Raw genomic sequence first — 72,089 nt, forward strand, 5'->3', positions numbered from 1 at the left:
CAGGATAGGGATCAAGAAAGGGACAGAAAGTGTTATCATTGTAAAAAATCAGGACATTTTGCCAGTAATTGCAGAGCAGCCCTAAGAGAGAGAACCAGAGGAACCAAGGTTCTCAAACAGTTTTTTGTCTAAACCAAAACGGGTCTTCCCCACAAGGATTTAGAATCTAAGATTCTCAAGTATTGCAAGTCCCAGTGAAGAAAAAATGCAAGTCCCAGTAAAAACATGCCACCTCATGTAAAAAGTTTGTTTGAATCCCTGTGTGCATCATAATAAAAGTTAATAATACTGAATATCATATTTACCTTCATTAAAAACCACGCCAACTTTACAGATGATTCTGAGACAGGCATAAACACAAATAATCAGCAAGGATTATATAAAGCCCCCTTTAATTGCACTCTTGGTAGATGAGTATATGGAGAAATGGGTGCTCCAGAGATGGTGGAACCTCAATAATAAGTGTCCATAATAATAAAGCAGGACTAACGGGCAGAATGAGTGACATATTGGGTATAAAGATAGACTGTGATGTGTGAGTCACTAAACACTCGTCTCCTGAAGGTAACAAATAGGAGTGCTAAAAAGCCCCCTAAAGTGACCTCATTGGAGACCTCACGGTGTGATAAATAGTACTCATCTATAAAAATCACAGTAATTAATGCAATAAATCTTACCCACTCCGTCTGTCCTTGAAGGTCCTGCTAGGTATATCCAAATGACGTGCAGTCTGCAGTAGGTAGTCCAGTGAGAGAAGAAAAAGGCAAAAACAGTGCACTGCCAGGGAGTCAGGTGGTAGCAGAATATAAAAGTCTATTTATTTAGTAACACTCAGCAAACATAACCCCAGAAGGGTGAAACAAAAACTCCTAAGCGTTTCGGACCTAGGGTCCTTTATCAAGGAGTATAGGGGGGTAGGGGCAAGGGATACCTTTATATACGCCATCTCCATGAGAAATAACCAATTACAACTTTCAAAATTGGCGTCAAAAACAGCCATGCGCTGGTCTGACGTCATGCGTGTCAGCCCTGCGTGTCACGTCCATAACAAACTGGATCGCGCATGCTCGGGCAGGAACTCCTCGCAGACGCCAGATCGCGCTACACAGACCATCTTGATGAGGATGGTGACGATTAGGTAGTGGGAGGAGGGAGTCTCCACCCCCAGGGGAGGGCCCAGATGCGCCGATGCGGCTAAGTGACAGCACAACAGCCTATCAAAGACCAGGATGCCGTGCTCATCTCACTAGCCAAAACGGCAAAGCAACCCAGGAACCCACTCCACCACGGGTCGCTCCCCCCCCCCCCCCCCCACATAACACCTACATACAAATCTCAACAATATTAAAGAAAAATGGCTGCTATATCTATGAAGCAATCTTAAAGGGGACATTTGTCCATACAGCAGAATATCCTCAATAAAGCATCATGTATGTTCCTAAACACCTTAGCCAAGGTCCCATGATCCCATCCCTCCAGAACAAAAACACACTATAACTCTAAATCACATAAACATACATACATTGGTCCATTTACTTCTCCTGGCCCCTTAAGAAATACTTTATATATTATCAATAAAAGAATCTTGTTCTAGGGAGATAAGATCACGAAGGTATTGTCTATCTTTGTCATTGAGTGTGGCCATTAATTCTGGGGTTAGGGACTGTTCTTCTCTACATTTGTAGAGCCCTCCACAAATTCTACAAATGTAGAGAAGAACAGTCCCTAACCCCAGAATTAATGGCCACACTCAATGAAAAAGATAGACAATACCTTCGTGATCTTATCTCCCTAGACCAAGATTCTCTTATTGAACCACGACAGGGTCCCTTCACCAATCTGAAACCCCAGAGTCAATTTATGCCATCTCTTAGTTCCAATTCAAACAACAAAGTCTTCCTCGACTTGGTAACCAAAGATTTGGAAAAATTATCAAACAGAGGAGGACGTGATAACATGCTAGAGGGCGAAAGAAATGCGCTTAAAGAACTATCCGAACTGGAAAATGTGATAATAAAACCTTCTGATAAAGGGGGCAATATAGTTCTCTTAAAAGAAGCAGACTACATAAGAGAGAACTTAAAATTGCTAAACGATAAGGCATTTTATGAAATTCTATCATGTGACCCAACAATGAAATATCAAAAAGAGCTACAAACCATTCTAAACAATGGACTCTCATACAAAGTGATCACTGAAAAAGAGTACCAATATATGCTGTTAAAAAAAAAACTAAAATTGCAACTTTCTACAGCATCCAAAAATTGCATAAAAATCCCAAGTCCCCCCCGGGGAGACCAATAGTGTAAATGATAAACTCCCTTTCAGAACATGCAAGCATTTACCTTGATAAAGTTCTAAGGGATTTTGTTGTTAATCTCCCGTCATACACTAGGGATACAACAGAAATCCTAAAGAAACTAGATGGGGTACACGTCCAGCCAAATACACTTCTGGCATCATTAGACGTGGAATCGCTTTACACTAGCATCCAACACTCAACAGGATTAGCATCCATCTATTATTTTTTGCAAACAAGGGGACCTGTAGCGTCAGATCATAATGACTTTATAATGGATTTATTGAAATATGTTCTCACTCATAACTACTTTCTGTTCCAAAATAAGTATTACCATCAACTACAAGGGACAGCGATGGGGACAACATGCGCCACCACATACGCCAACATATATCTTGGGTGGTGGGAAGAGGTTTATGTTTTTTGCCAAGAGATGTCACTCCACACCCAACACATCTAATTATGGTCTCGCTATATCGACGATGTGTTGGTGTTGTGGAGTGGCACTCAGTTACAATTTAAGAACTTTGTTAAAATGTTGAACTACAACAATTTCAATCTAAAATTAACCAGTGAGATAGATTCTCACAAAATAGTGTTTTTGGATTTGGAAATCACAAAAGATGAAGATGGACTTATACAAACCACAGTCCACACCAAAAAAACGGCAACTAACAACCTCCTTATGGCAACTAGCCACCACCCAAAACCCCTTATTGTAAGGAATCCACTCCTGGCTTTGACTATAGCCTTGCAGACCTCTGCAGTTGCAAGATTCCTCTGGTAATCAAGGGCACATGTGCTGCCTTTCATTGCAGCTTCTGTCCTATGCCCTATCATTGGAGGAATGCTCCCACACCCTTCCCCTATGATTGGATCTCCGCCCTTTATAGGTTGGGCTTTGGCTCTGAATCAGAGCCGAGCATAATTCCTACCCTGGACGTTACTGTCTTTGCCACAAGCCACCCTGGCTTTTCTCCTGTTGTACTAACCTCCCTAGTTCTCGTCCCTAGTTCCTGTTTCCTGAGGCCTGCTGCTAGTTCCATGCAGAGGCCCGTTCCTGACTCCTGTGCTGAAGCGTTGTTTCCTGAGGCCTGCTGCTAGTTCCATGCAGAGGCCCATTCCTGACTCCTGTGCTGAAGCGTTGTTTCCTGAGGCCTGCTGCTAGTTCCATGCAGACGCCCGTTCCTGACTTCTGTGCTGAAGCGTTGGTTTTCCCGACGTTGCCCCGCGGTGTACTTCGGCCAGCCTGCTGTTTCCCCCTGCTGAGACCGGCGTCATGGGCCGAGGCCGCTCCTCGTGCAGAGTCCACTCTCGCGCTCATGCTCCTAAGCTGAAGCGGGGAACTCCTGACTACCTGTTGCTGAACTCCTGCTTGAATAACGACGATCCTGCCTTCTCCAATCCTGACCCTGCTATGTACGACTATGAACTGCGCACTCCGGGTCAGTCTGCGCGGACTAAGGTCGGTGATTATATAACCCCACCTCAGCCCCGCGGTCCGGTCCCGGTTTATGGCAAGCACAATCGTAACACTTATACAGGGAATCCCCACAGGCCAATTCCTCAGAGCAAGGCGGAATTGTTCCACCTTTGCTGCATTCGAGGAACAAACACAAATAATGAGTCGCAAATTTAAATAACGGGGATATAGTCGAAGTACTATAAACAAAGCGTACAAAAGGGCCAAAACTACATCTCGCAGCAGTCTGCTGTATGACAATAGAGACCCAGAAGTTGGTCCAAATCCTATACGCATTATAGGAACATACAGCAAACAATGGCGGGAAATAAGAACCATATTTAACACACATTGGCACATTTTACTAAATGACGCAGAGTTGAGAAAAACCATCTCACCAACCCCCTCCATTACGTATAGGCGACCTCAAAATTTGTGTGAAACTTTAGTACATAGTTACTTTCAGGAATCACACAAAGGTACTTGGCTAAAGTCTAAAACTGTAGGCATCTACCGATGTGGCACCTGCAAGGCGTGTCCCTTGATTGACACCTCTAAAGAATTTTCAAACTGGAACAATTCTAAAAAATTCAGTTTTCAAAAATTCATAAACTGTAAAACAGTGGGAATTGTTTATTTAGCAACATGTACCTGTGGGGCCAAATATGTAGGCAAAACATCTAGAGAATTTAGAAGGAGAATATTAGAACATGTAAGTACTATCAGGAACCACACTGACACTCCAATAGCCAGACATGTTAATAACATGCATTGAGGTAATTTAACCTGTTTATCTTTTCAGGGAATTAATCATATCACTCTGGGGATTAGGAAAGGAGACTTGGATAAGGTTCTCCTTAAATCAGTAGCCAAATAGATATATATCTTGGGTACTATGGCCCCACAAGGTCTGAATGAGGGCTATACAGTACATACACTGCATTCTTATAAAGAAAGAACAGTAAGAAATATGCAGCCTTCTCTATACATGACCCAATATATTCATCTGAGTTAGGATAGAAACATGGGATACTAATATTCCCCTACTGTTCAAGTTTTCACCCTCATATCCTCCCTGTCAAGATCTGGCAGAAACTCTCTCCAGTAGGAAGTAATGTAATGAATGTGGTTTTCTGACAACAAATCTCTAATTTCAATAGATGCATCAACATAAATACATCACCGGATCACTAGGATATATCTATACCCATCGGGAATAAAGAATGAGGCAAAGATCTTTCAAGATCTGGTAGGAACTCTCTGTAAATAGGGAGTTATGTCATAAATATGGCCTTCTGACAACAATTTAATAACTCCAATAGATGTATTAATATAAGCACATCATTTGAGTACTTGGATACATTTACTTACCCAAAATTTGAGGTAAATGTCCAACCAGTTATAATTCATCTTCTATTTTTTAACAATATAAGAAAGTTTATCCATTTTAATTACTTGCCCACTAGGTGTCAGTGTAGCGAAACGGAGGATATTGCCTTACTTACCAATTGCTCCGATACACCTTCCCTGCGGCGTCCTTTTCAATTAAGGTTACTATGGAAGCCTGAGGACATAAAACAGGGAAACCCAGTGAGTTACGCCCACCCCCGATGAAGTTCCGGTAGCGAACGAAACGCGCGTCGAGTGGTGATGTCATCACAGTCATCTCTCTACCAGCGAGACTGCAACACAGGTTGCGAGTCCTATTTGCCTGAAAACATTCTATGTATCTAATAGCAAGTGTAACAAAGATGTGGACCATGAAGAAATCCATTAGCAGTTAGGTCTCTGCATGTATATGTCTTGGAACTAAAGATAAAAGCGGGGGACATTGTGAACGGCAAAGATATATTGCTTCACATAGCAACTTATGATTTCCAATCACCCACAAAACAACTAGCTCCTATATACACTTACGTTCAATATATGCAGCACAAAGTTTATGCACAATTAGCAAAAGTGTGAACCAAGTCAGAAATGTGACTAATGGAAATAGGATACCACAGACGCTAAGGATTTGCAGTATATACAACACTCTGTGTGAGCATTAAAACGCAGAGCAGCGGAGGCTAAGGAAAATACAAAGCACTTGCTAAAGTGACCTAAATATTCTGTTCAAGGATTGCATGGACACATGCAATCACTACGAATGCATGTAGCAAACCATTACAGGCTGTCTGAATGAATATACCCTGTACTATTAAGTACTTTTGACTGATACAGATACTAGGATTCTATAATAAGGAGGAATATATATCTTTTCGCTTTCTTTATATATTAGGAAGCGAAATAAAGAGAAGAAATTAACCATACGCATTGTAATCACAAAAACGCAAGGTTGCAATTACTTTATTAATATTATACACCACAAATTACCACTATAGATATACAACGATATATATGTCTGCACCTTTATAATGCACTTTATTTATGTACTTAAACTTGGTGATTCACTTGGTATTACACTATTCTTTTAATTTTAGTACACTTTATTTACAAATGTGTATGAGAACTGAGATATACCCTACAAATTACAAAAGACAAAATTGTCAAAGTAGTCTCATTTACAGATAAGACTAATCTGATACGCTTATTAGAATATAGGTTTTAAGACATAAAATTGTGCAAATAAAACAATAAAATACTATTTAGTGGAGGTGAATTTTTCACCTCTTTTAGAAAAAATAAAGTTCTGTTTAAGATGTTGAGTGCAAGCATTATAGGGATACCTTTTTTCTGTTTTCTATCATTTATACAAGGGTGCACTCATTTACGTTTACACTAGTATGTTATAGTACTAGAGGTTTGTTTAGCTGCGCACTGTACTTTTCCACTTCTGCACATAGAAATGTAGGCACAATAAGCCTCCACTCACAAGCAATTACCATGTAACATGTTAGTACTTTATATATAGATATATGAACCCATATCAACTAAGTGGTGCTATGCCATTGGAAACTTTCTGGTGCTGAAAGACAGCCTATTCACTTGGATATTAACAAGTTGAATGGGCTTCAAGGTGTTTTCTGGCACTGGACAAGTCTTCTGGCATAGCACTGCTGGCTAAACATGGGCCATAATAGTGAATTGTCCAAAGTCAACAGTTCAAAGTGGGTTTGGAACAGGGTACCAAAGACACAATTTTATATGGAGGTGACTCACCTTGGATTCAGGAGTCGACTTGAAGATTTTGAAAAGAAGTCTATTTTAATAGTATTTTATATGATTTTATTTAAAAGTGCAATCCAAAGGGGCTGTTTTTTTAATTAATTATTTTTTTTCACATAGGATTGAAGCATGGGGTCTCTGGAGCTGAACACCATTCATTTCTGCTCTGGAGACCCCCTGCTTTAAGAGATACTTACCTCCGAAGAGGGTGCTGGTATCTCCTGCAAGTTTAAAGCTCCTGCGTCGCACGGCCAATAGGAAACCGCACCGGATGACGTCACAGCTTCCTAATGGCTCGCAGAACACGGGAGCTTTGAAAAAAAAGCCATTATGTGAACCTCAACTAGCAAGCTGGAGCCACTACAGGCACACCCTACAGAGGCAAGTAACTCAGAAGCAGGGGTCCATGGAGCTTAAATGAATCGCTACAGTACAATCCTATGCAAAAAAAATTTTAAAGGCCAGCTCCAATTGCCGCTTTCAAAGATCATGTACTCTTTTTTGAGCACTGGTGTCTCTCCATGTGTTGTTTAAATGGAGGTTTCAATGGATATATACAGCACTTAGGACCATACCTACAGTATGTCCTCACCCTCTACCCATATTCCAGGGCCCAGAAGTTTTGGCTGAGACAAATCTATACTCAATTAAAAGTGCAAATAGTGGCAGTATTGCATGCATTTGAACAACGGTAGGTGTGTGCATTTTTGGGACTGAGCCACGGATATTTGCAGCTGAAAGGAACTTCTAAATTCGCTGTGAATGTAAATGTTAGCAAAATTATCATTCATATCTAATCACAAATCCACGCTCTGCAACACCTTTAAAAGGCAAGCAATAGCAGACATGTTTTGTTTCCCATAAATCATTCTGTAGTATTAGATAATACTTATTACCTTTTTTTAAATGACAAATTCAATTCTTAATGCCATTTTTAATGAGTTTTAATATACTGAGCATCTTTTGATTTCTATAGCATGTTTAAGCACACCTCCCAAAGCAGTGCAAAATATTTGTAACACTTTCCTGTTTCGGATAATTTATTGCCAATATTCCCAGCAGTTTGAGTTGTGAACTGTAACAATAGATAATGTTATCTTACTAATAAGAATACATTGTAGATGTTGAGTTACACTGACTGAAGGATTGATTTGAAACTAAAAGGCAGCCATTTAGTGAACCCTGGGAAACAGGATTTTGCTGATCGATCACGGGAGAACCAATCGATTGGCAGCTTAGGTAATTAGTCTTAATATATAAAATCGAAAGGACAGGCAGTGGCCAGGCAGCCTGCAGCTGCCTCGCGGCACCGAGTGCCTAAGATGGCGGCGCCCGGTAGGATCCCCAACCTCCCTCGCGGCGCCGAGTGCCTCAACTGCCGCACACGCACACGCACACACACCACCACACACACCACCTCCCGCCCAAACCGCCTCCAGCCTCCCCTCCACACAGCACCACACACACCACCTCCCGCCTCCCCTCCCTCGTGCCTCTGGCCGGGACCAAGCAGCAGAACGGACGGCCGGGAGGGGGCGGAACAGACAGCCGGGATGGGGAGGAACGGATGGCCGGGAGGGTGCGGAACAGACGTCCGGGAGGGGGCAGCCCACCACCACTCACCCATACCACACCACCCCCTAACCCGTACGGTGCGGCGCCGCACGGAACTGCGGGAGCGGGGCCTGCGCCCGAGAAAGGCGCCATACGGATCTGCGGGGGGCCGGGGCCTGCGCCCAAGAAAAGCGCCGCACGGGACTGCAGGGGGGCAGGGCCTGCGCCCAAGAAGGGTGCCGCACGGGACTGCGGGGGGCGTGGCCTGCGCCCGAGAAGGGCGCTGCTGAGCGCCGCACGGGACTGAGACACGTGTGTGTGACTGTGACTGTGTGGGACTGTGACTGTGTGTGACTGTGACTGTGTGTGACTGTGACTGTGTGTGACTGTGACTGTGTGTGACTGTGACTGTGTGTGACTGTGACTGTGTGAGTGTGACTGTGTGAGTGTGACACTGTGTCCCCCCTCCTGTCCACTGTCCCCACCCCTCCTGTCTACTGTCTGTCCGTCCCCCTCCTGTCCACTGTCTGTCCGTCCCCCTCCTCTCCACTGTCTGTCCGTCCCCCTCCTGTCCACTGTCTGTCCGTCTCCCTCCTGTCCACTGTCTGTCCGTCCCCCTCTTGTCCACTGTCTGTCCGTCCCCCTCCTGTCCATTGTCTGTCCGTCCCCCTCCTGTCCACTGTCTGTCAGTCCCCCTCCTGTCCACTGTCTGTCCATCCCCCTCCTGTCCACTGTCTGTCCGTCCCCCTACTGTCCACTGTCTGTCCGTCCCCCTCCTGTCCACTGTCTGTCCCCCCTCCTGTCCACTGTCTGCCCCCTTCCTGTTCACTGCCCCCCCCCCTCCTGTCCACTGTCGTCGTCCCCCTTCTGTCCACTGTTGTCATCCCCCCTCCTGTCCAATATCACCCCACCCCCTCCTGTCCACTGTCGTCGTCCCCCTTCTGTCCACTGTTGTCATCCCCCCTCCTGTCCACTGTCGCCCCACCCCCTCCTGTCCACTGTCGTCCCCCCCTCCTTTCCACTGTCGTCCCCCCCCTCCTGTTCACTGTCCCCCTCCTCCTGTCCACTGCCCCCCCTCCTGTCCACTGCCCCCCCTCCTGTCCACTGTCGTCATCCCCTGCCACCTGTCCACTGTACCCCTCCTTCTGTCCACTGTCGTCGTCCCCCTCCTGTCCACTGTCTGTCTGTCCCCCTCCTGTCCACTGTCTGTCCGTCCCCCTCCTGTCCACTGTCGCCCACCCCTCCTGTCCACTGTCGTCGTCCACCTTCTGTCCACTCTTGTCCCCCCCCTCCTGTCCACTCTCGTCCCCCCCTCCTGTCCACTGTCATCTCCCCCCTCCTGTTCACTGTCCCCCCCCCTCCTGTTCACTGCCCCCCCTTCCTGTCCACTGCCCCCCCCTCCTGTCCACTGTCGTCATCCCCGCCACCTGTCCACTGTCGCCTCCCCCTTCTGTCCACTGTCGTCCCCCCCTCCTGTCCACTGTCCCTCCCCCTCCTGTCCACTGTCCCCCCCCTCCTGTCCACTGTCCCCCCCCCTTCCTGTCCACTGTCCGTCCCTCCTGTCCACTTTCCCCCCCCTCCTGTCTACTGTCCCCCCCTCCTGTCCACTGTCCCCCCCTCCTGTCCACTGTCCACCCCTCCTGTCCACTGTACCCCCCTCCTGTCCACTGTCCCCCCCTCCTGTCCACTGTCCCCCCCTTCTGTCCACTGCCCCCCCTTCCTGTTCACTGTCCATCCCCCCTCCTGTCCACTGTCTTCCCCCCCTACTGTCCACTGCCCCCCCTCCTGTCCACTGTCCCCCCCTCCTGTCCACTGTCCATCCCCCCCTCCTGTCCACTGTCTGTCCCCCACTCCTGTCCACTGTCTGTCCCCCCCTACTGTCCACTGTCCCCCCCTCCTGTACACTGCCCCCCCTCCTGTACACTGCCCCCCTCCTGTCCACTGTCCCCCCTCCTGTCCACTGTCCCCCCCTCCTGTCCACTGTCCCCCCCTCCTGTCCACTGTCCCCCCTCCTGTCCACTGTCCCCCCCTCCTGTCCATGGTCTCCCCCTCCTGTCCACTGTCCCCCCCTCCTGTCCACTGTCTGCCCCCCCCCTCCTGTCCACTGCCCCCCCCTCCTGTCCACTGTCCCCCCCTCTTGTCCACTGTCCCCCCATCATGTCCACTGCCCCCCCTCCTGTCCACTGTCCCCCCTCCTGTCCACTGTCCCCCCCTTCCTGTACACTGTCCCCCCCTCCTGTCCACTGTCCCCCCCTTCCTGTCCACTGTCCCCCCCTCCTGTCCACTGTCCACTGTCCCCCCTCCTGTCCACTGTCCACTGTCCCCCCTCCTTTCCACTGTCCCCCCCTCTTTTCCACTGTCCCCCCTTCCTGTCCACTGTCCGTCCCCCCTCCTGTCCACTGTCTGTCCCCCCCTCCTGTCCACTGTCCCCCCCTCCTGTCCACTGTCCCCCCCTCCTGTCCACTGTCCCCCCTCCTGTCCACTGCCCCCCCTCCTGTCCACTGTCCGTCCCCCTCCTGTCCACTGTTCGTCCCTCCCCTCTGGGGGAGGAGGGGGAGAACGGAGAAAGAGGGGGAGAGAAGGGAGCGGGAAATTTAACTCACGGTCAACGCCGGGTCTCTCAGCTAGTTTTCAATAAAGATATTCAAAGGCTGCATATATTAAAACAACAAATATATATATATATATATATATATATATATATATATATATATATATATATATATATATATATATATGTAGAGGTATCAGTACCGTGTTAGCCGAGCTTCAATAATCAAAAAATAAATAGATGATACCGTTCTGTGGCTAACGAAATGCTTTTATTTGTGCGAGCTTTCGAGATACACTGATCTCTTCTTCCGGCGATTCATTGTAACATCGCCGGAAGAAGAGATCAGTGTATCTCGAAAGCTCGCACAAATAAAAGCATTTCGTTAGCCACAGAACGGTATCATCTATTTATTTTTTGATTATATATATATATATATATATATATATATATATATATATATATATATAATTTTATTTTTTTAAGCTGCTTGGATTCCATCTTTAACTGCATCAAAACAAGAAGCCACAGTAAAGCAGTAAAAAGCAGATCTTAGCTAGGAAAGCAAGTGCAGATATTATTTGCTTACATTTGTTTTTTTTATTTTTTAGAAAGTGCTGCTCCTCTACCTTATGCTACAGTAAATGCATATGTAGCAAAAAATAGTTATAATCAGTGTTCGACAAACCTATACATTTGCTCGTCCCGGGCGAGTGGATTTAACCCCCGGGCGAGTAAATATTGGCCCATGCAGCACACGTTTGGTACTAGGTGGCGAGTAGATTTTTTTGTGTGGCGAGTAGATTTTTTGGTGATTTGTCAACCACTGGTTATAATCAACAAAGCTGTGCTTTAAAGCACAACAGTTATCTGATTTTTCATAAATAGAGGGGTGACTTTGTATAGGATTGATATCCTAAACACTTTTTTTTAACATTCAGTGTATGAATATTTACAATGTTAAAATGTCTTCATCTGACGTAATGCAAGAGAGAAGCCATGTGAGGATACACAAGAACCTGTGGAGCATCAATAAATCTTAGCACCAGGCAGACAAAAATCAATGGCAGACAAACAGAATACAGAATAACTAGAGTATCTCAGTCTCCAATCACTTTCCATGTGATCATTGATTGTCTTAATCTGCAGCATTGTTGCGTCTTTCCCCACTAAGAAAGCCAATCAATGCATTATAATAAATATATGCTTGCAAGAAAAGAGCAATTAGAATTCTATAAAATAGTTTTACTCTGTATTCAGGCGTAAGTTGCCCATTCTTCTGACCACTGTTATTCTGTAGCACTGTACAAAAACTAAAATCAAGCTTCCAGACTGGCTGGCTATATTAAATTAATAGAACAAATAAAATTTGAGAATAGTGTTAATTGCATTTCATATATTAGGTACAAGGTTTGCTGTATGATGACTGATATGTACTGTAAACATACCGATTTAGCCGACATTATTACATAACGGTCAAACACCCATTATTTTTAATCAGCTGCATATAAGAAAGGGGTGGGTGTAATGCGCTATTTATTTATCTATTAATTTAACTGTTAGTTAAACTACGTCTACCTGTCCTTAAGGTATATTTTGCTTCTTTGTTTGTATGTTTTTTGATATGATGATATATGTTTAAATATTTTGCCTATCTTTGTGTATGATTTTTTAAACTTATTTTAAAAATTAACTTTTTGTTTTATTTTAAACTGATATAAATCCTGTTATAAGGGAAGATCTTTATGAAGGGATTGATGAAAATATAGAGACTATTTCAATAGAAATGAGCAGTGGAGGTAAATGTATAAAGCATATGTTTGTAGGGATATGCTATGAACCATCAAATATCTGTGAAAACAAGAACAGAAATGCCCAGCGCAGCATCCAAAGTGACACAACATCAAATATCTGTGAGATTGAGGAAGCCAAAATACTTTTGCAAATGGAGAAGACATCAAAACTAGGTCATGTTTTCATAATGGGTGATTTTAATTATCTAAACATGAATGGGCACTGAGCTATGAGCATTACAACTAAAGTTACAACTTTTCCAAAGAGTGGGAGAAGCGTGGCTAAAAGTTTGGGCCTCAAAAGAAGTCAAGGAGATTCTGGGGACTGTTAGGAGTTCTCCATCTGCAGATCAAAGTGTGCTAATGTGAGTGTACAGAATTAGAAGCTCTTTCAGATAGCTGGGACCCTGGTTATCTTTGAATATCAGCAAGCCAACTTGAAATAAAATTGCCATTTTACAGGCAGGCAGTACAGAGAACAGAGAACAGCTGTCATGTGCAAGGATGGTCTGGCTAGTTAACAACCTGGCCGCAGTATCCTCCACTATCTGCAGGTAGCGCAGCTCTTTTTCCGGAAGACCCAGTTAAAGTCCATTGCAGTTGTCCTGACGTGAGGACACAAATATATGGACAAGTGTAGTAAGATCCTCAGGTGGGGATCAAGTGCTTAATCCTGGCTATGTTCTTTAGGTGGAAAAATGAAAATTTGATCATGGCTGAAACCTGATGTTTAAGGGTCAAGTCACAGTCAAGAACAACACCAAGATTCTGCGCACGGACAGTGTTTAGCAACTGGGTACCCCAAGCTTAAGGCCAATGGTGAACATCTGCCACGAGTACTTCTGTCTTGTCAGTATTGAACCTCAACCAACTGGCACTAATCCACTCTAGGACCTCGGATAAACATCTATTGATGACTGAGAATGGGTCCTTAGTACCCGGTTCAAAAGACAAGTAGACTTCAGTGTCATCTGCATAGCAGTGATAACCCAGGCCATGCTGTCGGATTATGCCACCTAGTTGCAGCATTTACACTGGCTATTTACAGGGGCATTGGTTCAGGGCAGTTTACTCTTGGAGATACTCTCTGTGACCTGCCAGTGAGAAAATATCTGAACCAGCTGAGAACGATGCCACCCAGACCACAGAAATCCTGCAGGCGCTCCATTAAGATCCCATTATCTACGTTATCAAATGCTGTAGAGAGGTCAAGGACTATGATCGAACACTCACCTCTGTCTCTCACCGCCATTAGATATTTTAAAACATGAACCAGAGCAATTTCAGCACTATTCCGTCTTCTGAATCCTGACTTGAATGGGTTGCAAATTTCATGGGTTGATAGACGGGTTTCCAGTTGAGTTTCAACCAGTTTTGTAAAATTCTGGGCCAATAAAATCAATGCAGTCTAAGAGAAGGCATGTTGGGACTTGGTCCAAATCACAGATAGTGGGATGCAACCCTTGGATTGTTTGCACAATGTTTTCTACATACAGATGATCAGAGCAAGTCCATGAAGCGAGAGAACCTGCATTTTTGTGCCTAGAAACCTGACATTCATTAGATAGCACAGCTGGGACACCAGCCCAGGTGCAAGTTACTTTATTCGAGATGGAGAGCAAAATTATCACAAAGGGGCTGTGAAAAGGCTTCACCAAACTGCAGACATGCTTATTTGCAAAACCTCTCTGCAGTTCAGAAGAGCTGAGCTTGTCAATTGTCCGCTGCCATTATCTCACGTGACAGGAACTCTGACTTCTTACAAGTAATTGTGGACTGGTTTTTCTTGATGTGGTCAATCAATTTCAGCTTGTCCTCAACCATGCAAGGCATCCACCAGCAGAGAACCGATGAGAAAGTAAATAAGGTGCGCAGCTATATCCTACAATAATGTATAAGTAAACCAGTGTTTCAGTGAGTAAAGTGCAATATTGCACAACCTTATCAAACGCGTAAAAAATATATATATTCTAACATACAATTACGATATGTGGTTGAAGTGCGTATGCAGCCATATCAGATGGAGTAGCTCAGTACCCCCGCGGCACTAGAGGAACAAAAACAACAGCGCAACCGCAATAGTGAAGTATATCAAAATAATTTATCTAAATCAAAAAGGTAAGTATTCAGCGTACATCAGGAAAATAGAACATGTGCAGTGTATGGATTAACACATTTGTTACCACATGGTGAGACTAGCTGGAACGGGACCCTCTGGTAGTTTATCGCACGCGGTATCAAGACGTCATCACAGCTCCTCAAGGATGATAGTCGGCTACACAATCGGTCCGTCTGAGGGTGTGCGTCACTTTCTGGGAAACCTTTCCGGTGATGGTGATGACCTGAGTCCCGAGTAGGTTACTTCCAAGGATACAAGCCAGTCCAGTTTAGGTCTTGCGCGCGCATCAATTGCACAATGCTAGTCCATGAGACCCGGATCGAGCAGTATCACGTGACTAATGTAAGACACTCAGAGTGCGTAATACCAGCTGCACAGTCTTAGCTGATAGTTAATTACAGCTGCTCCTCCACAGTGTATCGCAGATTCAATTGCTGTTACATTTTGCAGGCATGAAGTCTACCATAGATTAAAATAACAGTTGGTAAATACATTAATCCTACGCGTTTCATAGCTGAAACGCTACTTTATCAGGGAATCTTCCCTGATGAAGTAGCGTTTCAGCTACAAAATGCGTAGAATTAATGTATTTACCAACGGTTATTTTAAAGTAAATTTGTGTGTCATCAGCATAGAGGTCATATTTAAACCCAAGAGATGTTATTAGGTCACCTAGAGAGAGTGTACAGAGAAAAGAGAAAAGGTCCCAGGACAGAGCCCTGGGGGTACCCCCACAGAGAGATCAATAGAGGAGGAGGTGGTTTTAGCAGAAGAGATACTGAAAGTACGATGGGAGAGGTACTTTAAGAGGAGATCCAGGATAGAGCTTTGTTCCAAATACCAAAAGTATGGAGAATGTGAAGCAGAAGAGGGTGGTCCATGGTGTCAAATGCTGCGGAGAGGTCGAGTAATATGAGCAGAGTGTAATGACCTCTGTATTTGGCAGCATGGAGGTTATCAGTTATTTCAGTGAGGGCTGTTTCCGTGGAGTGAGCAGTTCAGGAGCCAGATTGCAGAGGGTCTAGGAGAGAATAGGTGTTGAGAAAATGAAGCAAGCGAGAAAATACAAGACGTTCAAGGAGTTTAGAGGCAAAAGGCAGGAGGGAGACAGGTCGATAGTTAGAATGACAGGTAGGGTCAAGCTTGCTGTTTTTGAGTAATGGTATAACTGTTGCATGCTTGAAGGAGGAGGGAAAGGTACCAGAGTAGAGGGAGGAGTTTAAAATGTGTGTGAGCGTAGGGATTATAGTAGGACCAAGAGGTTTTAGGAGATGGGAGGGAATGGGGTCAAGAGAGCAAGTGGTAGAGGGAGAAGAGGAGATCATGACTGTATATCTACTGTATAGTGGCCATTACATACACAGGCCAGATAGGTGTGCTATTTTTTGGATGTGGCCCAATAGCAAATACAAAAACATGGTTCATGAGACCTCAGTCCAAATATTCTAATTCAGACAGACGAGAACACGACTATTCTAAAGTTTGCCTTAAACTAGCTGGGTGTATCCTGGCTAGTTTAAGGCAAGTTTAATGCATTTCTGCATTGACTAATGACCCATAGGATTAACACAGCAGGGGTCCCTGGCAGTCCCATTCAGTTTGATTCAGCTGTTAATCTGATGGGCCATTAATCAATGCAGAAATGCTGGGTCTAGTTTAAGGCAAGTTTAAGGCATGTATCCAGCATGTACCTGGGTGTACCTGGGTCTTTTTGGCGATTGCCACTGGTTTGTGTTAGAATAGTCGCAGTCTCTGCTGTATCTAATTCATGGGAATAGCTGGTACAAAGAGGATAAAACATCAAAACAGAAAAAACTATACAGAAGGAAGCAATCCTGTTTTAACTGCACTCAGAACCTCATAAAACAAAAATCATAAAACCTAACTTTTAATATTTTTTTCACATATAGAATGTTATAAGTAAAAAAATGATATAATATTGTATTGCCACATTACCAACTACAACAAAACAGTTAAAGCATGACAATGTTAAATATACTGTACCACATGGTATGCCACGAGAACTACAAAGGAAATGACAAATAGATATGTATACATAAATAAATCAAATGCATATCATTGTAAGAGACATGTGCAGACGTCCAACAAGGGAGACATATTTGGGGGAAATAAACGATGGATTCTATTCAGCCCATAGCTCTAAGCAACACAGTTTAAGGAAGTACACAAATAAACAAACATCTTATCCTTTTGTAATGGCTAACTCACTTTCTCAGTCCCTATCAGTAGGGCTGGGAAGATAGGCCTCTTGCCAACCTATGACCCAAAGTCCAAAGAGGTACCTGTAAGCTGGGAGCTCTTTATGTCAGTCTCTGCGTTGTGTGTGTTGGGGGGAGACACCCACTGGTGGTTTCCAGGGTCCGCTGTGCCCTGGAATAGAGGGTCTGGTTTCAGGGGGTCTTGCCAGCAGCACCGTCCTTCTGTGCTCAAGAGAATTGTTCCTGTGATTCTTTTCTGGCAACACAGTCCCTCTGTGCTCAAGAGATAATTCCTGCAGTTGCAGCAGTAGGGTTTTCCACATGTCTTATGATCCAGGTGGAGACTGGTTAATTGTCTCTAGCTGCAATTAACCAGCTCCCAGCTCCCGGTACGGGTTCCTATACCACCTTCCTTTCTTCTGAAGCTACCAGAGGATACTCTGCTGGAAATACAGTATATACAATAGGGAAAAAAAAAATGAAGAGAATAATATGTTATTGTAGATGTATCAAGACAAAGCAATATATACAAGAAATTGCAATAGATCAACACGGTATAGCAGCGGGTAAAAATAAAATTATATTAATATATCTAGTCGAATAAGTTGTAAAGAGAAATATGGATCTTAAAACACAAAATGTAAATGTATGTCTGTCAGAGATTCATCTAATAAAGTGGTGTTGGTCTCTTGCATAAGGTACTATCTATTGTTCTGTTGTTCTGTGATACCATATTATTTCAAATTAATAATATAATTCAATTAGATCTGCAGTGCCTCTAATCTAATTTCTTTAATTGATTGACCTAGTTTTGATTTATTTGTACTCTCTTTACCTCCTTTTAGTAAGAGGCCTCTCCCCTACTTAGTCCCAGCTCTCTATGACATCCCTGGCTCAGAATGCTCTGGCATCCTGTTGTGAAACTGTGGAAGAGAGTTTGGAAATTTAGGGAAGGGGGAATTAGAAGAGGAAATTAATATACATTAGCTGACTGATACAGTAGATACGTACAGGGTTCCTGTTAAAAGATTGACCCTACTGATGGTTGAATTTGGCTTTGAGTTGAGCAGGCAGGAGATTAATGGAAACGGCTGCCACATGGCGTTCTGCAGAGCCGCCAGAGCGTGGAATGCTTCCTCTACAAACACAGAGTGGCGTCTCCTGTATGGTTAGCTACTGAGTACATTTATAAGAGGATTGCATTTTTTTAACTGGTAGCCCGATATCGCCAGGAATCAGAGTTTAATGCTAACGCATGCGAAGAAGTAATTTGGCATTATTAACTCTTTTCCATGTTTGCCATTAACTTAAACTCACATTAGTAATATGTTAATGAATTATCTGGTAAAAATACAGATTTTTTTTTTTTATAACGCATTTGACCCTTTTTGGAGTTTAGAGAATCAATGCCTAAGATGCTTACATGCCTAATGATAATTAATTAAACACCATCAATTTAAAATGTGAAATGAAAGTTTTTTGACTTTTTATCCTGAGAAGGTACAAAAGCCTTAAGGAACACCTAAGACAGGAGATTTGTATGTTTGCAATACAGGCTTTTCAATCTCATAAAACGTACAGTAGGAGTTTTCTGATTGTATTCATGTTGGCACTTCTTTTATATCTTCTATTATTAATAACAGTTACTAAAATTAAAACATTTGCTGCAAGCTACCTCATTTATATTTAATTGTATAAAGGTTTGCAGCATGGATGTAACTGATGGTTAATAATAAATAAGAGTTTTCTTTTACTGGACATGTACAGTTCTGTATAGTTACTTTTTTACAGTGTCATCTTCACTAAAAATAGCTAGATGTTTCCTTTATATTGGCAATCCTGGCAGTCTATTTTCTCTCTTAACCTTTACAGTGTCCCTATGATGTACAGTAACTGGTAAGGCAGGGGCCCTGGCACACATTGGGCCTTTATGACATTCCTGGAACGTCATAGACGTAGGCATTTTTCCACTTCCATTTCTAGCTTCTGGGTGCCAGTCGCGTCATGTGAACGCTTGTGGAAGGGCCGCGGGCAGCTTTCCCTGGGTCCAAAACAAAGAGTTCTTGAATAGGTATGGGGTAATACTGTGACTTTGTCCTAACTGTTGACCAGGTGGAGGCAGGTGGAGGGTGGTACTCACTTTGGCAATTCTGCAAGCCCCTCCCTTTCTCACTCCCATCCCCTTTCTCTCACTTTACCCCCATATTTCTCCCCCTTTTCTATCATTCCCTCTCTTCTCCTATTTCTGCTCCTATCTCTCTAACTTGGCCCTTTCTCACTCTCACTCCACCCCTCTCTCTTTTGTTCCTCACTCCCTCCTCTCAAAAGGTCCCTGGTTAACTTGTTAACATGCAGCTCCCGATCAGGCCTGTTTGTAGTCTGCGAAGACTGCGCTGCTCACCGGCTCTCCCTACCTGTTTCTCTTCTGGTTCTTTCGTGCTCTGTCGCCTCTACCTGAAGCACGGTCTCCACCCTGTTTCCAGCCCTGCCACCTCAGGGGATGCCCTGAGGAGGCAGCTCTGTGAGGAAAGCAGGAGGCCACACTGTGGGGGAGGAGGTACCAGGGCAGGCACTGGGACCAGGTGGCTAACCCGCCGGTTTTGTTTTACTGATATAACCTCTCTCAAGGGAAGGTTGGGGTGATAATACTACTTTCTCTAGGGGGAAATTATATATTAAAAACCCCAGAGGGAGGGGAACGTATTTATATAACTAAGTAGAGGCCCGCCAGGTTTCTGATAATGGAAGTTGAAGCTGAGTTTCTGTGGCACCCCACGTCCGGGTTTGGGCAGCAGGGGCACGTCCTCCTCATCACTAGGCCCGGAACAATTTTCCTGGCACTCACTCTTTCAGTAGCCCTGACTCCTGGAGTTATCACATGATCAACAAGTGCCAGAGGTCTGGTCATACTCTATTGCTGCTGAATCTCTGTGCCAGAGATTCAGCAGCAATAGAGTATGAAAAATCCTTTTTTTGTATTTTTTTTTTTTTACTTTAGTGTGCCACTAAAGTAAAAAAAAAAAAAATACAAAAAAAGGATTTCAACCATTTTTCTGAAACACAATACTATTCACAGATGATTACTGCTACAGTTTATTCCCAAAGGTCTACACTAGAGCTGGGCGAACCTGTCAAAATCCATTTACCGTGAATTATTTAGACCAAATCTGTCCCCCCATCAAAAACTATCTGCGGATTGGGTGAAAAAAAGCCAAGCAGATTCATTCAAATACATCATGTAATGTTGCTGATTGCAGATAGGATACGGACCCGCAGGGCATAGGTAGGGAGTAGTACACCGACCTTGGCCTGGGATCAGAAGCCTGGGATTCAGGGGTAGTTGGATCTGGTTCCGGGGTCGAGGCAGGCACCAAGTAGGGATTGTCAGGTCCAATTCCGTGGTCGAGGCAAGTGGTAGGCAAGGGGTAGTCAGGTCCAATTCCGGGGTAGAGGCAGGTGGCAGGCAATACAGAGGCAAAGGCAGTGGGGTTGATAGGACTGTTACATGCAATATGTGATATGATATAATTTTAGTTTAAATATGCATAAGTTAATGAAAGCTTGTAAGTACTAATTTCACAAACATGACTTTAGTTGCTTTAAAAAAATAAAAAAATAATCACTGTTACTATATGTACGAAAGGACATACATTCATACTAGAATATTAAATTTTACATTTAAAAGGGATTTCAAATACACTATGCAGGAATGTGTATGCATTTTCACTACAACAACAACTACAAAACTTAGTTTTTAAATAATTTTATTTATTTTTTTAAACATTGGGATCTGGTCATTGGCCTGTTGGCTGGTGTCTCTTGAGACCGTATTCTCCCTGTGACCCGTACTTTTGTATTTGTAGTACCTGACAATGTAGAGGTCTGAGCAATGTTATTATTGCATCAATATTTGAAGTTGTTGGCTGTGTCAAGGATGCTGTTTGGATTTCAATTGGTGTCTGTGTCAAGGGTGCTGTTTGGCTTTCACTTGGTGGCTATGCCAAGGGTGTAGTTAAAGTAATGCAGTCTCGTCGTGTGGGAACATTGCAGTAGACATTTTCGTGTTTGTCTGTGGTACCAATCTTTTCGTGGATGTAGACAGTACCTGGCAATCTTTGGTGTCAAATGTTCTCTTCTGTGTTTTCTTTTTTTTTGGCAGGTGTGTCTGCAATTACTGGTTCTGCACATGGTGCAATAACGGATGCCGACAAGGGTTCACTGGCAGTTGGAGAACATGATTGTAAGACTCTTTCTGGAGACGCTTGATTATTGTTGGATGGTGAATGTTGGCATGGCTCAGGTGAAAACACTCGACCATATAAAGATCCAACCTTTGAGGCAGGAAAGTGGATTTACGGGGCTCTTGCCAAGCTACTAATCACATTTTGCTTGATTAAACTTTCTGCTATAGATTTGAGCGAAATATCAAGAATTTCAAATTGTGCTGTATTCTGTTGTAATATTTGTTTAATATGTGTTATTTCCGATACCATTCTTTCATGGACACCCATTAGTTGTTGATGCCATACATTTTGGTCTTGCAATAAGCAAGCTTCCGATTCTTTAATTGCGGACAAACTGTCATCTTGCGTAGGTATCATGATGTGTGCTAGCAGATGGTTGATGTGATAATACTTGACTCTACATCCATAACTAAAATGTGAATCGGTGAATCCTGAATTATGGACACGTGACCAGAAGATGGAATATCTGTTTTGAAAAAAAGAGGACAAAATAAATGTATTGTCACATGTAACATATCCTTAACTTTGTTTGCTGTAACTATGCGATTTCATTCAATTGTCTAACACATTCAATGTTGACATTATTCATGTTAAATCTTTCTTTAAAAAAAATGATGTGGCCTCATTTAGCAACATTGAAACGGTATCTATTGAGTGTGAATGTTTACAGCATGTAATATTGGTGTTATATCATGTCTTGCTGTTGATTGTACAACTCACTAAGTACATTTAAGTAACTGCAACATCAGATGTGACAAGTTGTATTAACTAACTATGCTGATGACACTCACATCTGCAAGTGTCCTATGTTCATGAATGTGTAGTTGTGACATATAAATTTAGTCATAAATATTGTCCAAACGTCACGGCCTCACCTTCCATTCCTGGTGATGACACTGAAGATGCAGGTGTTGCCACCTGTTGGCCGACTGGAGAGGCAGGGGCCACTATATAAAGTTCAGAGAAAACAGTTGTTGATAATGTCAAATATGTAAACATTATAGTTTCTTCTGTGTGAGTACTTAAGACTATATAATTCATTATACTATTTATATATGTCATTGCAATTAGGATTAGCATCTGTATATGCTACATCTCAAATTTGTAGTAAATGTTGACATATAAGGGAATATTCTATGTGAATACTACAACATACTATGTGAATGCAGATATGTATGAAGGGGTGTGTAATACAGTTGATTTTAAGAGTCTACATAAACATTATGTATATTCACATAATATATACATTCATGTCATTATAATACAATAAACAATGTTACAATATATTTTTATTTGGTAACAATTAGATGGAACATTTCTATACATAACGTGTACTCCTGTAAAAGTACTGACCTGGGGAAAACGGGTGATCGTACACGCCGATATCCCTATCACCAGGCAAGCCTTTAAGCATTTTGGGCAAAAAAAATTCACTGAGCTGTTCCTCCAACGGAGTTAACGTTAGAGTGGGTGCTGGAGGCCCTCCACCAGTGCCTGAAGCATGCAAATGCACACTTTGCAATTTTGACTTCAAGTTTCTTTTGATGTCATCAAACCTTTTGCGGCAATTATTATGTGTTCTGACCTGATTTCCACAGGTGGAAAAAGACACTCTAATGTTTTCCCACAAATGCTTTTTTACTTGTGAACTGGTCCTGCCTTTAAATATAAGAAAATAACGTTGTTCATGTAAATAGCTTATATTTCATAAGGAATGACAAACAAATGTGAGAACTCTTGTTACATTTCTTTAATATGGCGTTTGAGCTAAAATATGTGTGGCACATGAATAATCCAAAAAAGTGGATACATACAAAGCTATTAATGCATGAGAATATGTAATGTAAATACAATTGAAATATTGCTCGATTCATATCCTCGTTGTAAACACTCAACGATAAGGTGTGTATAAATCAACAATCACATATATATGTAAATGTCCCTTCTATGTGAATTACAAAATGTTACATCATACATGGGAACAAACTTTTTTTACAGTCAATGGCAATGATTTTCTTACCTACTAAGTGCCCATAAAGCCAGTCATAATCCTCAAAAATACCAGTCACAAGTACTCGATTTTCTTCATCGTTGAAATTAAGATTGCTCAGCTTTTCAACATGCTTCTTACGTGCAGCTGCAACCACTGAGCTCGGCTGCTGCCGGCTGGACTCCCCTTCTTCCAATGGAAGAGACTGCAGGACACTACCACCATTGCCACCAACAAAACCACTACCACCAATCACCCCACCATCACCAATCACCCCACTACCATCAATCACCCCACCACCAACAGCACTCACCCCACCACCAACAGCACTCACCCCACCACCAACAGCACTCACCCCACCACCAACAGCATCACCCACACCACCAACAGCACCCACACCACCAACAGCACCCACACCACCAACAGCACCCACACCACAACAGCATTCATACCACCAACAGCACTCACCACCAGCACTCCCCTGACTCCCAGATGCACTCACATGCATACTCATATGACCACCACTCACCTCTGCACCACCAGTCACCCCATCATCTGACTCCCATGCCTCCCGCCCATACCTCTAGCACTCACAAATTACACAGAAAGAAATTAGATGATACACTCACTAAACACTTTCAAACTGACAATAACAAAAATGTGTAAAGAAAACAAAAGAACATATGACAAATCAATCAAAAAACACACCAACTGTAGCAATCACAAATCCTCCAAATGCCTGTCTCTGTCTGTCTCTCACACTCTCTCCCAACAACACAGAGAAATATTAGAAATAAATGCAGACTTTAAATAGGCCGCTCAATCAAGAAATTGTTTGTCTCGCGAGATTATCGCCCAACGATAATATTGGCAAACACGCCACGCCATTTCCTAGTTCTCAGAGAGACGATCATCTCGCCGCCGGCTACTCGCCATTTCTGAAAATGCCATTATCCCTGATATTCGGGCCTTTCTGCATACCGCGATAGCAATGCTGCCACAAATGGCGATTTTAAAATCCTGGCAATTTTTTCTATCGGCATTTACTGCATGAGGCCCTAAGTGTCACCTTAAATAACACACTGTGATATAACAGTCAAATGGACTAAAAAAAGATGAAAACATGTGAACAGTGACAAAAAAAGTAGGAAACAGGAGGCGTGGCCAAGACACCGAGCAAGCAGGACGTGTGGTTATACAGCTCCGTCCCAAGAGAGGACAAAATAAAGATAACAGGGTCCAAGAAACCCTTCAAAAAATATTAAAAAAGCTGGGGGAAGATATCATCTTTGTGCTGAATGCCCCGGTGGCGGTGGATTATACACAAACCCCAAGCATACAAGCAAAGACCGGGTCCCCTGGGCCTCCTCTCTCAAATTGCCGTGTGTCGAAGATGGCGGCCAAGCAGGACTGATTTCCCTGGATCCGGCGCCAAACCCCGCAAGGTAGTCTCTCTGATACCAAGGTCTGCAGCCCCCCAAACCATCTGGGATCCGGAGAGCGGAGCGAGGATCTGATCGGCGGCCTGATCTGCATCAACTCGCCACTGGTTCTGGCGGAGAGAGGTGGGTGCCACGCGGGAGTGGTGATGCCTATCGGGCCTTTGATTTCCCCACCTAGGCAGTCTATGGGGGCCTCCAGCTCTGTCCCGTTCTGTGCGACGGCCGCACCTGGTGTCGGGTCCCGGCGGTGAGCGGCAGAAGTCATCTGCGGCATGCGAGCCCGATCGCCGGGGGCTCTGGAAAAACTGCTCAAAATAAAAATACTATGCTGGTGCGGCTGGAGGCTAACTAAAATGGCTGCCATGGCGCTGTAGCTGCACACCGCGCTTACCTCTCCCGGCCGGCATTAAATCCAATCAGCGCGCCTTCCTGCTATCCCCCCTGCCTCCCTGTGCTGCCTTCTACCTGTCTGCATCGTCGCTGCGAGGAGGGGGGCTGAGAACAGCTGCTGCTGCCTGGATTGGAGCTGTCTGGATCCCTGCGTTTCAGCCTGCGTGTCGGCCAAATCGAAGATGGCCGCCGCAGGTTGGATTTAAAGGTATATCTCCCCCCAGGAATATAAATAAATAAATAAATAAATACCAAAACACAAAAAACAACCAGCCTGCAGGAAGGGACCAAGCTGGGAGCCCAGAGGTAACAAACTAAACAAGAGGCTTGGAAGATACCCCACTGCTTAACCGTCTGTACACCACGGGCACCATAGGAGCATTAAAGCTTGACACCAGATGCTGCACAGACAAGTACATGCACGCTCCCTCCTCCCCCCCCCCGACCCTCAGCGAGACTCTAAAGAACCATGGTCTATGCACTTAGACCCATGCACTAGCAAAATACCCAAGTGAGGGGATGCAACTGTGGTACTGAAATAAGCTCAGCAGAAGAACGATATTTACTCTGAGTTTCTATAACCTAACGCAGACAAATAAAGCATAAAAAGAAAGATTGAGGACTGACACACTCGCACACCCTCCAGCTGAGTGCCGGCGACATGGCTTCCCCCCCAAAATCAGGGAAACCAGAAGCCTCCACGTTCTTCATGAAAAGAAGCGCTACGCCCTCACTAACAGGCAAAGGTAAAGCAGCACAAACCCTAGACCCAGAGGAAATGGACTCGGTCTCGGACGCAGAGCAAAACCCAAACATCAGAAACGAGCTAAAAGCCTGTGTTAGAGAAATAAAGCAGACGTTCCACGAGGAGCTGCAAAGCGCAATGCAGAGCCTCCACACCAGGGTCGTGGAGGTGGAAGAACGGACAACAGGTCAGAAACCTAGACAAGATCACCTTTGAAAATGCGGAACTACAGCTCTTCTCAGACCTTGCACCAAAAACAGTCGCCAAAAGACGCAAACTCAGAGAAATCACAAGATACCTGAGAAGTAAGGACGTCAGGTACAGATGGGGCTTCCCCTTCCACCTAAAAGCTTCGCACAAGGGAAAACAAGCCACCTTAAGAACCCCAGAGGAAGGACCGGAGTTCATATCCGCGTTGGGCCTAGAGATTCCAGAGGAATTAAAGAGCGGCACAGCGAGGACATGCCCACAGCCGGGTCGAGAAAGATGTTCCAGAGTGCCAAGGAATCCAAGATAACCTACCATGCCCCAAACACTGAGGCTTGACAACCTGAACTTGACAGAGCCCTGAGAGCATAGGAGAGACAGGCTCATCACACTTGGTGCCCCCACCCCGGACTTTCTATGCCGGTTCAAATAGAAGGCTGTGAGCAATGGGGGGCACGAGGAAGAGAAAAAGAGAGTAGAACAACTGAACACTTGCTGGAAGTAGGAATAACCCATTATTATTCCTCTAAAGACTGTTTAGCTTCACTAACAATATAATCGTGCTCCATTTTACGTTAGGATTGTTCCAAAAGTTTGAAAGTTTGACTGTTGTGTTTTATCTCTTTATATATGTGTTCTAGTTCCAGTTTGTCTCACTAGAAAGGAAGGTCACCCAACAAACTGGACCACCGATGTGGGTCCAAGCAGAGACGATGACGTACACATTCGCAACCTTTCAGACTGCAAGTACCACATTGCACCCCACACACACCCTTCACTTTTTCTTGACTCTGCATGTTCCAAACAACCCAAAAGCAGAGTCATAGGCCCAAAGCAACAGAGGGCCCTACCACACACCAGGTTTAAACACCCCAAGGTTATTTTAGTTCAACCCCACCCCCCCCCCCCATCCCATCCCAATCGATACACACTTGTATACACCCAAAGCGACACAATCACAAAACAAGATAAATGATGATCTAGACCAGCGGAGCGCAAACTGTGGGGCGCGACCCCCAGGGGGGCGCGACACTGCCGACGGGGGGCGCGGGGTTTACAGAGGCCCCGCGCGCCTCCCGAAGGCACTTAAATTAAGTGCCGGGGGAGCTGCAGGGCCTCTGTAAACCTAACTTACCGTGGCTCCGGCGGCTTCCTCCCTGTGTCGCCATGGCAACGCGGCGTCAAAATGACGCTGCGAGGTCATGTGACGTCACGTTGCTATGGCAACGTGACGTCATTACGCCGGAGCGCGGTAAGTTGGGGTTGGGAGGGGGGCGCGGGAGTGAGGGGACAGCCGGCAGGGGGGCGCAGGGAAAAAAGTTTGCGCCCCCCTGATCTAGACAACCCGTAAACCCCCAATGGATACCCAAATAACAAAAAGATGTCTGCAGCGATTATATACGCAAGATATCCTACACAAGTACATGGCTAAACTACTAAAACTAAATACCCAGAATGTAAAGGGACTAAACTCACCCATGAAAAGGAGACTACTGTTTAGGGATCTCAAAGCTAGGCAAAGCAATATACATATGATCCAGGAAACACACCTAAATAGAGAAGATACGGCCCGGTTAAGAGACAGGAATTTTCACCAAATCTTCCATTCACCAGCGATAGATAAAAAAGCAGGAGTAGCCATCCTGATTAGAACTACCATGCCCTTTGAAGTAGAAAAAATAAAAAGAGATAAGATCGGCAGAATGCTAATTGTCTCAGGCAAGTTGGGCACAGCTGAACTAACGCTAGTATGCCTATACGCCCCTAATACCGACCAGGAGAGCTTCATCAACGAGGCCTTCGACACAATAAACCAGAACAAGAAGGGCTACTAAATAATTGGAGGTGATCTTAACACAGTTATAGATTGCACTAAAGACAAGGCGAAACTCACGAGCAAAGAGCACCACTCGAGATTGAGGAGCTCAATCAGCCTTAAACAAAACATAAAAACGAGCGGGTTGGTCGACTCCGGGAGATTAATGAACCCCATAACCAAAGGTTTTACCTTCTATTTGGCCCCACATAGGCAATACACCCGCATTGACTATATCCTTATATCTAGAGAATTGGCTGGCCGGATAACAAAAGTAGATATAGACAATATAACATGGTCAGACCACGCCCCGGTATCATTAACCATAAGAGACATGCACCAGAGGCCGACAGGCACACTCTGGCGTATGAATGACCTCCTACTCAGGATCCCAAAAACCAAAAAAGCCATAGAAACCGCCATGCGAGATTATTTCTCACTAAACGACAACGGCCAATTTAGCGACTGCACCCTATGGGCAGCGCACAAAGCCACTTTAAGGGGCAAGGTAATCAGCATTGCCTCTTATAGGAAAAGGGAAAAAATAAAGATTATAAACAGCCTCAATAATATCATTAGAAATAACGAAGAGATTTATCAACAAAACCCAACTGATACCGTTAGAGCCACGATTGATAAAGATAGATCAGAACTCAAAGGAATACTGATAGAAGATACCGAGAAAGCAATGAGGTGGACAAATCAGACCTTTTACGAAAAAGGCAACAAAGCAGACAGGCAACTGGTGGCCAAACTCCGAAATAAAACAGCGAGCCTTAATATATGTAGCATTAAAACCAACCAAAATAATTTAACTTACAACCCAGCCGAAATTAACAAAGAGTTCGTTCAATACTACAGCGACCTATATAACCTGACAAACCCAGCCCGAGACAAAAGGGAGCTAGAAACAAAACTCGATGAATACATAAAAAGATCAAAATTAACCAAACTAGATAAATTAGAATCTGCCCGTTTAGGAGCCCCAATAACATCCGAGGAGGTATCAGCAGCTATTAAATCCCTCAAGAACTCTAAAGCCCCAGGCCCAGACGGGTTCACTAACTTCTATTACAAGAAATTTGAAAACATACAAAAACCATACCTAGTCCGATTGTTCAATAAGATTCTAGATGGTGAAGCCCCACCTAAAGAATCCTTAGAAGCCTCCATTATCATCATACTAAAAGAAGGGAAAGATCCTGCGTTATGTTCTAGCTATAGACCCATCTCTCTGATCAACACAGACATAAAACTGTTCGCCAAAATTTTAGCAACGAGATTGAACCGAGTACTTAACACCCTGATCCACCCGGACCAGGTGGGGTTCACCTCAGAACGACAAGCTTCCGATAACATTAGGAGAATAATTAACATCATTCACAACAGTAATGCGAACCAACGTCCCACCCTGATCCTGGGGCTAGATGCCGAGAAGGCTTTTGACCGAGTGGACTGGTCGTTTATGTTTCGAGTTTTCAGAGATATGGGCATACACGAAAACTTCATCATGGGCATTAAAGCGTTATACTCCAACCCAATAGCTATAGTACGTACCTCAGGCTACACTTCAGCACCATTTCAAGTCTCTAACGGCACAAGACAGGGATGCAACTCTCACCTATGCTGTTTGCTATGTGCATTAAAGTATTAGCATCAAGGATCAGAGAGAACCAGGGGATAGAGGGAGTGCCTATAGGAAACAATATATACAAAGTGTCCTAATTCGCGGACGATACTCTTCTTTCCCTGACTAACCCAGAAACTTCTCTAAAAAACCTATTTGATACATTAGCCGAATTTGGCAAACTATCAAATTTCAAAGTGAATCACACTAAATTAGAGGCTATAGGCCTACACATACCTAGAGAAACGGAAAGCGTACTAAAGAAAACATTCCCAATAAAATGGATGCCAGACAAAATGAGATATCTAGAAGTGTACATTACTAGACAATATGATGACATCTATAGAGCAAACTACCCAAGCCTTATTAAAAGCTTGAAAAAAAGATCTAGAGGCCTGGTCAAGATATCAGATATCCTGGTCGGGCAAGATTATATCAGTAAAAATGAACTTATTACCCAGAATACTCTACTTATTCCAAGTGCTTCCAGTAACCATCCCAATCTATGTAATAAGAGACCTGGAAAGAGCGATCACTAAATTCATCTGGAATGGGAGAAAACCCAGAATCAAGAAAAAATTGATGGTCCTCCCCCTGACCCGGGGAGGCCTGGGTCAACCAGACACAGCTAAATACTACGAAACAGCCAGACTAAGCCCACTAATTTATTGATCCGCAGCCCCGGGAAAAACACTGTGGGTGGACATAGAGAGGTCGGAAGCTGGGTATGAGGAACTCGCATCTCTCCTATGGGTAAATAAGGCAAATAGGCCGCCAAACTATAGAAATCATCCAGTCTTACTACACTCCTTGCATATCTGGGATAAAAACTGCAAACACAAGCTAATCTTTTCCATTCCATCGCCCCTAACACCAATCAGATCTAACCCTGACTTCATCCCAGCACATAACTCCAACATCTTTAAAAAATGGGATGAGAAAGGACTATCCAAGCTAGGAGACATGCAAAGAGGAGGCAAGATCAAATCATTTATTGGGATAAGAGAGGAATACAATATTTCAGGTACACAAATATTCCAATATATGCAGTTAGCCCACTTTGTCACCTCGATACAGCCCGGAGACACATGGAACAGACCACTCACCAACTTTGAGAGTCTGTTCCAAAGGGGACACTACAACAGGGGGATGATTGCCCAATTTTATCAGACACTATTGAAACAAAATGAAGGCCAAACAAGCAAAAACATATCGGACTGGGAACGCGATATTGGGAACCCCTTAGAAGAAGAGGACTGGGAAGAAATATACGAAAGGATAGCCAGGGCCTCTCGGTGCTCAACAATCAGGGAAACAAAACTGAAGGTCCTACACAGATAGCGCCTCCACTCTTTTTTCCCACTAACCTCCCCTATGTGTTGGCGTAACTGCGGCCAAATAGGCACATTTATGCACATATGGTGGTCTTGCCCTAAGATAATCCATTTTTGGGGGAGAATCAGGCGGCTAATAGAAGGGGTAACAGGCATGGACCTACCCTGGAACATAGAAACAGTGCTCCTACTAAAACCCAATGAGGGCCTAGAGAGAAAAATAGACTATTTGATAACACAGATCCTATCAGCAGCCAAAACACTAATAGCAAAACACTGGAAGCAGAACGACTCCCCCTCTATCACCGAGGTTTCACACAAGATAAACTATATAATGACAATGGAGAAACTCACAAGCCTGATTAATGACCGGCACCACACCTTCCTGACAACATGGGATCCGTGGGAGACATACATTTGGAAAAACCCAATAGGACCGACGAAATAAGGAAATCGTTATTGGGTAAACTGACTTTGTTGTGATTAAAGATGTTTCAAGTGTAATTGTATCCACGCTTCCTGCGAGGAGCGTATGATAGTTGATACCCTACCACCCCCTCCCCCCACACCTTCTTACATTTTGTACCCGCTCCCCTCCCCCCTCTCTTTTGTTTTCCCCTTTGTTTTCAGTTTGGAAAAACAATAAAAAATACAAGTTATAAAAAAAAAAGTAGGAAACAAATATCACCATACAGGAGAAGTGATTTTAAACAATTTTGGAATAGTTTTAAAATAATTTTTAAATAATTTAAAATAATTTAAAGTAGTTCGAAATAATTCAAAACAATTTTCAACATTGAAATAACTTTTTTGACTTACATCCTATTATTTAATATATACTCCATTGCTTTGTCATCTGCTTCTTTTTAGCGTTAACCCAAGGAATTATACTTTTAATATATTGTACTATACTTATTCTAAGTTGTGGATGTGCTAACACCTGTTCTATTTTCTGTACTCCTTATGCCAGCAACTAGGAATAGCGTTACATTTTTCTTCAGGGTATCATCCCCAAACCAACGGCCAGACCGAGCGAACCAATCAGTCCCTGGAGCAATATATCCGGTGTTTCATTTCTGATACTCAGGAAGTCTGGTCTGAGCTCCTTCCCTGGGCCGAGTTCGCGCATAACAATTTGTGCTACGAATCCACCAAAGAGTTGCCCTTCTTTATTAATTATGGATTTCCCCCATTACTTCTACCCATCGCCACTCCCACTTCCGGGGTACCAGCAGCAGACGACAGAGTCAATGGTCTTCGAAAGCTGTGAAGGATTCAGGAAAACCCCAAGATGGCAACTACCAGACAAAAGGCGCAGGCAGATCGACGCTGAAGAAGGATCCATGAGTTTAAAGCAGTTGACAAGGTATGGTTGTCATCTAAAAACATCAAACTCAAGGTTCCTACAACTGGCACCTAGATTTATTGGACCAATCACTATTATGGAGAAAGTCAACCTGGTCGCTTACCAGCTACGTCTCCCACCGTCTATGAGAATATTTTCCGTATTTCACGTCTCCCTCCTGAAGCCGGTTACCCTGAACTCTCATTCTTCCGACTCGTCTTTGCCTCCTCCTCCTTGCCTCGTACAATGCCAACAGGAGTACGAGGTACAATCTATCCTGGATTCCAGGTCCTCCAGACGATCAACCCAGTACCTGGTGCACTGGAAAGGCTTCGGACCCTTAAGAAAGGCCTTGGATTCCTCATCATCATCATCCATGCACCCAGACTACTCTGTCTCTTCCATCAGAGATACCCTGACAAGCCTTCCTAGAGTCGCCCGGAGGTCACTCCTGAAGGGGGGGTACTGTAATCCATCATCCGCGCCCCTTCCGACTCGCTCCCAGCTTACCCAGACCAACGATCGGGCATCTTGCCTCTGCTGCCTCCTCCAGCACATCTCACAGACCAGCGAATGCCAGCGTTCCTTCTAGGAGTGCGCACGGACCACACTCGGCACTAAATGCTGTTCTCGGCTCCAGTCTTCGCTCGTGCAGTGAAGTCATTGCCGTGCAGCGTGCACCTGCTATGTGCGGCACCCGCGCATGCGCGTAGAAGCTTCCTCGCTCTTCTGTCTTCTGTCTAAGGGATACACCTGTGCTGTTTCCATCAGCCAACGACAGCCATACATACTAGGGAGTATGCTTCCTCCTCATTGGTCTGTTCTTCCTATATATGCTCAGCCTGCCCTCTTGCACATTGGCTGAGCATAACCTTGTTCATGTGCGCTGTGTTCACTGCAGTCCTGCCTCCTGTCTGAGCCTTTCCTGTCTTGTCCTGTGTTGCCTGACCTTGCTTGTTCTTTGGATTCCGCACTTCTCTCCTTACCCAGCTTATCAATGATGATCCGTACCTCTCCGCTCCTGACCCCGGCTTACCCATGACGATCCACACCTCCCCAATCCCGACCTTTGCAAATGTACCTGCAATGATCCGTACCTATTACAAACCTTGACAAGTATCACTGACCATCCTGACCTCTCCTACCCCGACCCGGCTACCTCAACCTATCTACACTCCAGGTGCGCCCTCGCAGCTATGGGTTGGCGTTTATCAAATCCCCACCTCGGCCTCGTGGTCACGCCTTGTTTGTTGTGAGCGCATCGTTACAGAGAGATGAGGAGGGGTATAGATGATGAGGAGGGGGGAGAGATGATGATGATGAGGTGGGGGAGAGATGATGATGAGGGATGATGACGAGGAGGGATGGGGAGAGATGAGGGATGATGAAATAGAGCAGGTGAGCGCAATCTTTTTTTCCTGCACTCCCCTGTCGGCTGTCCCGCTCTCTGCACTCCCTCCCTCCCTTACCTTGGTTCCGGCATTTTGGGCGTCATGACGTCATGTTGCCATAGCAACATGACGGTACAATGCCATGGCGATGCATCTCCAGAAGCTGTCTGAACCAAGATAAGTGAAGTTTACAGATGCCTTGCCAGTTCCCAGGCATTTCATTTAAGTGAAAAAGTGATTAAACTGTGCTCAGTGATATAGCAAATATGTTATTAACAAAAACTATATTGTGATGTTTACAGTATAAAAGTGGTTAAATAACCAATGAGTGGTGTGATAGAAACAGAACCAAGTAAATGCAATAAAACCTGTCCTGTTCACGTGTGTAAAGATGAGGTAACTGCTGCTGCTCAATAAGGATGGCTCCACAACCAATACTAGATCAGAAAACAAAAAGAGAAAACAGCGCAAAACCTCATAGTGTAGTATATTAAGAAATATTGTATTGATCTCATTCAGCGGGTGAGTATTACACGTACATTAAAAATGAATATAACAGGCATGACATGTTTTGGACATGTTACCACAACAGCAAACGGCGTGGAATCACTCAAGACTCTTCCTGAGCGACGACGCCAGTGCACGTTAAGCAACGGAGCCACACTTTAACAGCGTGCAGCGGATCCTGTGCAAGGACATTCCAGCCCTCCATCCGGTGAGACGACGCTGATCCGAGGAAAGAGGAAGTCCAGGAGCCTCTGGGGAGAGACAGGATTTCATCCCATCCCAAGCCCTGCAGAGTCTTGAGTGATTCCACGCCGTTTGCTGTTGTGGTAACTTGTCCAAAACATGTCATGCCTGTTATATTCATTTTTAATGTACGTGTAATACTCACCCGCTGAATGAGATCAATACAATATTTCTTAATATACTACACTGAGGTTTTGCGCTGTTTTCTCTTTTTGTTTTCTGATTTCATTTAAGTGCCTTCGGGAAGCCTCTGAAAGCCCTGTGCCCCCCGCAGATAATCTCGTGCGCACCCCTAAAAGAGAGGGTCAGGGAGAGAGTGGGAGGGAGAACAAATTCTAGTTAGTATTAATATTATTGGGGCCCTGAATTTGTTTTTGCCCGGGGCCCGCAAATCTCTAGCTATGCCAGGGGTGTAAAACTATTTTATAGTTAGAACACACGTTATGTTGAATGTATTTGAGAAAGATAGAGAGTACTAAGAAACTACTAAGAATTACTAAGAAACAATGTTTAACGTTATTAAGTGAAAGAGCCTCCTCAGTCCTTATTGTGAGGAAGTAACTATTGTAAAACTACAGTTCAATAAACTTTACTTTTTTTTATTTCAAAACTATAAAACTCCTGGCGCCCTTCCTTTATCATCTGAAAAGATATCTGAGAGAGCCATGCCCAGCCTCCAGAAACAACAGCTGAATTTTGAGGTATAAACCCTGAGAGACTGACATTTATCATAAAGCTGTACTCTTCCTTGCAGCCGGGCAGGGAGGGGTTACATACACAACTGGAGACATTATTAAATTGAGTTAAAGAACGACAGTGACTTTATTCCTTTCACCCCTTCTGAACAAACAGTGCAGAAAAATGCCTAATGCCTGATATTAGTATTTTCGGTTACTTCGAATCATAGACATCTAAGGTATCAAAACACAGATGTCCACCACTTTTGCGGTAATAACAATTGTTACCGAAATTGGGAATAGACGTTATTTTTCTTAAATTTAACAGGTATCTTCAAAGCAAATCTCATGCAAAATGAACGTCCGTTTGTTTGCTCATTTGCATATGGCTAATGTGGTGTTAGCCATTGGATAAGCATGATACAAGGTAAATATTGTGAAAAGATGTGAAAAATGCCAACAATTCTATTATATAAATGACTTAAATAGTGAAGTGGGAGTAAGGTTAAAAAAAATAAAAATAAAAACTTGAAAATGGCCATTTATAATATATACAGTGACCAAATTGTGGATTTATCTATAAATTATGTCAAATAGAATAATCCTGGATCTGCAGCCGAAGATTTAAAGGATTTTCCAAGTCCTTTTTAGTACAGTTGTGTGAAGAGAAATGTCCCCTGGCACATGAAAGCATAAAAGTCAACTCTTTAAATTGAACTTTTATTTTTTTTTTTTTAAATAAAGATGTTAAAACACAAATGGATATAGAGCATTCACAACCAAGGAACAATGTGATAAAGGAACTAAAGATTAACATCTGCTGGTTTCTCTTTCAGTAAGGGACGGGAAGGAATTTTAGGGTATCCAAGTGAAGAAAAGAAGGGGAAAGGTAGAGAAAAAGAAGCGGAAAAGGGAGAGAATAAAACAATAGTGTAATATTTTTGAAGAATGTCGCAATCGCATACACTTGGTGAGTATTCTAGTCACGTTTAGCTTCTTTATATTCAAGCCTTGAAATGGATATGCCAGTGTAGTTTTCTTTCTTTTCTCTCTCTCTTGCATATGTAGTCATATGGAGATGTCTTCTTGTAATGATGAAACCTTTATTACTGTATGAAGACATAAAACTTTCCATAGTATTAAATAGAAAATAAGGATTATTACACTCACATATGCTCCTCTTTTATTTTATGCATAGTAAGTGTATACAGTATGTTGCTGATAGCTGCTTGTGGCTCCTCTGTGCTTCCCTCTGCCATTGAGGTTAAATCCCCAGTAGTTATGGACAGACTGTGTCCTGTTTTCTGTTTCCGTAAACCCTCAGCTCCGGGGGAGGTGCTCCACACCCCTCGATGTTCCAAGTCATCTCTTCTTATCGGCTGAAAAAGAGGGCACCCGCAGATAAATTCAATAAGGGGCCAATGCCCAACCATAAATAAACAAAAACAATCCAAGCCCAATGGCCAATAAAAGTAAAAATCCACAAACCCATGAAAAATAATTCCAGCCCGATGGCAAAATTAAAAATCAAAAAGCGCAAAAGAATTAAAAATAATCCCTGCCTGATGCCACAAAAATAAACAAACAAAAATCAGAAAAAATAGATCCAGGCCCGGTGGCCTTCCTTCAATCTGATGCCATCCTTGGTGGACGTCAGTGGATCCTCAACTTGAACCGAAGCCCTTGATCCTCCATTGATTTAAGAGCAGTCTACGGTGAGTAGTTCCTATTTTCCTCTTCTTTTCTTCATTTCTTGAAAGCCGTCTTCTTTCTCTTCATCCAGGATGCTGCCTCGTCGTCGTCTTCCAGTCTTCTGAGATGTCCCAGGCCTTATATAAGGCATGTGACATCACAGAAGACCAGTCACATGGTACTCAACCAATCTGATATGTCAACACAAACTTGTATTTACTTTCTGTTTACATTGATTCATCACCCTCACTATTTTATTATATTATTATTTGCGATTTTGTAGCTAGTCAGAGGAATTGCTAAATTATTAAATTAAACAGTCACATCAGAGTATTATATTTTTTTCAGCATATACAAGAGTGTTGTATATAATTTCTTCTGTCACATAAATAAAGCTGTATTGTTGTATTTTCATATAATCGATTTGTGTATTCTATTTGATTGGCTTCATTTTAAGGTTTTATGAAAAAGCAGCCTGAGTATACTTTTTATTGCAAGCGATAAAACAGAAAAATATTTTTCTCCTTTTGTATATAAAAAATGATTAGGCTGGCAGCTTTCTGATTCACCCGCTAATGTTTCATAATGTGGCAAGAAGCCAAGTATATAGTATCTGAATGGAATATTGCTGGCAGGCAAGCACCATACAGCAGTAAGTCTCCATTGTGCATTTATGTCAGAATTTGTAGAATAGCAGTAATATACTACAATTTATAAAATAGCTGGATTTATAAGAGGCTGCAGCATTGTTTGCAGTTCAGCGGAGTAATTATCATTTGTTTTCATTTTTAGGCTGTCATTGAGCCTCCCTTTTGTATTTTATCTTGTCATTCCTTTATGGTACATTAACTCTTCCAAATACAAATGCCCCCTTGGTGATGTACTGTATCAATGTTTCTTTGATGTATAACTGGTGCAAAAATAGCATCAGAGTTATTAAAGAGAGAAAAACTGAGTGCTCTAAACAATAGAATGCAGGCAAAATGCAAAATTCATGCTCCTATCCCATATGCAGGGAAACTGTCCCTTGCTGTGGCGCATTTCAACTTAATTTATTTGACTTTTCAGAATATTGAATAGAGTTTCCTAAGCAAGATATTTTTTACATACATATTTTTTCTCATACTGCAAAAACTAGCGATTGGTGTGGGGGTTATTGTAGGAGACGTTATCATGTGCATAATGAGTTAAATAAAATGGTGTATCTATGCGTGTCAATTTTTTTCTGGCTAATCATAGCATTTATGTAACACACCTATCCCCCCCTGGCGGCAGGGATAGGGTGTACAGTGAAAAAATTAGTTAGATTGACAGTCTTTGTGCATTGACAGGGTTTTTACCTGCTCTAAAAGGGTGTTAGCTCAGTGGTTACCTGTTCACTTGGTGGATCCGTGCCTGCTTGTAGTAAGGAGTTAATAATAGAAAAAGGGTGCCAAGAACTTTATAACTTGATCTTTATTTGACAGTAGCAGCATTTCCATAAACAACTAGGGCAGGTTTTCAGCTTAACAGTTCACAGCACAATCTCTTGCACTTAAAGGAAGTCCATCTCTGATCCCTACATAAATCTGGTGATGGCATCTAGAATAGAACCACCCCAGGTTCCTACTTAACCCTGGGAATGGATTGCTTCCTATATCAGATGCCTAGATAAATATCACCTCTATTTGGCCCTGCACTCTGGGATACTGTCCATGCTATAAAACAATAAATATGTTACCTGCTGCTTTTCAGGCTAGGACAAACCGTCTGGTCTGCTACGCCCACTACCTATCCCGGAACGGCCTTGGACACACTTGTCCATGGACTTCATAGTCGAGCTTCCTATCTCCCAGGGGATGAACACTGTACTTGTCAACGTAGACAGGTTTTCCAAATAGGCCCACTTCATACATCTCAAAGCCCTTCCTAATTCTTCCACCTTGGCCGACATTTACGTCAAGGAAATATTTCGTATCCATGGTGTCCCAATGTCTATAGTCTTTGACCGAGGCACTCAGTTCATATCCAAATTTTGGCGCGCCTTCGCCCAGAGATTAAATATTTCACTTCTCTTCTCATCCGGATACCATCCTCAAACCAATGGTCAGACAGAAAGAACCAATCAATCTCTGGAACAGTACATTCGCTGTTTCATTTCTGACACACAGGATGATTGGGCTGATCTGCTACCCTGGGCAGAATACGCACATAATTCTCTTTGTAACGAGTCCACCCAAGAGTCGCCTTTCTTTATAAACTACGGTTTCCATCCCACCTGACTCCCCATTTCGGCTAGCCCTTCTGGAGTCCCAGCTGCAGATTCCAGGGTTGAGCTTCGCCAGGACTCATGGAGGAGAATCCAGAGAACCCTACAAGAGGCTATCCTTCCACAGAAGAAGCAAACCGACCGACATCGCCAAGAAGCATCCAGATATAGGCCAGGAGACAAGGTGTGGTTGTCATCTAAGAATATAAGATTGAAGACTCTCACTCAGAAACTGGCTCCTAGATTCCTGGGTCCCTTCCCAGTTGTCGAACAGGTCAACCCAGTGGCATATTGCCTTAAACTTCCACAATCTATGAAGATCCCAGCAGTATTCCATACCTCTCTGCTGAAACCTGTTACCCAGAGCGCCCAATACTCCGATCATTCCCACAGGCCACCTCCGGTCACGATCCAAGGACAACAGGAATTGGAGATCCGCTCCATCGTCGACTCCCGAATCTCCAGAGGGAGAATCCAGTTCCTCGTGCACTGGAAAGGTTTTGGACCAGAGGAACGCTCCTGGGTACCGAAACAGCAGATTAATGCTCCAGCCCTACTCAGGCAGTTTCGAATCAAATTCCCCCACAAGCCATGGGAAGATTGTCCTGAGGCCAATCCTCAGGGGGGGGTACTGTAAGGAATCGAGGTGTACGTCCCTTACGGCGTGTTCCCTCCTTACCTCACCATGGTACCGCAGCCGCTTCTGTCTCCGCCCCTCTCTCCGCCGGTGCGCGCACCCCCGCTCTGCTTACAGAGCGCGCATGCACCGGGCTTCTTATTCAAGCTGAGCTCCACCTCCGCTGACGTCTCGCCTACCCCACGCACACAGCACACTCGTGCGACATCGCGCAACGCTCCCCAGCTGCGCGTCAAGCACCAGTAATTCCCTTGTCTCCTGTGTCCTATCCCAGCTTCCGCTGGGGCCGCGCCTCCGACCCGCCTCCGCTTCCCATTGGTTCTCCTCCCTTCAAATACCTTGTGCTCTCACTCAGTCTTCCCTCAGCATAAACCTTTGTAGCCTCGTTGCTGTCCGCAGTTGTGCCATGCCATGCTCCATTCCCTGTGCTTTTTCTTGCACTATCCTGTTGTGTACCGAACTGGCTTATCTCTGAACCCTCTCTGGAATCTGACCTCGACTCTCCCTCGACTACGGCTATCTCTGGAACCCCTGGATTCCGTTGCATGGAATCAGATTATCCTCCCTTCTCTACTCCCAGACCAACGGCTAATGGACCACAACGATTCTCTCACATCCAGACCCTGGATCCGGCGAGTATCACGTTTAACACTCTATCTTCTACCCAGTCCTCTATCTTCTACCCAGTTTTGTGCCATTCCACCTCAGTGCCAGGGTCCTGCCTTGTTTGTGGGTAGCACGAGCGTTACAGTAAGCTTATCACGGATTATCATGGAATAGCTTTTTTGGTCTGCTAGATATTTTTTTGGGCTCTAGCTGGTAATGGTCGTTAAAAAGCCATTATTGCGCAATACTGCACTGTTATCAATGCTTTGTGAAAGCAAAGGAGGCAGTATCAGGCAATAAGGGCATTTATCAACCATTAAACCACTTATCACAGCTTTGTGAATCAGCTCCATAGTGCTTCTAAATTGTAACCCCTTAGCCACTGCATACATGTCACACATGTTATTGACTATATCATATTTTTGTTTCCTCTTTTCTTTTTTTAAACTTGTATTATATTGTTTTTCAAAACTTAAAAGGGACGGGGAGAGGGGTACAGAAAATGAAAAGGGTGTGTGGGGAGGGTTAGGGGGAATCATCCACAATGGTCTCCACGCAGGGATCTTGCAAATAAAGGTATACATATATTTATATAAAAGTATAAAAGACATCCTATATGTTAGAGGTGCACACAGTTTGGTTTGAAATCGAATCTGAGTTTCCGGTCTTAAATCAGATTTGGATTTTACCATATATAAGGTGTGGTTGTCATCTAAGAATATAATACTGAAGACTCTCACTCAGAAACTGGCTCCTAGATTCCTGGGTCCCTTCCCAGTTGTCGAACAGGTCCACCCAGTGGCATATTGCCTTAAACTTCCACAATCAGTCGCCCAAGGGTCCCAGGTTGTCAAGAAACAATTAAATCTATCATGGACTAGACTGGTCATAACATGGTTCAATTTATTCATTACTGTTGTGATTGGTGGGGAGTCTTTCTGTTTCCAGTATTTCGCTATCATTACCTTAGCTGCCGAGAGAATTTGTATTATCAAATAGTCTGCCTTCCTTTCGAGACCTTCTGTATTTTTTAATAAAAGTACAGTTTCCATATCCTATGTCAAATCCAAACCTAGTACCCCCTTTATTAGTCTTCTGATTCTTCCCCAGTATAGGATAATCTTGGGGCATGACCACCAGATATGTTTAAACGTGCCCCCTTGTCCGCAATTACGTCAGCACATGGGGGAAGTTGATGGGAAGAAAGAATGGAGGCGCACAGGCGTGTAATACCATCTGTGAAGGATTTTCAAATTTGTTTCTCTAACCGCTGAGCATCTGGAAGCTCCAGCTATTCTTTCATAGATTTCTTCCCAGTCCTCCTCCTCCATGGGAATTCCTATATCTTTTTCCCAGTCTGATATATTTTTGCGTGTTTACCCTCTATGTTGCTGTAACAGTACCTGATAAAACTGGGCGATTGTCCCTTTATGGTATATGCCTGATTGATACAACCTCTCGAAAGTGGTTAGGGATTTAGTCCAGATTTCTTGTGGTTGTATCGAGGAAACATAATGTTTAAGCTGCATATAATGGAGTGAATGTGTATTCGGGATATCATATTCTTCGCTTAAACAGAAAATGGCTTAACTCTACCCCCTTTTTGCATGCTACCAATAGAGGATAGCCCTTTTTCTTACCATCTATTAAAAACAGTTGAGTGTTGCGATGCTGGGAACTCTGGGTTGAGTCTGATTGGTGTCAGAGGCGAAGGGATAGATGAGATCTGTTTGAATTTACAGTTTTTGTCCCAGATACTTAAAGAGTGTTACGACTGGGTGGGATTTATAGTTGTCTGCTCTGTTTTTTTTTTTTATCCACAAATGGTTTGCCATATTTGGCATTTTTGCCTCCGTTCTCTCTATGGGCCTCATGCAGTAAGCGCAGATAAAGCTTTTTTCGCAATTTTTCCGCAAAAAATGCCTTTCTCATTCAGTAAGCGCTGAAAAGTGGCAAAAATCGTCAATTTTGGTTTCCGACAAAAACTTATCGGCAGCCAGGTGCCGATAAGCCACTTTTCGGCACTTTTTGTAATCGGCTGAATTCAAGTAGCCCCGATTAGTTTTTCGCTGTTGATCGGCTCTCTAGAATTGAGAATTTAACGCCAATTAGTCCCGCCAGCTAAAGTTGGCAAGTTGGTGGAGGAGAAGCATCGGCAAGGTCGACACTTAGAAAAAATTAGGACTTTTTCCTGGCTGGGATTGATGCCGGGGGTCTCCGGAGCGGATACCATTAATACCAGCACCGGAGCCCCCCGGCATGCATCCGAGGCAGGAAAAATGCATTTAAAGGCCACTTCATTACCATAGCGGTTAACTGCTAATTGTGCTCCTGCACAATATTATTAAAAATACATTAAGGCTGCTTAATTACCATAGCGGATAGCCGCTAATGTAAGGAACGATTGTTTATTTATATGTGTGTTTTACTCATAGTGTAGATGTGCAGAGGGTCTCCGGAGCTGAACCGCTTTGGTTTTAGGTCCGGGGACCCCCTGCTTCCCGAGATACAGGCCCCTTTATGGGGTGCCGGTATCCCTCTGCTTTGTTTACATTCCGCGGTCACGTGATCGGGACATTTAAATGCAGAGGCACACCGGCACCTCATAAATGGGCCTGTATCTCGGGAAGCAGGGGGTCCCCGGACCTGAAACCAATGTGGTTCAGCTCAGGAGACCCCCTGCACATCTACACTATGAGTAAAAATTGTTTTGATATATTTTTATTTTGCCGATGTTTGCGCAGAGAGAGTGGCAGATCTCTCTCTGCTGCAAACACATATCGGCAGGGGACGGTGTATCGCCAGGTTATTGGGAGACAGACTGTCTCGCCACCGGCTAATCGGCGTTTTGCTTTCGCAGTGATTCGCCAGGGATTCGGCCCTTCCTGAATACTGCGTGGGCAAATCGCCAAAATCATGCCGATAGGGAACACGTGGCGAGAGCACTTTTTCGGCGCTTACTGCATAGAGCCCCATATCTACCCATGGCTTTGTACCTGGGGTTGCGGACCAATAAATTAACGAACTCAGTCTAGCTGATTCATAATATTTAGCTATGTCGGGTTGCCCCAAGCCTCCTCTTGTCAGAGGGAGTGCCATTATTTTTTTCTTAATTCGAGGCTTTTTACCATTCCAGATAAATTTGGCTATCTCTTTTTCCAAGTCCCTAATGACATTCGCTGGGACCGTTACTGGAAGAACTTGAAACAGGTATAATATTCTTGGTAGTAGTATAATTTTAACTGAAACGATCCTACCTGACAGGAGATTTGGTGACTCGACCAGTTTGATAGATCTTTTTTTAAAGTTTTAATAGATTTGGGTTGTTTGCGCTATAGATATCCTCATATTTTTGTTTTATGAAAACCCCAGGTATTTTATCTTATCTGTCTTCCACTTAATAGGAAATTTCTTTTTGAGCTCTTTCTCTTTTTCTATGGGTATGAAAATATTTATAGCTTCAGATTTGGTGTGGATGACTTTTAAATTTGACATTTTTATGGAATTCATCTCATGTATCAATAAGGCTTCTCAGGGATGTCTCTGGGCTGGTCAAGGAAAGTAGAATATCGTCTGCAAAGAGGGATGTCTTGTAGACTTCATTGCCTATAGGAATGCCTTTTATCTCTGGGTTTGATCTTATTCTTGTGGCTAAGACTCCTATGCAGATTGCAAACAACAGGGGGGATAGCAGGCAACCCTGTCTGGTGCTGTTTGTAATCTTAAAGGGTGCTGAGGTGTAGCTTGAGGTGCGGGCCGTGGCTGTTGGGTTGGAATATAGGGCTGCTATACCGTTTATAACATTTTCATGGATTCCTACCTCTCTGAGCGCTCGAAACATAAAGGGCCAGGCCACCCTGTCGAACGCTTTTTCTGCGGCAACTCCTAGTATCAGTGTGGGGCATTGATTCGTGTTGCTGTTATGGATAATATTAATTATCCTGCGGATATTATCCGAGGCCTGCCGTTCTGGGGTGAACCCCACTTGGTCTGGGTGGATCAAGATATTTAGAACCTTGTTCAGTCTGGTTGCTAAGATTTTAGCAAACAGTTTTGTATCTGTATTTATCAGAGAGATGGGTCTATAGCTAGAGCATAGGGTGGGGTCTTTTCCTTCTTTTGGGATTACTATGATTGAGGCTTCCAGTGACTCGGTTGGCATAGTTTTGCCGTTTAAGATCCCATTAAACCATCTAATTAGATAGGGTTTCAGTATATTATCGTATTTTTTATAATAAAAATTTGTAAAGCCGTCCGGGCCCGGGGCTTTAGAATTTTTAAGGGATTTTAATAGCGCCAGTTACTTCCTCCTCTGTTATAGGGGTTCCTAGATAGTTTGTCTCTGATTCATCTAGCCTACTGCTGCGGCCAAGTTTATTCGAGCATTTGCCCGTTCTTGGCCGCAGCAGTAGCCTGGCGCGCGCCCGAGGGTGACGGGCGCGCGCCGAAGCAGCGGAAGAGCGCCCTCTGATCGGGGCGCTCTCCCTACCGCTGCCAGGTCCGCCGGGTCCCCCGGAACCCCCTGCCGCCGTCCCGCGATCGCGGGACACCAGGGCTCCCTCGGGGAGCCCTGGACACGCGTGCAGGGGGCGCAGGCTCCCGAAGACGCGTGACCGCACGTCTATGACACGCGGCACGCCGAGGGGCGGCCACTAGCAAGCCGGGAAATCTCCCGGCTTGCGGTACCGGCCACACTTTAATAAAGTGTGTCGGTAGTGTAGTTATTCTGGTTGTTTTTATATAGTCATCTATTTTTGTAGCCAGGTCTATTTTGTTTTGGTGATGGTTTGTCAAATTATATAAATTGTTGTAGTAAGCCACGAATTCTTTATTTATTTCTGCAGGGTTATATATCATTTTATCTTGGTTGGCCTTTATACTAAATATATTAAGATTAGTCGTTTTATTGCGGAATTTGGCTGCTAAATATCTGTCTGCTTTGTTTCCTTTCTCATAATACGTTTGGTTAGTCCAGCTCATTGCTTTCTCGGTGTCCTCTACCAGTATATTTTTGAGTTTTGTTCTGTCTTCATCTATTTTAGCTCTAATTTCATCTGAAGGGTTGCTTTGGAAGTTCTCCTCGTTCTCCCTAATGCTTTCATTTAAACTGTTTATATTCTTATTTTTTTCTCTTTTTCTGTGTGAGGCTATATTGATTATTTTACCTCTGATGGTCGCTTTGTGTGCAGCCCATAGAGTACTGTCCTCTACTTGTCCGTTGTCATTTATTGAAAAATAGTCTATTATAGCAGCCCTTATTGCGTTTTTGGTCTCGGGTATTCTAAGCAGGAGGTCGTTCATACGCCATCTTGCTCCGGCTGGTCTCTGGTACAGATCCTTCAGTGTTAGTAGCACTGGGGCATGGTCTGACCATGTAATATTATTTATTTCTGCTTTTAGTATATGGTTAGCCAATTCTCTAGATATAAAAATATAATCTATTCGCGTATACTGATTGAGTACCCCCTTGTTGTAGGGTTCATCAGCCGCCATGCATCTAGCAGTCCGCTTGTTCTTATATTTTGTTTGAGGGCCATTGAATTTTTCATATTTATGTGTTGTTCTCTACCTGGTATTCTCTCTTTGTCTTTGTTGCTGTCTTTGATCGTGTTTCGATCGCCTCCAATTATTAAAGTGTACCTGTCCCTGTTTTCCAAGTATACTGAGCTCAGTGTTCTTGTATGGATTTCATTTGGGATGCGGAGGAAAAGTAATTGGGTAAAAACAAAAGTAGACTTGGGGGATGTTAACTTGGTGTGGGATCGGGCCCTCTATTAACTCGGGCCTTTGACTCTGCTCTGGGGATTTTTGGGGCATGCAGAGTCTAAAGTGAAGGGGGGAAGTGTGTGGGGTGCATTGTGGTACTTGCATTCTGATGGGTTTTGGGTAAACCTACAGGTAACCTTTCAACTTGGGAGCTTGGCTGAGGTTCTGTGGTCTCCAATATTCTTGTCCTTCATAAAAACTTTTTTTGCCAGTGCTGAAACATATATATGAAAAGACAACAATCAAACGTTAACCAGTTATATAATACTGTGGAATACACAACAAATCTTATGGTTATACTTAGTCTATATACTTAAAACTCTGGACTTATTCTTCTAGCTCACTTAGTTCTTATTGATTTTAAAATTCTGCTTAACATAAGCTTTGTTCTCCAATATTGAAAATAGTTAGACTAAGTCACAGTTGTTTAAGTCCTCCTAGAGGACGCCTGAACTCAAGTCCATTGTCTCTGTTTTCCTTGTAGCGGGACTCTCGCCTGGGCTTCAATTTCCGGCGGGACCTCCAGACCCAGGGCTGCCATGAATGCCGGGCCTTCTCTGGATTCCTGAGTGTTGCTTGTTTCCTGTTGTGCAATGCTTGTAAACGGAATGGGAAACCCCAGCGGTATCTAATGTCTTTACTTCGTAGAAAGCTTGTTATCTCTCTAAGCTCCCGTCTTTTAGCCAGTATGGCAGGTGCGAGGTCGGAAAAGATTTGTAGTTCCGATTCTTCAAAGTGGAACTTTTCCTGGTTTCTGATTTTGGTGATGATTTCCTCTTTGGTTGAGAAGTAATGCAGCCTGGTGATTATATCTCTGGGTGCTCTGTTCTCAAACTCCTTGGGTCTGAAGACTCTATGGGCCCTGTCAAGTTCCAGTTTAGGACTGGTGGCTTCTGGAAGTATACTTTGAAACAGCCTGTGGAGATAAGGTTTAATATCTTCTGCAGCGACCGACTCTGGGACATTCCGAATCCTGATATTGTTCCTTCTTGATCGATTCTCGGCTTCCTCCTGCGCGTCTTGGAGACGAGATATCTGATCTTTCAGCTGGGCTATATCTGAGTCTGCAAGAGGGGAGGGGGAATCCTGCTCAGCTCAGAATAACTTACTAGAGAGGTGTTATCAGGGATAATGCATATGTATAGGAGGGGAAGAGAAACGATCCCTAAGTGATGCACTCAACTCTATTGTATGAAAATAATAAATTATTTATTGATATATATTATTGGGGTAAACATAGAAAAAAGTTAAAACCTAAAGCGATGTACTAGGGAAATCCTAAATATGGACTTCTCTTGTGGTCAAATGGCATAGGTGTATACCTTTAAATAGCCATTCATGCTGGATGGACGTAGCATTCAATAAAGCTACAATATTAAATAGAGAAGATCTCTTGGAACCTAAGGATGCAACACTAATATCAGTAAAAAACAGTAAAAATCAATTTGATACAGCTTTCCTGACTACTTTTAATAAAGAATCTAATAATATTACAAAAATCATTCGAAAGCACTGGCATGTTTTAAAAAGAGATCCAATTCTACATAGCTCTCTTCCAGAACATCCTAAAATAATCTTTAAAAAAGCTCCAAATTTAAAAAATATTGTTGCTCCCAGTGCTTTGAAAAAAGTGAATACTAAAAACAAAGGATGGCTTCATAATATTGTGTTTTTTTTTGGATGTTCAACATGCAAGGCATGTGAACACAAACAAACAGACAAAAATAATTTTGTGTGTAATAAGAGTAAGGAAAATTTGAAATTAAACATTATACTAATTGCTATACAGAATATGTTATATACCTATTAGAGTGCCCGTGTGGACTACAATACGTGGGAAAAACAAAAAGAGCAATCCGAACACGTATTGTAGAACACTTAAGTAACATTAGAAGAGGCATACTGACACATAGTGTATCTAAACATTTTGCCAAGTATCATAATTCAAATATTAAGGGTTTAAAATTTACTGTTATAGAAAATGTGCTACAACATTGGAGAGGCCGCAGTAGGGATATAGATCTGAGTAAGCGTGAGATGTATTGGATACACAGACTTAACACCTTAATACCCAATGGTTTCAATGCTGATTTCGAGTTGGCCCCTTTTCTTATATAATAAATCCTTGCTCAGATTGGTCTCTTTACTGTGACCACTCCAATATGATAAGGTCCTTGTTAATTTCTTTCATATATTGAGATATTTGTATATTTAAATCTCTTAATTTATTTTATTAGCAGATTGTGTTTTTATTTAGTATTTTAAATTATGTTAATACTAATGCACATTTTTATCCCTTTTTTTTTCTCCCGCTTTATCATGAGTTGCATGATCACAAAAGTTCTTTTTTATTTTTTATATATTTTTTTAATATATTTTTTTATATATTTTCTTATATATTTTTATTACTGATTTTTCAAATATTGAGTTTTTATTAATATAATAAATAAATAATATGTTGCGTCGTTTTTTTGACCACTGAGTTATGTCCGTTAAAATTCGGAGAACCGGTGTGTATATTAAATTGATTGATTGAATTAATTAAGGGTACACCCTATATATATTGTCTAAGAACCCACTACGGGTATTCATTCGTGCTCCTGAGGAAGCTGTCATTGACAGCAAAACGCGTAGAGCCAGTCACAGTTGCAGCTGCCTTTGAACTGAAGGCTCCTGAAGTGCCGAGTTCCCTCACTGCCCGCCTCCAGAGCTCCTCGACCGGACCGGACGTCGTCACCACCGTACCGGATGTGACGTCAGACGCCAGCTTCCACACGGTCTGATGCGAGTAATGGAGAAGAGTAGCTGAGTTGTACCACACGGGTCCGGCACCTCCCTGCCTCAAGTAAAACGTTACGTGTACATGTCTAATGTACTTATTGTGAGTACGATTCTTATGCCCTTGTTGTTTTTTCCATTATAAATTTTATATCGATCTGTACCATGGTCTGCCCTTGTTTTGCATGACATTCACCATACACCATCTCCTGTCTGAGAGCTGATCTGAATATACTCCCTGCTGAAAACCTGTCCTGATTTAGAAGATTATGACCCATCTCTACCAGTGGTGTAGACAATGCTGTTTATAATCTGACCTGCTGTAAGTAGGCATTTCTAAAGAGCCAAGTTTTCCTGCTATCCAAGTTGTTTTGATTTACTGCACTATTATATGTTTTTTATCTTTTGGTGTATCCCTGATATCGTCGCTCCCTTCCTACCCTGGCAAGCTATCTCGTAAAGGAATCTATACATATTCCTGGAAGGTTGAGAAATTTATTAGAGATCACCTTTTTCACTTATTTTGAAGTATATTGCACTTTTATTCACTTATTTGGTGTGTTAGCGCCGTTTACAAGTCACGTTAAGTTATGTAATAGAATGTAACAGTATTTCAGAATGAACAGATTTTGTAAATTCAATAATGTAAGATTGTATAATCCATAACAGGACTTGTTTCGCATATAAATGTTGATCTACAGTACATGTAATGAATGCTTATCTAAATATTAACTGAAATGTAATGCCTTCATTATGTGTAATTGTTAAAAAAAAATGTAATACTATGATTACCACAAATTTTTAGAAGTATTAACCAATCACAACAACAAAGTCAAATCATAAATAATAATTTTTTTGTTGCATCAACATTTGAGAACGTGTCAATGGCCGGTTAATTTGTTGTTCTAGGGGACGTCTTCTAGTTCTACCACGTTGTGATGCAATTGTTGGAGTCACATTTGCAGAATCGGGTGGTGTGTCCATGGGACGTATGGCAGGTATGTCTGGCATGGCTGATGTTTCCATAGCCAGTATGGCAGGGGTGTCTGGAATGGCTGTTTCCAAGTGCATTATGGCAGGGCTGTGTGGTTTCATACTGTGTGTTAGTCTGATTTTTTTTCCACGTTGATGAATGTGGGCACCAGTGTATCCTAAGTATTTTTCTCTTATGTCCTGTTTGTTTTTTTTTCAAAGGTGTATCTGGTATTACAGTTTTTGGAGAAGCTTCACTGGGTTTTTGATCACATAATTCCATTCCTTTTGGCGGTGACAATTCCATTCCTTTTGGCGGTGACAATTCCATTCCTTTTGGCGGTGACAATTCCATTCCATTTGGCGGTGATAATTCGATTCCTTTTGGCAGTGACAATTCCATTCCTTTTGGCGGTGACAATTGCTTGGCTTTGGGCGAAGACTTCAGTTATTCTTTGTGGAGAACGTGGAATAGATGTCTCTGGAGAAAACACACAAGCATCTAATGAACCTACATATGATGAGCTTGTAACGCGTACTGGTAAAGCAACTGCAGAGGCCTGAAGTTCATTTTGTTTAATGAAGCTGGAAGCAATTGATTGCATAAACATATTATGTATTGTAAATTACGGACTATTTTTTAGCAAAATGTCTTTGATATTTCTCAATTCAATGATCATTTGCTCATGCACCCCCATCAATTCTTGATGACGTGATATGTGGCTTTGCAACAAACGCTATTCGATTGCTCAATAGAAGCCAACTGTTCCTGGTGGGCACGATCATGATGGTCATGAGGAGGTTGGTGATGGCTTAATCCTGGACTGTCCATATCCATTAATAACGATAACGACGGCCTATCTTTTTACCAGCAGCAAACTTCTATAGGGAGCAGTGCGGTTATGTACAGTTTCTTCCAATGGAAGAGACTGCATGAGACTCTCACCAGCAGTCACCCCACCACTCACCACACCACCAGCACTCACCAGACCACCAGCACTCAACACACCAGTCACCACACCATCACTCCCCTGACTCACACGTACACTCACACGCCTACTCCCATTCCTCCTGGAAAATACCTAAATCAATCACAAATAAACAACAAATACATTAAATGACACACTCTCAATCAAATTTCACTCTCACAAGACAAAAATAAGGTTAATAAAATAAACAACAGAAGACAACACTATCAAAATTCAAAACCACCGCAGCACAACCAAATCCTCCTAACGGCCAGCTCTGTCTGTCTCTCACCGACTCCCAACAACACAGAGAAATATTACAAGGAATACAACATTTAAATAAGGTCCTCGACTAATTGTTTGTCTTGCGAGATTTTCGCCCACTGTGGCAAAAGTTTTATCAACGTGCCATACCATTTCCTAGTTTTTACGGACATTTTTGCAAATGTTTCTATCACTGGTATTCAGGCCTTTCTGCATACCGTGATAGCAACACTGTCAAAAATGGCGATTTAAATTTGCTGGCGATTTTTTTTTTAATGACTGCTTAAAGCATAGGCCCAAGATCGCATTATTTTGAGACCTTTGTTTTTCGCTGTGGATCCAACGCAACATTTGTATTGTGTTCTCATTTCAACATGTGCATAACAGCTGACATAAAAATTATGGGCAATTTATCAGGACAAACATTTTGCACAGAAATGAGAAACAAAGGCCATAATATTTAGCTAGAAATGTTCTGGCCTTTCAGCTCAGGTCAGTGCGTCAGAGCCTGAGTCTGAAGACATGAATGCTAAACAGACAATTTATTTGCAGCATGACGCCTTTTTGTTCTGTGACTAGAATATAATTTAGTTGTCAGGAAATCACAAATTGTTCCAGACTGTCATGTGCTAATATTTCCAGGCCATGAGGTTTATTGTATCTATGGACACGCAATTGAATGACAGTCCATCTGAGCTTCATAAAGATTATGCATTTTCATGCAGTGTTATCTGTTGAAATCTTGCACAGTCAAAAATAATGATATAACATGTAACCCCCCTTTCCCTATGCCTATGGGAAACTGCGGGTGTTTACGCGTGCTGCTGTTACCTGTGAGGCTCACAGGAGGCCATAGCCTCTGCTTCTGGGGAGCCTGGAGTACTATATCTCGCAGTGCAGCGCCTCCACCTCTGAGGATCCCAGCGCCAGCGGGATGACTCCTCATAGGACACAATTATCACTATACAGCCTGGTATAATATAACGGCTTTACTGTATTACACTATAACAAAGATAACATACAGCACATCAATACACTAACATCAATGGTGGTCCCCCAAAGAACTGAGGGTGCCGTGGGCACCAATACCCCTGGTGTCCTATCGCTGCAAATCCCACTCAAATGTGAGGTAGCGCCACCCCTGTGTGAACCGTTGGTGCACTTGTATACCTTCCTGGCCACTCCTGTACCCAAGTGCAGCTGGTGGAGTAAGGAACAGTCAGGTCCCATGCAGCGGGGCATCCGACACAATCCCTTCACTCCTTAGGGTGCTGATTCTCCTCACGAGGTGAGCTCCACAGGAGGGTCTCACCTAAATGTCTCAGGGTCCTGTGGCCTGGTCCAAGGCTGCAGGGCACCGCATGGCTTTCGGTCACCAGTGCAGAACTATCAGTAAGGGGAAGAGTCCCTATCTGGGGCCTTCCCTATAACACTTATCTGTGGTGGCTCAGGGCCTAGCTGGGGCCTAAGGGGAATTCTCTAGGCCTTGCCCAGGAGCCAGTTGTTCCCTAGCTACCTGCTCCCTTGCTGGCTCCCACGCGACTGAACTCTGGCCTCTAGTCCCGTGGAGGATATTATATAGAATAAAATGGAAATATGATAATACAAATGATGACGCAATCACTTTACAAACATTGATCACATGCCCTTCAGTGACATTATATATTCGTGATGACCTTTAAATAACATGTAGCGCACTTGCCCCACCCCCTGAGAGATGTGTAGCTACGGTGTGTGTATATGGTGCAATACCTGTGGTGCCCAGGAGATCTGAGTCTCCGCTTCTGGGAACCTGGGGTATACCTGAGTCGATGTTCAGTCGGTAGCGCCTCCACCTGTACAGGATTCTATGATGTAGAATAACCCTGCTACAGGATCCGCATACAATAAAATATACACTTATGAAAGATAACAGTTTTACTGAACATAAATAACCTAGGATATATATATACCACCAACCAGGCCATGCAAGGCCATACGCTCTAATGCTCCGCGCCCCCACCCAAGGTGTGTGTGACAGTGCTGCCCCACTATAGTGTTTGAGTTGGTGCACTGATGTGTTGGGTACCTGCCGGGTGATGCCACACCCGGGCGCGCTGATGCCACAATGTTGGGATCCATGGATCTGATGCTGATACTGCGAAGCCTCCGCCTCTACGTTGGGTTGGTCCCTCATGGATTGTACCACCGTAAACAATGTCTTTATTAATGTAGGGCAATCTGTGTCCTGGACCACAGGCTGCAGCCACTGTGCGACGTCACCCTGTGTCCCTAACACTAATATTGCTAAGCAGGGCAGGGTCCATATCTGAGGGGAAAGTCCCTATCGCAGCAACAAACTATGTGGGAGTCGGGGTCTAGCTGGGGCATAACAGGGGGTATCTGGCCTAGTGCAGATTCCACTCACATCTGCACATATAACTTACTCCTTCCTTGTCCCAGCTCCAACTGCCACTCTCCTAACTGTCAGCTCAAACTTCAAGCACACCCAAAGTTTCAATCTCCCCTCAGGAGATTCTAGCAGCCCTATTGACTGTACTGTGTCATGTGTTGTTCAGCCCCTGGGGCTGCTGGAACATTTGCATGCGCTAACCTTATCCGTGCATGCGCGCGCACACAAAAATGGCGGTGCCCTTACCTGCTACCCGGCTGCAGCGGAGGTGAGGAGAGCTAAAGGGAGGACCGGGCTACAAACATATATTACAAATCAATGTCTCCAATAATTATTGAATGCTCCTAATAGATTTGATGAAAAGCACCAAAAAGCATAGAAACACAAAACTACTTTGGCTTAGACCAAACTTCCAGTCCATGCCAGCCCTCCAGAGCCGCTGGGCACTGGACATTTATACCCTCCTGTTGGCAGCCCTGCCAAACACAAAAGGGGTTATTTATTAAATGTCATAGTGCCAATCATAGCATTATCAATGGGACTTGCTTTGCAATTCTGCCCCAATCAGCACTATATCAGTTTAACGAGTAACAAGAAACGCTGACGTGTATTGTTCTGTATTATTAAAGACAAAAGTGGTTCAAAATAAAAGCCCCAGTCAAACTATTAACCATGTGTAAAGGTAAATGAAAACAGTACTTAGTACAAATATCTGCAAACAGGAAAGAGCATAATCCATCTTTTACTGTACAGCTTTTCTGTACAGAGCTCACTCAGCATAAAATTACAAACATGCCTTTAATTGCATGGTATAGAGCCATTAAGCAACTGATTTAGTATTTATTAATGCTGTGTTGCTTGAAAATTGTTTCTATATCAGTTTAGTTTATTATGCAAAATCATGAATGAATTTGTGAGTAGAAGCTATTTCTGTCATGTGACAGGTTAGTAACTAGGCAGATGGTGGCCAAAAGGGAATAATGTGATCCCGGCTGCAGTTACTGAGCGTTAAAAAATAATCATATACAGTATTTGGCTAATATTGTTAATGGAATTGCTACTTCAAATTATGTTTCCAATTTGTTTCAAATATGGAAATAATGTAGGACGGTTAATGCACATATTATTTTAAAAAGTTTTTATGCAGAATTACAAAGCAAAACAGAGAGTAGATATTGGGATGGGTGATGGGAAGCTAGCACTGATTAAGCAGGTAATACTGCCATTAGATTACCTCTCTATCACAGTACTGTACTGTAGGTGCCTGTTTCACACTGTTATATGGATATGTAAGTTTGATACTTTTGTGACGGGAGTGGGTAACCAGGATCTTTAATAAAGGTCAAGCCCATGTTGGTTACCCCTGTTCCGTGTATAAGGGTCCAAGAGAGTTAGCTTTGTAACATTGTACCATTCAAATACTGTATACTATCCAATACAAGATTTTTTTGTGTTTTTCCCTTTCCGGGCATGCAATCAAGCAGGGATTGCAAGGGTATGAGTTTCAAAGGGGGTTTTGCGGAGGAACCGTTGACAGAATGTGCCTAGGAAGTTGGGGTCCGGAGTTGTCGTTTCCCCTATAAATGTACATGTAGGTACATTGTCCCGGCAATACCTTCCCTTGAAAATGCAAGTGCGACTCACCACTAGGGTGCCCTGCTTCAGCACAGCCCAGAAAGGAGAACGAGGCACAGGGATAAAAAAGGTATCCCTGTGACTGAGGGAATCCCTAGGTTGAGTGGGGTACCCCAGCTAGTGCCAAGGTGACCCACAACTAGTATAGGGTTTGTGGGTGCCCCAACCATATATAAGATTGGGGGGCGTGGGATTCTGAGAGTTCAAAATTAGCAACAGGGGAAGTGTGGTGGGAATAAGCCAAATAGAAATAAAACGACAACATTTTTCCTTTTCTGTTCTCCAAGACTCAGAAGTGTATTAAAAGATACTTTAATGTAATGTAATATGCTTTTTACATTCGGAACCGATGTCCAAACAAGCTGCCCGAGCTAACCCATAGGTTTCGGTAAGTCTGCTGGACATAGGAGTTCAAAGCAGACATATGATGCCGAGAGGTGTGAATAGCATTTGGTCAACGGGGAAAGGCGGAGTACCAGGTCTGGAGATCAATGGCATTCTTCCGGGATGCCACTTGTTCTGCCAGACCTGGTGGAGCCTGCCCAGCGGTTGGCATTGAGATAGCCAGGGATTGAGGTGGCAGGCTTGAGCATGTCTCTTGGCTATTTCTGATTTCCCGTTGACCCGGCTTTTCTAGCCGGCTTGGCTCTGATTGGCTGCTTGGGAAAGTTCCCACGCATTGATTGGCTGTTCAGTTTTATGAATGAAACAGAAAATACAGTACTATAAGAATCGATGAGCCAATCAGATTCGGAGTCTCCAGTAGTAAGAGCGCGGGCAGGCTTTTCAAAGTTGCTTCGGTGCGAATAGCAGAGCAACCAACTTTGATTTTGAGTCTGAAAAGCCTGCCCGCCAGAATCTATGTCCAGCTTTTTGGGACCAAGTTCTCAGAAATGAACGTAGTGGTCGCGGCTGGGATTTTATGCCGATTTGTGTTCCAGGAAATTTGGACTAACGCGGTCAGGAAGGACAAAGTTCTCAGAACAGAACGTAGCGGTGGCATATGGAATTTTATGCCTATTTCGGTTACAGGAGATTCTGGGCTATGTCTCTGTCAAGGTAAAACTCTCCCATAGAGTTCCCTGCACCTAGGAAAGTCTAGTTTTCGACCCCAGTGCCAAAGTAAGTGTGTCTTTTTGCCTGTATTTGTGTATCAAAGCGAATTTAAGCCAAATAAACGACAATTTATTTCATTACCTTGTTTTGCTCAATGAATGATCCAGGTAAAAAGTTGTAAATAAAATGGTCTGCTTTGTCTTGCGCAGGCCCTAGGGTCTACCATTCAAACCCGATCAATAGTCGATACTAGTCTGCTGTTGCCGAAACTTGAAACTGGAAGAGAAATTAAAGATATGGGAAAATATAAAATGTTCTTATGTGAAATACAATATTACAAGACAATGATTTATTCATACAGTACAGTAGTACATCCCGTTTCTTTAAATAACCACTCATAACACATTTGCTATATGGTTTATGTAGTTTTTGCAAGCTTTTACAAATAGACATTGATTCTAGTAAATTCTTTACCCCATTCACTAGTTCATCTTTGTTAACTGGCTTTACAGTGATGATGTTTTAATGCATGCCACACCAATTCTATGAAGTACAAATCAGGGGATCTGTAAGTATAAAGATAAAAAAAAGTATGTTTTTTTACTAAGAATAAAACAAACACAAAAAACAACACATTTTATACAGTTATTTGTATTCTAGTGCACAATACAGTTACTTATTCTGGAGGTGTTCTGATCCAGTTGATTCCACTGGGAATCATGAATGTCACAGATGCACTGTGTTTTGGGTCATTGTCTTGGAAGAATCGGTGATTCTATGTGAAGTTATTGATAATGTATGGTGCTGCCACCTGTGCAATAATGACCCTTTGGAAGTAAACTTTATCCATGATATCTAGACAAGCAATAAAAATGTCAGTGTCATAGGGAGCAACTGCAGGGTTGGAGTCAAGTGGCTGGGACCGGCTACCAGTTGGGTAATGATGATCAGTAAACAGCCAGAGGTCAGGGCTGGTGACAGTAAGGTAATGATGGTAGATAGGCAGGTAGTGATGGTCAGTAAACTGGCAGAGGTCAGGGTGGGTGGCAGACAAGTAACGATGGTCAGTAAACCGGTAGAGAGGTTCAAGGATGGCAGCAGGCAGGTAGTGATGTTCAATAAACAGGCAGGGGTAAGGTAAGCTGGAGAGAGACAAGCATAGTGAAGGCCAAAAGGGACAGCATGTCTACAGGGAAGAACCACAATAAAAATGGCACAGGAAGCAGGAAGTGAAGGTCTTATAAAGGTCTGGCTGAGGCTAAGGGACAAGTGCTGGGCATTAGAAAATCAGCAGCCTTCAGAGAACTCTCTGTAAGAAACAACCAACAGGCCACAGCTGTTCCAGTGGCCCATCAAAAGAACTCAAGGATGGGAGTGAGAGAAAGGTTGGTTCAAGACCCACCGGGCACAGCATCCCTGACAGTAACACTGTTTGAGTTGATTGGAAAATGCAAAAGGGACACATGTCACGTTAATATATAGTTACAGTACAACTGTTCACAACACTGAATTCAGAATAGGCTTATGTTCAAATATAACTATGTTGTAGGTCCTGGTCCAATTCTAGAGATTGCCTCCCATACAAGAACCTCAAGTGGATGCTTCGGTTGAGGTTTCAGGGATAAATTATTTATTTTCCTGAATGCCTTAGTGGAAAATGTTCCATAGTGACGATGTCTCATCTGAAAATATGACATTCTCAAACTTTTCTTCACTCTCAGGTGCTGATCATCTTTTTAAATCTTGTTAACATCCATATGGTGGTATTTTTATGCTAGAGTGTAGTTTTTCTTTGTCAGTGATGGCAAACACCTTTTGCATTCAGCCATGAAAAATTCAGGTGTGAAGAGTCTTATGCAGTCTTACTAATTTGGGTCCTCTATTTGCCAAAATGGAATGGAAATCTATACATATCTGGTATAAGTGAACTCAATGAAACCAGAGCAATACCAAATAGTATTAATTTCCGCAATTTCACTAAATTTGTGGGAAGAATTCTGCAGCAAAGTCTGAAGTTAGTGAACTTTTCGGAGAAAAATATCAAGACCATCGTGTTCAACAAAAGTTCCCAGCCCGAAATGTTGTTGTGGAATTATGTATTATTTTTTTTTTAATTCCTTTTGATATGTGTTTTCAGAAAAGATTTTATTTTATGGTTGTATTTTCATGCTAGCATTTCCAGTGATAGCAAGCCCTTTGCGTTCAGCCATGAATAATCCAGATGGGAAGAGCCTTACATAGTTTAACTAATTTGGGGACTCTTTTTTCCACATAGTATGTAAATCGATATATATACAGTACTTGGTATAACTGTTCTCAGAAGACTCAGGGCAATACCACCTTGTATGTATGTTCAAGATCACACTGAGTATTGTAGGTTAGTGAAATTTTGATTAGTCGTGGTAATTGATATATTTCTCACAAATTTTCATTGTGTTTAACAAAAATTAATGACCAGAGGTTTTGTAGGCAAAGACTAGCGAAGTACCTGCCGGGTACTCTGACACCCGGTAACGCCACACTGAAGGATAGGATCCAGCGACGGCCGTGGTCAGCGATGATGTCCGCCTCCACGTGGGGTTTGTATCACCTTTGCAGGTATTCTCTAGTATGGTGGTCTGGTCCCAGACAACCGGATCACCAGTCCGCAGCAGCGTCCTGGCTGTGTCCCTGAACTGGGGGGCTAAGCGGCAATGTCCCTATCTAAGGGCAAGTCCCTAGCGCAGCCACAATCTATGTGGGAGTCAGGCATAGCTGGGACCTAAGGGGTCTCTGGCCTAGTGCAGGGGTCACAGACAGCCTGCACATGCACACCCTACCCCTTCCTTGTCCCAGGTCCGACTGGCGTGCTCCTCTGTGTGGGAAATGTATCATTCTCCAGACAGGATAATCCGGCCATGCTATTGTGGTCCGTCGCCCTAGTGCATCCTGAGAGATGCAGTCGACTGTGGATCTATTCTTCCTAATGGCTGCCTCCCGCGCCTATACACCATATGCGTGGCATCTTGCGCATGCGCAATCATGACCAAGATGGTGGCGCCCTGCAAGGGGAGCAGCCGGTAACCTCCAGAGATTCAAGTCGCCTGCAGCAACCTCCTCACACTCTCCCCCAGCCTCTGCTGCCAGACCCAGCTGCAGCCAGATGTAGGGGTCAGACGGGGGACCAGAGGGGACCCAGGCTATACTCTCCCCCTGGTGAAAAAACAGGGCACAGAGTAACACAATACTATAACCACCCAAGTCGCTATATAATAAAAATGCAGTTTTGGGGATACATCACATTAATCGGCTTTAAATCAGGTTATACATCTCGGTAAACATGACTATGACCAACTTAATTTTACTACTAATCCACTGCTTAGCCTCATAGTGTGGTGCCCCAATTGTGTCATAAGTTACCTGGTTTGGAGGTACCTAATCCGCTGGCTTCTGCGGAGCCCTTCTTCGACTCCCTCTGGGGAGTAATGATCATAGTTCTAAGGCTCAGTCTCTCTCATTGGGGGGTACTAATGTCTATGTAAAGTCTCTTTGTAGTACAAAGCAGGGATTTCTTGGGTCCAAAAGTTGGCTCATTGGAGCCACCCGGGTAGGCATTTGTCGTCTGAGCCCTTTACCCGTAGCTCCTCCAGGAGGTGCCCAATGACTTCAAAGTACCCTTTGAGAGGGTCCCTCCATACGATTATCTATGGTTTCATTCACTGTTTCTTCGTTGTCCATAGAATCCTGTTAGGATGTGCTCACCACAAACGAGACGGGACCGCGGTGCTGAGGTGGGATAGGAAATAACGCCACCCACAGCCACGAGGGCACGTCTTGATTGAAGAGTGGTCTGGGATTCCGGATCGGGGTAGGAGAGGTACGGTAGGTAGAGGGGCCGTTAGCCAAGTCCGGGGTAAGAGAGAGGGACGTTGTAGTTTACCGTAAGCCAGGATCGGGATGCCAGAGGTGCGGAGAGTCGTGTAGCTGTAAGCCGAGTTCGGGATGCCAGAGGTACAGGTAGACGTAGCGGAAGCCGGTTCAGTTCACGAGGAAGTCTGCGGAATAGACTAAGGAGGCAGAGAATGGTGAGAACAACTGGTTCTATGCTCAGCCAACGAGTCAGTGACTCTGCAGGGTATATATAGGAGAGAGGAACCAATAGCAGCGCAGCAAGGTAGGGGTGTGTGGAAAGGCCAGGTTACAGCAGGTATAGGTCCAGAAGGAGTCCCAGGGGAGGAGCCATAAAGCCCAGCAGCCTGGCTGAGTTTGGTGGTAGCCATCAAAAGAGGCGCTGTGCCTTTAAGAGGCGGGAGCGCCTCCGTGTGGCCGCGCCTCCGTGAGGCAGTACCATCGGCTGCGTGCGCGGACCCACGCCCTGCTCTGAGAGCAGAAGAGGAAGGAAGATGTGCGCGCGCGCGCATAGAGGGAAAAGCTGATGGCGGCTTGCCTCCGGAGGCCACGTGTGCCGCGGGAGACCCAAATGGAGCTGCAGGTAAGTGAGGAGCACGCCGAGAGCGGCGTGGCTCCAGAATCCTCACAGTACCCCCCCCTTCAGGGGCGACCTCCGGGCGACCATGATAAGGCTTGGAAGGATTCTTGCGATGAAAAGCCTGTAGAAGACGAGGTGCGTGAAGATCCCGGTGAGGAATCCATGAACGCTCCTCTGGTCCGTACCCCTTCCAGTGAACCAAGTATTGTACTCCTCCTCTGGAAATTCTAGAATCCAGGACAAACTGCACCTCGTATTCCTGTTGACCTTGAATCATAATCGGACGTGGAGGAGAAGTTTCTCTGGAAAAGCGAGGACTCTGAAACACTGGTTTCAGTAAGGACACATGGAAGACCGAAGGTATCTTCATAGAAGGTGGAAGACATAGCTTGTAAGCCACAGGATTAATCCTCCTAAGTATGGTAAAGGGACCGAGGAACTTGGGAGCGAGCTTCATGGTAGGAACCTTCAAACGGATATTCCTGGACGAGAGCCATACCCTGTCTCCTGGGGCGAACTCCGGTACTTGACGTCGAAGTCGATCAGCCTGGAGTTTCTGTCTCCCTGTAGCGAGCTTCAAATTCTCCTGAATCTTAGACCATAAGACCCTCAGGCGAGAGACGTGCTTGTCCACTGCTGGCACCCCTGAGGAGAGAGAAGAGAAAAGTGACCGAGACGGATGAAATCCAAAGTTTATAAAAAATGGAGATTCTTGGGTAGAATCATTGCGAAGAGAGTTCAGAGCAAACTCGGCCCATGGAAGAAGATCCACCCAGTCCTCCTGTGTATCAGTTATAAAACATCGAAGGTATTGTTCCAGGTTTTGGTTGGCCCTCTCCGTCTGTCCATTGGTCTGTGGATGGTACCCAGAAGAGAACTGAAGCGAAATCCCCAACTTCTGGGAAAAGGCACGCCAAAACCTCGACACGAATTGAGACCCACGATCCGAGACAATGGTAGAAGGTACTCCGTGAAGACGAAAAATCTCCTGAATGAAGACATCTGCCAGCCTGGGGGAATTTGGTAGACCCCTCAAAGGAACAAGGTGCGACTGTTTGGAAAAACGATCGATGACCACCAGAATGGTATTCTTTCCTTTGGACTCTGGAAGCTCTACAATAAAGTCCATAGAAATATGGCTCCAGGGACGATCTGGAATGGGTAACGGAAGTAGAAGCCCAGCAGGTCTGACCCGAGGCACCTTGTTGCGAGCGCAAATATTACACGCCTTGACAAACTCCTCCACATCTTTAGCCCTCTCAGGCCACCAGAAGGTACGTTGAACCATATCGTTTGTCTTCCGTATCCCTGGGTGTCCTGCTGATTTAGAGGAATGACACCACTCGAGAACCTTCTTGCGGTGTTGAGGTGCCGTGTAGAGTCTTCCCTCCGGAACCTTGAGTCCCTCAGGAATCCGTGACTGTTCGGATTGAATTTTGCCCATGATATCAAACGAATTAGCGGAGAGGATACAACTAGAAGGAATAATAGACTCCAGCTGCTCCTCAGACCTGTCCTCCGCCAGGAACTGTCGTGATAGGGCGTCCGCTTTTAGATTCTTGGAGCCAGGAATGAAGGAAATGAGAAAGTTAAATCGTGAAAAAAACAAAGCCCAGCGGGCTTGTCGAGCGTTCAAACACCGTGCCCCTTCTAGGTAGAGGAGATTCTTATGATCCGTCAGAATGGTAATGGGTGTCTCAGTCCCCTCTAAGAAATGTCTCCACTCCTCTAAAGCCAACTTGATCGCTAAAAGCTCCCTATTCCCGACATCATAATTCCGTTCAGCGGACGAAAATTTCTTCGAGAAAAACGCACATGGATGCAGTCTGGCTAAGGGAGAAGTTCTCTGGGACAGAACAGCCCCAGCCCCAATGTCCGAAGCATCCACCTCCAAGGTAAATGGGAGTTTAGGATCTGGGTGGGTGAGGATGGGAGCAGACACAAAAGCCCTCTTAAGCAGATCAAACGCCCTTATGGCGGACTCCGACCAAGATGAAGGATCAGCACCCTTCTTGGTGAGGGCAGTTATGGGAGATACGGTGGACGAAAAATTGCGGATGAAACGTCGATAATAGTTTGCAAAACCTAAAAAACGTTGCACGGCTCTAAGAGTAGTCGGACGAGGCCAGTCCAGAATAGCCTTAAGTTTCTCTGGATCCATGTTAAAACCAGAGTCCGAGATGACGTAACCCAAAAATGCAACAGATTTGAGGTGGAACTGACATTTCTCCAGCTTCGCAAAAAGATGGTTCTCCCGAAGACGTAACAGTACTTGTTGAACATGTTTGATGTGTTCTTGAGTGGATTTAGAAAAAATGAGGATGTCATCCAAGTAAACAATAAGAAATGAGTTCAGAATGTCCCGAAAAATCTCGTTGACAAAATCCTGGAAAACTGCTGGTGCGTTGCACAAACCGAACGGCATAACCAGATATTCATAGTGGCCGTCATGAGTGTTAAAAGCAGTCTTCCACTCGTCCCCCTCTCGTATCCTTACTAAATTGTAGGCACCTCTTAGATCCAGTTTAGAAAAGATATTTGCTCCCTGGAGACGGTCGAAGAGCTCCGGAATCAAAGGCAGAGGATAGCGATTTTTACGAGTGATATTGTTCAAACCCCGGTAGTCTATGCATGGGCGGAGAGAGCCGTCCTTTTTTTTGACAAAGAAGAAGCCTGCTCCGACCGGGGAAGACGATTTTCTGATGAAACCCCTCTCTAAGTTCTCAGCGATGTAAGTGTTCATGGCCTTTGTCTCTGGGAGAGAGAGAGGATAGGATCTTGCCCTGGGAAGAGGTGCGCCCGGAAGTAGGTCGATAGGACAATCAAAAGAACGGTGTGGAGGTAGAATCTCGGAACGTGCCTTGTCGAAAACATCACGGAATTCCCAGTACTCAAAGGGTAAGGAGTTAATCTTCTCAGATAAGGTAGACAAACCACCAATTCTCTTGAAAATCTGGGTACAGGTCTTGGCACAAGAAGGAGCCCACTGGATAGGTTTCTGATCCGTCCAGTCGATGCGAGGATTATGAAGTTGAAGCCAAGGAAGACCCAAAATCAACTCAGCAGAAGGAGTGTGGATTACATCGAGGGTAATGATCTCCGTATGGACGTTGATGAATTGTAGAAGAAGAGGCACCGTCTGTAGCGTGATAAAAGCTGGTTTAAGCGGTCGACCGTCAATGGCCTCCAGTCCTACCGGCGTCCTCCTGTTGACCAAAGGGATATTGTTCAGTCTAGCAAAAGTCTCATCAATGAAATTACCTGCAGAACCAGAGTCAATGAACGCTTGTGCCGGAGTGTGAAACCCCTCTCCAGACAGTGTAATGGGCAAGGTTATCCTGGTGGGAAGGATGTTCTGGACGATGGGAGAAAGTGTCAATATTCCCAACGAAACTCTCCGGGATCTCATTGGGAGCTGGCGTTTCCCGGTGCGTGAGGACACTGGGGTACAGCGTGACCGGAATTGCCACAGTACATGCAAAGGCCGGCCTTGCGCCGACGCAGTTTCTCAGCAGGAGACAGCCTATTGCCTCCCAACTGCATGGGTTCTGGAATGTCCCCGGAAGGAGGTAGCGGAGCCACGAAGGAGGGAGCAAGAGTTCTTGAAACCCGTATACGGACATGGGAACGCTCGTATCTCCGCTCCAGCAGACGCTGATCCACACGAATGGAGAGAGCGATCAACTCCTCCAGGTTAGTGGGACGATCTCGTGCAGCAAGCTCATCCTTTAGGGTCTCCGACAGACCTTGCCAGAATGCAGAAGATAGAGCCTCATCATTCCAACCTGTCTCAGCAGCAAGGGTGCGGAACTCCACTGCATACACGGCAACCGAACGATCTCCCTGGATTATGTGGTGAAGAGCAGAAGATGCCGTTAACCTCCGTGCGGGAGTATCGAAGACTCTTCGGAATTCCTCGACGAAGAGATCGATGTCCTGTGTGATGGCCCCCTGTCGTTCCCAAATGGGAGAGGCCCACGCCAGTGCCTGGTCGGTGAGAAGGGAGTAGATGTAACCAACCTTGGAGACAGAAGACACAAAGCGAGAGGGAGAGAAGTTAAATTGGACGAGACATTGGTTAATGAAACCCCGGCATCCTCGAGGATCCCCCGCATAGTGTCTGGGAGGCGGAATCCGTGGTTCCGGAGCAGACGCAGACGGAGGTGTCGGAGCAGGACTAGCCGGTACAGGAGCTGCCACGGGAGACAGTTGCTGAGGGAGGGTACGAACTTGAAGAGTAAGGGTATGGACGGTTTGCTACAAGGTATCTGTCCGTTTATCTGCTTGGTCTAGGTAAGTCTCTAGTCTGGCAAACAGAGCAGTATGAGCGTTTAAAGTGCGCTCCACCTCAGCGGGGTCCATGTTTGTTGGGCTGAGCATAATGTTAGGATGTGCTCACCACAAACGAGACGGGACCGCGGTGCTGAGGTGGGATAGGAAATAACGCCACCCACAGCCACGAGGGCACGTCTTGATTGAAGAGTGGTCTGGGATTCCGGATCGGGGTAGGAGAGGTACGGTAGGTAGAGGGGCCGTTAGCCAAGTCCGGGGTAAGAGAGAGGGACGTTGTAGTTTACCGTAAGCCAGGATCGGGATGCCAGAGGTGCGGAGAGTCGTGTAGCTGTAAGCCGAGTTCGGGATGCCAGAGGTACAGGTAGACGTAGCGGAAGCCGGTTCAGTTCACGAGGAAGTCTGCGGAATAGACTAAGGAGGCAGAGAATGGTGAGAACAACTGGTTCTATGCTCAGCCAACGAGTCAGTGACTCTGCAGGGTATATATAGGAGAGAGGAACCAATAGCAGCGCAGCAAGGTAGGGGTGTGTGGAAAGGCCAGGTTACAGCAGGTATAGGTCCAGAAGGAGTCCCAGGGGAGGAGCCATAAAGCCCAGCAGCCTGGCTGAGTTTGGTGGTAGCCATCAAAAGAGGCGCTGTGCCTTTAAGAGGCGGGAGCGCCTCCGTGTGGCCGCGCCTCCGTGAGGCAGTACCATCGGCTGCGTGCGCGGACCCACGCCCTGCTCTGAGAGCAGAAGAGGAAGGAAGATGTGCGCGCGCGCGCATAGAGGGAAAAGCTGACGGCGGCTTGCCTCCGGAGGCCACGTGTGCCGCGGGAGACCCAAATGGAGCTGCAGGTAAGTGAGGAGCACGCCGAGAGCGGCGTGGCTCCAGAATCCTCACAAATCCTTGGTGGTCTCATTTATAGTTTCTTCGTTGTCTCACAATCTTGCTGGCTCACTGTCCAGAGGTGAAGCCGGTATCTCTGGGTCATCATCCCCTACTTGTGGGATAGGTAGGAGATGATTCCTGTGCCAGACTCTTACCCGGCCACCCGCATCTTTTATGCGGTACACCGGGAGGCCCAGCATTTGTGGCTCAACTTCGAACACTCCCAGCTCCCGATGTCTAATCCTATGGCCATATCATCTTTTATTGTTAGCGTTTAGCTGAGAAGAGGACTTTTCGGCTAACTGATAAGCCTGTGCAAGCTTTCCTGGAGTCATTGCACATATCTGAAGTGTGTCGTATTGTGCACCCCATCTGTTTATACTCTCAGATGCACGTCTACCGGCAGCCGAGCTTCTCGACCGAACATGAGGAAGTAAGGCGAGAATCCCGTAGACTCGTGGCAGGTACATTTATATGCATGTACCAGTTTTTCCACATGCTTGCTCCATTCACATTTTTGAGCACCTTTCAGGGTACCGAGCATATCGAGGAGAGTCCTGTTAAATCGCTCCGGTAGAGCGTCTCCCTCTGGATGGTACAGGGTCGTTCGGGACTTAGTGATGTTGAGGAGTTTGCGTAATTCCCTGATTAATTTACTCTCAACGTCCCAGCCTTGGTCTGAATGTAGGTGGTTGGGTTGGTCATAGTGCACAAAATATTGCTCCCACAGGATCTTCGCCACCATGATAGCCTTCTGGTATTTAGTGGGGAAAGTTTGAGCGTAGCATGTGTAATGGTCCGTTATGACCAACACGTTACTGATACCTCGGGCATTTTGTTCAATGCATAGGAAATCCATACACAACAGGTCCATGCGGCCTGAGCTCTTTAGGTGAGCCATTGGTGTGGCTCAATGTGGGGAGGGTCTTGCGCTGAATGCTCCGTGAGCAGCGGCTGCAGTGTTGTTCTACTGACTCTCGCATCTGTGGCCAGAAGAACCGGTCTCGTATCAGCCCAAAGGTCTTCTCTACGCCAAGGTGGTTGTGTTCATCGTGCAGTGCTTTCAGGACCATATGTTGCAGGTTTCTGGGCAGGACCAGTTGCCTTCTATCCGGGTGGTTGTGGTGCTGCACCACCTGATAGAGTAGACTGTTATCAATCTCGAACTTGTCCATTTCTCGCATGAGTATCGCAACCATGTCGCTGGGGGCAGGTTTCAGTATTTCAGGCTTGTTCTGCTGGATGGCCTGGCGGATAATGCCAGCCACTTCATCCTGCATTTGATATTGCACCATATGCTTTCATGCAATGATTTTGTCATGGTGATATTAATCCCTTCGGGGTCACAGTAGGTGGCCGGAATAGCCTTAGATTGGCATCCCAAAGAATCCGCAACCCTCAGTTCGGAGAAGGCCACTTCATCTTGCACAATCGCCACCGTTGAGCACATAGCTCACATCCCTGGTCCAGGGATTACTTCCCAGAGGTCATCGTCTGGTGTGGTACCCAGTCCCAGTCTTCGGGATAGAGCATTGGCTCCAATGTTCAGGGGCCCAGGTTTATATTTCAGTGTAAACCAGTAATTGGAAAGCGTGGAATTTGAGAGCGAGTAACTCCAACTTATGGACTGGATAATGCTGATAACTGGGAGTCAGACTGCTGCTGACGTAAGCCAGTGGTCAGAGGCCAGCCGTGTACTTCTGGTGCAGGACTGCACCTAGGCCGTTGAGGCTCACATCTACATGGAGAATGTAGGGTTGTTCAGGGTCGGCATACGCAAGAACAGGTGCCTCTGTCAACCTCCTCTTCAGGCCATTGAAGGCCATTTCACAGACGGACGTCCACTTGTCGCCAAAGGGTTTTTTCGCAGAGGTGGCCTTTTGCCCGGTATCCTCTGGGTATATTTTTAGGAGGTTGTTAAGAACTTTGCTCGACTAGAATACCCATCCACAAAACGGCAGTAGTAGCCACAGAAGCCTAGGAATGAACTGAGTTCCACGACGTTCTCAGGTCTGGGCCAGTTCATCATGGCTTCTATTTTGGCAGGGTCTGTGGCTATTCTTTCTGCGGACACTATATGTCCCATATAAGTCACAGACATATGACAGAAACGGCACTTCTGTTCTTCCAGGGTCTTACTGAAGACGATGATATCGTCCAGGTAAACCAAGCATTCCCGTGGATTCATGTCACCTATGGTTTTCTCCTTCAGGCATTGAAACGTTGCTGGTAAATTGGTGGAAGCCCAGAGGACACACGAACACCGTATTCTCCTGGTCCTCTGTGCTCATTGGTACCTGGTAGTACCCTGATCTCAGATCCAGCACCCTTAACCATTTGCATCCTGACAGTGCGTTAAGAAGTTCTTCAATTCGCGGAAGGGTATACTGGTCAGGTACAGTGAGATTATTCAGTGTTCGATAGTCCACACACAGGCGGACCGACCCATTCTTTTTCCTCAGCACCACAATGGGTGATGCGTATGGGCTGCGGGACTCGGTTACAATCCCCGTCGTCTCCATATCTTGTAGAACGTCTCTCACATCCTCCACATCTCAGGGGGCAATGCGACAGGACCGTTCTTGGAAGCGGGTGGTATCACTTAATCTGATGGTGTGTTGGGCGTTTTGGCTACAGCCCAGATCCATCTAGCTCATCGAGAAGACTTCTCATCGGGCTTCCAACTTGGCTAACAGCCGCTCCCTCCATTCGGTGGACAGGGTCGAATCCCCAAAGTCATAGGTCAACCCGACTGTTGGATCTTGTACCTTGGCAGGAAATGCGTCAGAGGATCATCATCTGTTGTATGTCATTTGGGCATTATGCCGAATAAATAGTTTATTTTTAAACCTGCCTGCAGCCCGAATTCTTTGCAGTGCTCAACCCGACTTCGCTATTTCTCTATTGGACTAGATGGTAGGCGACTTGGGAAGGGGGTCCTTCTCAGTGCTGTATGCCTCCTTGACCTTCGGGACAGCCAGGCCCTTGGACTCGTTCTTGTGAGGCTCTTTTGTCTTCTGGGGAGTATGTAGACGAGTGTGAACTTTGTGTATCTTGACCTGATTTAAGAGTCCCCTTGCATATGGCCACATCTAAGCATGTTGGTTATGGGGTGGTTTTGACTTGACCCTCCCAGGAACTGTTTCATTCTGGCCTCGTCCATACATGAGGCGGAGATGAGTTTACGAATATGTAGCGGCCACAGTACGAGTTGTAGGCGATGTATGAAAGCCGATAGCTCCTCACCTTCTTTCTGGCGATGGCCATAGTATTTGGCCCAGAGCTCACTTTCATTTCTTCTACACCATAAGTCTTGTGTAGAAAGTCTACCAGCATCTGTGCCGTTGCCTCAGAGTTCTCCTCCCGGTGCATGCTCACTAGAGGGGACGCAGGAGGTCACAAACATTCCATAATCTGATGTCGTCTTCCTGCCTCTGAGCAGGACCACGCTCCTAGAACCTTTAGAGTGTGTGTTCTCATCAGACGGCAATCCCTTCCTCGCCCACGGGGGTGGGGATCATCCCGGAGAAAGTCTTGAGCTACTGTAGTGCCCACGGTTATTCTAACACAAACCAGTGGCAATCGCCAAAAAGACCTAGGTACATGCCGGGTACATGCTGGGTCTAGTTTAAGGCAAGTTTAAGGCATTTCTGCATTAACTAATGGCCCATCAGATTAACAGCGGGGGTCCTTGGCAGTCCCATTCAAACTGAATGGGACTGCCAGGGACCCCTGCTGTGTTAATCCGATGGGTCATTAGTCAATGCAGAAATGTCTTAAACTTGCCTTAAACTAGCCAGGTTACACCCAGCATGTACCCAGCATGTAACCGGGCTAGTTTAAGGCAAGCTTTAGAATACTCATGGCCTCGTCTGTACCTGTAATTTTGGGCTTGTGAAGACATTGTTAAGGCCTCCACTAGTTGTGGCAGGGTCACGCCTAACTCGGAGCCGCTACTTGACAAGCGACTATTTTGTTCAGGTCTGGGACTAGAAGCCTAAGTAGGGCTTCTCGCCCATTGGTTAGGGGCAGGTGATGGTGGGGGATACCAGGCACAGCTGTAAGCTTCTTGTGTGGCCGTGGTGGTGAACATGACCCTGGGTGGGGTCACATTGATCCCCCTGGGGGAGCGCCAAGCTGATGCTAGCAGTCTCCTGGCCCCTCACAAACACTCCATAATCTGATGTCGTCTTCCTGCCTCTGAGCAGGACCACTCTCCTAGAACCTTTAGAGTGTGTGTGTTCTCATCAGACAGCAATCCCTTCCTCGCCCACGGGGGTGGGGATCATCCCGGAGAAAGTCTTGAGCTACTGTAGTGCCCACGGTTATTCTAACACAAACCAGTGGCAATCGCCAAAAAGACCCAGGTACATGCCGGGTACATGCTGGGTCTAGTTTAAGGCAAGTTTAAGGCATTTCTGCATTAACTAATGGCCCATCAGATTAACAGCGGGGGTCCTTGGCAGTCCCATTCAAACTGAATAGGACTGCCAGGGACCCCTGCTGTGTTAATCCGATGGGTCATTAGTCAATGCAGAAATGTCTTAAACTTGCCTTAAACTAGCCAGGTTACACCCAGCATGTACCCAGCATGTAACCGGGCTAGTTTAAGGCAAGCTTTAGAATACTCGTGGCCTCGTCTGTACCTGTAATTTTGGGCTTGTGAAGACATTGTTAAGGCCTCCACTAGTTGTGGCAGGGTCACGCCTAACTCGGAGCCGCTACTTGACAAGCGACTATTTTGTTCAGGTCTGGGACTAGAAGCCTAAGTAGGGCTTCTCGCCCATTGGTTAGGGGCAGGTGATGGTGGGGGATACCAGGCACAGCTGTGAGCTTCTTGTGTGGCCGTGGTGGTGAACATGACCCTGGGTGGGGTCACATTGATCCCCCTGGGGGAGCGCCAAGATGATGCTAGCAGTCAAATGCCTGGGAGTCTGCCGTGCGCTTCAGTGTATTAACACAGGTCTAGGAGAATCAGACACTGGAGAGATACGAGGGAGCTATGCAGGGCCACAGAATCAACCGGTGCAGGGGGATAGCAATATTACCTCACCTGCTCCTCCGGTTTGGGACCCACTCTCCTCGCCTGCTCCTGCGTGCCACCGTCAGTATGAATCAGGAAAATGGTGAAGAATCGGCGCAACTGCGCATGTCTGAAAAAAGGCTCCCGGATGTCTCTTCAATAAGCTTTATTAAACACACACCAGGGCTACACCAGCATCTCCCCCTCAACGCGTTTCACCCTTACACAGAGGGCTTCGTCTCGGAGTGGGGAGAAGTGGTGACAGCCTGTTAAATACCCTAAAAGCCCGCGAAAGCGGAATAAAAAATTAACCCCTTCAATACTTTTCAGCCTCTTCATAAGTGACTATGTTATTAATTCTTAAGTCTATGTTAATCCCTTAGAGCATTCTCAGGTCCATGTTAGTCACATAAAGTGCATAATCAAAACATAAACATATACAGGATAAGACTGTTTGGCTGCATATTGAGGTATGTAAATATATTAAAATGCTGGTTACAACACTGCATGAAATGATAATCCCTATATTACATTATTAGAGCCAAACTGATATAAGTCCATTATTATGCATATATATTTGGACTTCCTTTATCTTCAATTACACCATTGCTAATAATGCGTATGCTGTTTGGCAATGAATTGTAGGGAGTAAAAATATATAAAAAAACAACACAAGACATGTAAATTGAGCATGGGAGAAGGGGAGGGAGGGGGAAGGAGGGGGAAGGAGGGAAGGGGGGGGGGAGGCGGAGGGAGGGGAGAAAAGGGTGGGTGGGTGGGGGAGGGAATGATGAGGGTGGGGGGGGGGAAAGATATGGAGTAGGGGGGGGGGGGTGAAAAGGGGAAAGGGGGGGGGGAAAGAAAGGGGAAAGGGAAAGAACAAAGGACAAGGAAAGAAAAAGAAGAAAATAAAAATAAAAGACAAAAGACAAGAAAAAAGAAAAAAGAAAAAGACAGAGCGGAGGATAATAATAATATCCAATTAACATACTGTACATTCTGTAGTTAAGAGGACAATTATATATTAGCATGATAGCATAAGCTTTCCCCAAGGTAAACTCCTCTATATATTTTATAGAAAACATCGCAAGTCCCAATCCACATTTAGTCCGTTGGGCTGTAGCGTATTTAATGTATGGATCCAATGCGCCTCTCGTTGATATAAGAGCTTGGTTCTATCACCTCCCCGGGGAGAGAGGCCACATCTAGGGTTACAATGCGGATGTAAAAAACAATATGTGGGGCTAACAAGTAGAGCCCTAAAAGTCCGCATTTTAGAACATTTAAGGTTAATTGAA

Source organism: Ascaphus truei, chromosome 2 (genome assembly GCF_040206685.1).
Source record: "Ascaphus truei isolate aAscTru1 chromosome 2, aAscTru1.hap1, whole genome shotgun sequence".
Lineage (NCBI taxonomy): Eukaryota > Metazoa > Chordata > Amphibia > Anura > Ascaphidae > Ascaphus > Ascaphus truei.